A 72,089-nucleotide genomic window follows, 5' to 3' on the forward strand; every position below is an offset into this window, starting at 1 on the left:
AAATTGTATTTTATTTAGATGTGCTCTATAGAAAAGATTTATTTAACTTCAATATCTAGCTCGTCCTAAAATTTCATGAGCTAAGGAATAATGGTTTACAAGTTATGTTTCTCACAAGTTCAGTACCTCAATCTGTCCAATTTCTCAATAGATTTTAGAGATTGCAATATTTTCTTAAGTTAATATTAGAATCAGTTCTTGGTGGCCACAATAAAGTTGTAGATGACTTTCTTATCTTGCTTGTGTTAAAATTTGACAGCCATAAGTCTGATCGTTTAGAAGCTATGCTTTTCACAAGTTCAGTAACTGAATCTGTCCAATTTCGGTACATATTACAGAGATCGCATTGTTTGCTTAAGTTCAGTTTAGAATGAGTCCTTTTCAATTGTAGGAAAGTTGTAGATAATTTCCTTATCTTACTTGTGTTAAATTTTCATGACAATAAACATGATAGTTTCAGAGTTATGAATTTTATAAGATGATTGTTGTATTCTGTCCACTCTCTGAACAGATTTCAAATACTGTGTTGTTTGCATTGATTAAACTTGGAACCAATTCTTGGTGATTATAAAAGTTATGTAGTGATTTTTCTAGTATTTCCAAAAAGTCTTAGATCACTCTTTTTGGTGGTCTGAAGGTTAAGTTAGAGGCGTGAAGTCTGAATTTGTCCAAATCTGGACAACAAAGCCTTCCTAGTGTCTTTTAACCTTGATACATATTAAATCAACCTGAGATGTTCATAAATAATTTATAGACAATTTTATTAGATTTTCAGAAAGTCTAGAATCACTTGGTTTGGATGCCTGAGTCTCTAGTTATGAATTTTTGAAGTCGCAAGTCTGAATCTGTCCAAATATGGACAGAGATGTCGTTTATCACTATTTAACCTTATTAAGTATCTAATCACCTTGAGATGACAATATCAAAGTTGTAGAGAGTTTATTAAGCTTTCCAAAAAGTATCTGTTCACTATTTTTGGATAAATATCTTGTAAATTATAACTGAAACAATCAACTGTTGTGCTGCTGTCCTAAACAGGTTAGATGTGAGTGATTGTTCCACTCCAGTGTGTTTGTCTTGAGTCGACTACTTGTTTGTTTTGATCCTGATTGAACGAAGTAATGATAATATAACTAATATAATTGAGCCTAAATATATAAGTAACTAGTACACGTCTCGCTAAGTTAGTGAACTAAATTGGTTAAGGTCTAATACATGTTTGCCTAGTGAATAATTGTAAAGCCCAATTAATTGACTAATTTTTTCAACTAAGTCTGTCTATATATATGTCATAGCGAACTTATGTACTTAACTAAGTTAATGTTAAGAAACTAATGGATGATTAAAGTGAACGTGGTAAAAGCTTGTGCTCGTGATGTCATGTTTGTGTTGGTTAAGTATAGTAAGTGTCGTCATCTCCCAGTCGTAGTGGTTACGTGTGCCCAATGACGTAAAATAACTAGTGCTTGCGTATAGTTGTTGCAGTGTCTTACTAATTAGTGTTTAGTTCGCTACCGTGTATTGGAATATCTTGTGCTACTTTCATCATATTCATACATATGCATCATGCATCTCATTTAGGACCGAGAGATGATGATCGTGCAAGTGATGTGGTGCCAACCCCAAGATGCAGTTGATGAACAACCTAAGGAAGGATGGACATGACCAGTGGATGCTCTCCAAGCGAGTACCCTCTAGCAGACACTATCTAGTGTTGGATTCCAGACAAGCCCCGGTTTTATGCATAATCGTTATATATGCTATTTTACTGCAGTTAATGTTTGTAGGCTTGTACCATGCACTTAAGTGTAGGAGTTGCCTGAAACCCTAGTTGCATAAACTCAGGATTCCTTTTTGAGATGGATACCAGTATGCTAGGTCGAGTAGTTGCTTTGCTAATTAGAGATCTCGGTAGAAGTCGAGTGATTTTTCTAGCACTCGCGCGAGGTCAGGAATTGGTTGTACCCATTTTGATAACGGAATGATGATGGTCTGTGGACACGGATCCATGGGGATGTGTTGTCTACGAGACGAAATTGGAATAAGGATTAACGTGCGGATACCTGTGTCAAGCGTTTGAACGTACTAAACACATGTCGGGAAATATGGTAACTGGTAAGCCTAGTACCTGAGTGAAGTCGGGCGCGGACTTTATCCCTCACTTGTCCTGAGAGGTGATCTCCCATTCTAGATATGGTGGGTGCACGTGCATCCACTGCACGGCAGCGGCCGGGGTCAGTGGGGCATTGCATGCCAAGGCGGTGAGCCTTGGCCGCGAACGGGGGATCGATGGGGACGGTTGACATATGTGGGGACGGAGTGCCTCTACATGTCGTGTGTTTAGGTTTACCTTGCAAGGTTAAAACTCGATTCGAATCGTCTGCTTCTCGCAGCTAATGAGACTGCTTGATCCATAGCTAGGAACTCATCTAGTCTAAAATTACTATTCTAGAACTTAAAAATCTAAAACTTGATTTTAGACTCAGCTAGTGCTTTTGGCAAACCAAACCCCTCAACCAAAAAGCTTCATGGTCTAGAGGTAGAGGGGTAGACTCCTCACACCGGGTAAGTCTAGCTGAGTATTAGTATACTCAGCCTTGCTTGTGGCATAATTTTTGCAGGTACTCCTTGGATGATTTGGTTGCCGGTGTGACTTGGCCTTCATCCCTTCCACCGGGATAGATGGTCGAGAGGGTTACTGCTTCCGCAGGAGAGGACCAGGAGGAGTAGCGTGGCCAGGCTTCGCCATGTTACTCGATTTTCTCCATTAGTTATTTCCGCTGCACTAAAAACTATAATTACTGCTTTTGAAACTCCGATAATGTAATCACTACTGATACTTCTTAAATTTGTGGTATTATGCTTTATTGTATTTCTCTATGCCTCACCTTTGAGTGAGCTAGTGGTATTCGATCCTTGGTAAGTGGTTTATTGGACCAGATCCGAGGGACTGACATGTTATTCCGATTTAAGTGTGTTGCTGCCACGAAGGCGTGACTCGGGCACGTAAGCTGGAATAATTCGGGCGGTTCTGCCACAGTGTTGTTCCAGGTGAAGCTGGAGAAGATCGCCTCAACACCCTTGTAAGTGTGGTGGCTGGTCTTAACACTGACCTGGACAGTGCTACTCTGGATCTTTCAAGGGTACACGTAGAACTGGAAGAAGCTCATGCTAGGATTGTAGCCCTTGAAGCTCAGCTCAAAGGAACAAATCCACCCGAAGCCTAAGTCCCTGCCATGGCTGTGTCCCCGCCCCATAAGAGGATTCGCTATGGAGAACCAGGATCTATCATTAGGTTACTCTAGAGTTATAAGTCATATTGTAATAAGTTCGATTTCGCGATTAGATGATGAAACTTCTTATGAAATTATGATTATAATAATAACCATGTGATGGTGATGTTTGCATAATGGTTGATTTTGATTTTTGCTTGAGTGCAATGCTTGGAATGATGGGCATAAGAACATTTTAAATTAAAAAATAACCTTAACTTTAGCTATAAGCTATCCCCCCTAGAAGTTTTATCTACTCTTCACTTGTCTAAAGGATGAACTTTCTAACCAACCAGATGGTGAACGAATGCTCAGGTCCCAGAAACACCTGTAATCAGCATGCTGGACAGCAGTTACCACCACTACCACCCAACCCAAACAAGGAGCAGTTCATTGCCGCACAAATGCAACTTCTTCAAGGCCTCACTGCTTTAGTGCAGCAGATACAACAGAACCAATAGAACCAACAGAACCAACAGCAAAATGCACTCCAAGCTAGAGACAACAATAGGGATTTTATGAGTTATCATCCCCCTGCATTTTCTCATTCAATTGATCCTTTGGATGCCGATGATTGGCTTAAAGTCATTGGAAAGAAGCTGGATATTACTCAGTGCAACGACCGAGAAAAGGTCTTGTACGCCTCTAGAAGATTCAAAGGCGCCATGTCCGACTGGTGGGATGCCTTCACCGCAGCACACGCAAACGCAGACACCATAACTTGGCAAGAATTTCAGGAGAACTTCCATGCTCACCATATTCCCTCAGGAATAATGAAACTCAAGAAGAAAGAATTCTTATCCCTTACCCAAGGAGGTATGACTGTCAGTGAGTACCGGGATCATTTCACCCAACTTTCTCGCTACGCACCGGAGGAAGTCGATACAGATGAGAAGCGCCAAGAGCGATTCTTGGAAGGTCTGATTGGACCATTGAACTATCAGTTACAGAGCCATAACTTCCCCAAATTATAGGCTCTACTCACCAAGGCAATTGGCCTAGAAAGCAAGAGAAGGGAATTGTCTGATCATAAGAGAAAATTCCAAGGACAGACTAGCAGAAATACTAGATAGAACAACTCGCAAGGTTCTTAGTTTCGCTCTAGAAATCAGAGTGGGAACAATAATTATCAAGTGCAACGCTCTGGACAGTAAGGACAGAGAAACAAGCAAAACCAGCAGAGGAACAACTCTCAGACCAGTCAAAGGTCTAGTGGGTACCAACAGAATCGTCAAGGAAGCGTCGTGAACACACCAACCAGAAACAACAACATGACTGCTCCAGTCCAACCTAGTGGATGCTTTATGTGAGGTGAACTTGGTCACTATGCCAACAATTGCCCTAAGCGCAACCCACAGACACCCTAGAGGAACAACAATCAAAGAGCTGATCAGAATACACCAGCTCGTGGAAAAGCACAGAACAAGACTCTGTAGAACCAAAGTAAGGGAAGAGTTAATCATGTGACAACAGAAACAGTTCCTGAGGATGTCGACGTGGTGTATGGTATGTTTCTTATTAACTCTATATCTGCATCAGTTTTATTTGATTCTGGAGCATCTCATTCCTTCATAACAAAGTCATTTGTGGAAAAGCATAATATATTAAACTATCCTTTGAAGAGGAACCTATTAATTCGATCACTAGGAGGTGAACTGTCACACCCGGTTTTGGAAGGCAAACCAGATGCAAACTATGTACGTGCCAAGATCAGAAACTCACGTACACAACGATTACATAATTGGACATCATCACACATTGCTCAAAGTAAATAGTGGAAAGGTACTTTTATTACATCAAGATGTCCAAGACATCCACAGAGTCTATAACATAGTCATTAACATTATCAAAGTGCAGAATACGAAACATAGCAGATAAGGCCTTCACAGGCAGCTGACTAGGGGTTTGCCACTAACATAACTAAAACTCGTTGTAGTCCTGGAACTCCTCAAAGTCCTCCATGTTGCCTGCATCTTCTCCTGAGCACTGAATACAGTGGGGACAACCTGGGGTGGGGTGGTTTTTAAAGCAAGGGTGAATACACATCAACGTACTCAGCAAATGTCCCGTTTGGCTAAAGTGGACATGCTATATGTGGAGTTGAGGTTAAGCAGTTGTTTTTAGTTGGTCAAGTATTTATTACTAGTAGTAGACTCCTGAGAGAAGGTGAATAGAATGTGTGACCATTTGGATTCGATGAAGGGTCCTTGTACTCCAACATGTTGTACCCTTCTTTGTGCCTCTTTTTCTGCTTTTTGTTAGCTGGCTCAGAACTTGAACCGCCCGTGATTGGGAGCACAGCTTCGTAGCCGAAGGTGCCGTGGCTTGAGCTCCTCGCGAAGCCATTGTCACTATTGTGGTCGGAAGTGAGTTCACCGGAGGTGGGCGCCAGCTGTGAATTAAGAACAAGACAACACAATTGTTAATTATTAGGGACCTTCGTCTTCTAAAGCATTATCTTCGTGAGGATATAATGATCATCAGACGAATGTCATGAAGGACATACCTTCATCATTTTAATGTGTAAACATGAATGCAAAGGGACAAAGATGGTAACTGCATCTCGTTAATTCATTCATATTTGCATTCTTTAAAACATGTATGAATATTAACATAATTCATATTACGTTGATACCTTCGGCTTGCTCGAAGGTGAAGACGTGAGAGAGTGATTACAATTCAGCGTAAACAGTACGGTGTTACCGTTCATCTATTTATAGGCACGGGACACAGCCCGGGTGAAATTACATTCATGACCCTCAACATTTATCTACAGACAACCTAGATTACTAAGGTCTATCTGGTCTTTTCTTCTTCTGCTTGACTTGAACCGAAGCTGATGGTAGCTTTGGCATTTGGCAATGTTGCTTCTACGAAAGGTCTTCGTCTTGAGAATCTTCGGCAGTGGAAGGGAAGACTTCTGTATCATTTTGTCGAAGGTGTTTTTGTCTTGAGGACCTTTGGCGGAGAAGAAGACCCCCAACATTTATATTGGACTAGATCATGGTTGCTACTCTAGGGTGGGATAAGTATGCTTATAAGGATAAGATAGAATCGTTTATTATGAGATGGATCTACAAGACAAATCTGTTTTTATGGGGGATATTCAATCTTTCTAAATATATTTTTATACATATATATTTAGATGCAATTGTGGACATTACTCCACGACTAATTACATTCAATCAAAGAACCAAATGAAACAAGGTTCATAAGGACAAGCATTAAAGCACATAGATACCTATAAATAGTTTTTTCCCAAGAATTAGGATTCCTATTACTAAGGGTCACATTAGGTATAGGTTTCCAAGGTGTGAAATCCATTTGGTCTTTAGAAGAGATAAGATAAGAGTAATCAGAGTATAACAACAATAGATGAGAAAATATTTGAGGAAAGTTTAGAAAGAATCAGAGTAGTAAAGGTATGTAGGTAAGGAATGTCCAGTTCTATCTAGGTTATGCCCTACAGTCAACATTCCTCTGATAACACTTCGATCACACCCAGGTTGAGGGGCCAAAAATTTGGGCGTGAACTTCACCAAGTGTGCTAGGATCAAGTCTCACACATATGATGACTCATGGTACAGAAACGAATGTCACATCCTTAATATATATAATAGAGTTTTGTACAAAATAGAGAAATAATTACATCATACAAAGACAACGATCTAGCAACCAAAGTTGACTGAGAGACGACGACCTAGACCACTCATGAGCTCATCACAACATCCGTCACAAGTGGACAACGGGTTGATTAATATAGAGCACAAGGTGTCTTTTGCAAAAGTAGACGGCCGAAGGGGTATGAGATTTTGTAGACCATTGGATCGATAGTCTACGGTGTAGATTAGATCGAAGTCTCGGTCGTTGGATTGGAGATCGACGACAGAGATTTTATGATAGCATATCGAATTCCCCCCGCTAGATTGAATCGGACGGCCCACGGCCTCGGCCGGATCGGTACGCGACCAATCCCATCACAACCATCAAATCTAAAATCAACGCTCGATATTAAAGGATCCCACAATCTGATCTTAACCAACAGATCCGAGATCAACGACTATGATTTCGATCACGATGGGGTATTTGAGATTCAATCATGAGCGCTCATCACCGGATCGACGGTCAGGACCGTTTCTCTCCCGCACGATCCTGTTCACGCTGGAACGGGGCTGCGGCAACCTGCCCGTGGTGGCAGGCCCACCGGTGAGCGATGGCTGTTGCGAGGCTATGGATGAGATGAGTCTTTGATTGATGGCTTGAGGTGTTATGGTGACATGTATTTATATAGTCTGGGAGGTGGGTAGTTACATGATAGATCTAATATGGTATTTATCTATTACAACCATATCCTATATATTAGGAACTCTAACAAACTCGAAATCAAATCTGTTACATGACAGATCTAATCTGGTACTTATCTATTACAATCCTATCTTAGGTGGGAGGTTACATGATGGATCTAATCTAGTACTTATCTCTTAAAATCATATCCTATTTGTTAGGAACTCTAACTTATCACTTTTATTCCAATAATATTATTGTTTTGTACTAATCATATTAGACCTTCAATTTTAATAAATCTTAGAATATATTTTTTATTTAAATTTTTAAATTAAAATTTGGGTGTTATACGCGAGCTGAAAGGAGTATTTTCTTAAATATCTTATTGTGATATCCTAATTTGTATCGACTTTACCTAAAGGACGTCGTGTACAAATAAACCAACCAAACATACATCAATCCATTATATTAGCTTATATTTCTAATTTCTACTTTCTATTTTAAATTTAAAATTCAAGTCTAATTTAGAGCTAAGTTAAATTTTCTATTTCAAGCATAAATTGCAACAAATAAAAACTCAACATAATTTATGAAAAGCATTTTTATTAATTAATTTATCAATGAAAATCAGTAGGAATAATTCATGTAAGATGTTTTACAATAATAATTATTAAATAAAATAATTCAAACACATAGCCATATTTTAGAAGTACAATAAAATAAATCTATAATCTTCACATATTTATTTAAAAGAATATATTTTTTATGTAAACTCTATATTAAGAGATAGTTTAACTTAATTTTTTTGGAGAATAGATCTTTAACACGAAGGATAGTTCACATAATAATCTTTTAGGTAATCTATTTGTCGGCGTTTCGGACCGGGGGGGTCCCTGGACCGACAAGTAAATTTGTCGCTGCGTGCCCCTGCCTAGATGGGTTGATACGAGATGGAACACAAGGGAAAAACGAGGCCTGTATTATCTCGCACCAGGGGTATGCTCGTAGTAGGGGTTACAAGCGTCGCGAGAGAGAGAGAGTGAGCCTGTTCGTTAGCTCGTTCCCCCGCGCGACCCCCCCAGGAAGGCCCTGGACCTACCTTTTATAGATGCAAGGAGAGGGTCCAGATGTACAATGGAGGGTGTAACTATGCGCTAACGTGTCTGGCAGAGAAGTGCCTGAGCCCTGTGTACATGCCAACGTGGCTGTCGGAGAGGTGCTCGAGCCTTGTGTACGCGATAACGTGGCCGTCGGAGAAGTGCCTGATCCCTGTAGAAGCACATTTGTCGATGCCACTAGGATCCTGCTGACGTCTCCTTGCTTCCGTGGGGGGTTGAGAACCACCGACGTCATGGACGCACGCGGGGAACCATCATTACCTGTTACCGGGGCGAGCCAGATGGGACGCCGGTCTTGTTCCCTTGTAGCCTGAGCTAGCTAGGAGTAGGGTAATGATGTGTCCCCTGTGGCGCGGTCGGTCCGAGCCCAAGGTCGGGCGAGGCGGAGACTTCTCCTGAGGCCGAGGCCGGGGTCGGGCGAGGACGCGATTCCTCCCGAGGTCGAGGCTGAGGCCGAGCCCTGGGGTCGGGCGAGGCGGAGACCTCCTCCCGAGGCCGAGGCCTAGGGTCGGGCGAGGCAGAGCTTCCTGTTGCGCCCGAGGCTGAACTCGGTTGTTGTCAGTCTCACCCTGGTGGGTGGCACAGCAGTCGGAGCGGGGCGAGCGGTGCTGTTTTCCTGTCAGGCCGGTCAATGAAAGGGCAAAGTGACTGCGGTCACTTCGATCTTGCCGACTGAGACGCACGTGTCAGGATAAGGTGTCAGGCGATCTTCGCATTGAATGCGCCTGCGATACGATCGGTTGGTAAGACGATTTGGCCAAGGTTGCTTCTCGACGAAGCCTGCCCGAGCTAGGCTTTGGGCGAGACGAGGGTGCGCCCACTGCCTGAGGAGGCCCTTGGGCGAGGCGTGAATTCGTCCGGGACTACTGTTCCCGCCCGAGGCCGGGCTCGGGCGAGGCGAGATTGCGTCCCTTGGTAGACGAGGCCTTGACCTGCACCGTGCCCATCAGTCTTTGCGGTTCGTGCTGATGGTGGTTACCAGCCATGTTTAGGAGTGTTGGAGGTACCCCTAATTACAGTACCCGACAGTAGCCCCAAGCCTCGAAGGGAGTGTTGGTACTCGCTTGGAGGCTTTGCCGCATTTCTCGGTGAGGGGACCAGCCTTTCTTGGTTGTACTTTGTTCCGGTGGGTGCGCGCGAGCGCATCCGCCGGGTATAGCCCCCGAGGCCTCGGAGGAGTGGTTTGACTCCTCTGAGGTCTTAATGCTTTTCGCGATGCCTCGGCCGACCTTGTCGTTCCCTCATGCGGCCTGGCTGTAGCCCGGGTGCATGGTCAGGTACCGAGTTTCTGAGCTGGTTTGTTGACGCTGTCAACAGTTTGGCCATAGCCGGGTTGCGAGAGCAGCCCCCGAGCCTCTGCACGGAGCGAGAGGACGATCAAGGACTGTCTCGACTTTTATTATACGCCCCTTCGTTGCCTTTTCGCAAGGAGGAAGAGGGGGAAAGCGCCATGTTGCCCTCGGAGGGCGCCGAACAGGGTGTTTCCAATGAGTTGCTAACGGGCGATCCGAGTGGACGCTCGTGCCCCGTTCGATAAGGGTCGGCTAGTGGCCCAGAGGCACGCTCCAAAAGTACCTGCTGGTGATTTGCTGGACCCGAACCCATTCGATAGGGTCCGAAGGCTTGATGCCTCCCTCTGGTGGGATTCCGTTACAAAATCGCTCCTGCTAGTCTCGAAAATGTCCTAGGGTACCTCGGGAGCGTAGCCCGAGCCTCGGCCATGTAACAGACGTACCCAGAGTCATCCCTCACTCTGCGTGTTCTGGGGCGGCTGTCGAACCCTTCCGAGGGGCCAGCCTTCGAACCCCTGATCAGTAGTGGACGCGGAGCCCGAGCGCTCTGGGGCGACTGTCGAACCCTTCCGAGGGGCCAGCCTTCGAACCCCTGATCAGTAATGGGCTTGGAGCCCGAGTGCTCTAGGGCGGCTGTCGAACCCTTCCGAGGGGCCAGCCTTCGAACCCCTGATCAGTAGGAGGGCTCGGGGCCCGCTTCCTTCACTGAGAAGGATCCCTTTCGAAATATCCCCTTTCCCGGTCCCTGTAGCAAGAGAGAGAAAAGGGAAGAGGAAAAGGATATGAATTTAAATGGTGTGGCACACCTTTTTTGACGCAGTCATCATGGCGGAGGTGAAACGACGCCCGCTTCGCCTGCCAAAGGTGTCGCTTGCCCTGCCGAGGAGTTAATGCGACGGGACGGGCGGTTTGCGGGGCGGTCGCGTGCGAGAGTCGTTCGAGGAACGGAACACGGGCGCGTCGTCTTCATGCCGTGGGAGAAGGCTCTCCTGCCGCTTCAGGAGGGGACGCGAGCCTGCGGGCGATTCGACCGCTGCTTCCGCCCGTCTGCTGCAATTACTGCCGGTCCACTTTTGGCCATATTGACCGTCGCACCTCCTCCCGCGGCTGACTGACCCGTGATCGTTGCACTCAATTGGCACTGCTGGGTCACGCACGGGGCTGCCTCGAGTCGCGGTACTGGTTCCACAGTCGAGAAGGCGCGTCATTGGCGTAAGTGGCGGTGCGGTTTCTTGCACTTAGTAACCGACGCGCCAGTTACATGACGTGTGGGCCTGGGCCTCCATGCCGGATGCGATGAAGCCGAAGGTGTGACGGAACCTCCCAAGTAAATAGGCCCACCTACAGTTGTCCTTGTCTAACAGACATCAGACACCCTGTAGATGTTCCTAAGTCACTTGACAAGCTCGGTATCTTTCCTTACCTCACCAGGAACGTCTCACCCGTCTTGCAGATATTACAGAACATCGGAGATGCGGAAGCGAATTACATAAACTTACATTTATTTCAAAAGCAAGTTTGAGTTATTTTATTACAGACCAGAACTAAAAGTGAGTGCAGAGTAGTACAAACCAAGGGAGGCACAAACTCCTCCAGATAAGCTATAAGCAAAAGATCCTAAGTGGAGGACCGAGTCCTCCCGCACTTCAGTCTTGTTTTTCTTCTTTGGGAACCACCTTGGCACAGAAGCAGCAAAAGTCTGCTACTTCCTCACCTAAAAACAACGAAGGGATAAACCCTAAGTATGGAATTACTCAGCAAGTCTTACCCGACTAAAGAAAAGACTCTCAAGGGTATGCTGGTTATATGGGAGTCAAGGTAAGGTTTCTCAATAATCAAGGACTCTGTTTTGCAGAAATGCTTACTAAAGTGGACCCTTAAAAATCCAATTTTATTTGTCAAGTTAAGTAAAATTACCTGCACTAGAGTTCTTTCTACCCTAGTTCAATCACTGGTCCTGTACTAGCCAATTTCTCAACAAAAACCCCTTTATCTTTAGTGGAATGCTACGTGTAAGTCAGTGGCCAAGTCTCCATAACCGCGGAGGTACGGCGATCCGAATCGATTATACTCAGCTGAGGATCTCCAATCACACGACATATGTAGCACTTAACCCTTGCATATGTCAACCCGCCACCGGGGTTCTTAAGACCGGATCAGGTTCACGCAAACCGAGAGCACAGATACACTACCGTCCAGCCTCTTGCCACGGAGGGTACACGCTACTCTCGCCACCGCTCCACGCCCATTTCGTGTTATCTTATTCCGGCCTTAGTCTGCCCGAGGCAAGGCTTACCCATGACGAGGCATGTGACCAGTTAAAGGGTCCTCGGTCAGCAGGCCTACATCGACAAGGTCCTTAATCGACTCAGACGGAGACACTACACCGAGACTCTCTCTCGTGCAAGTCACCCGCCCAGTCTCAGCTTAATCTTTTTAACCCAAAACTTGGTACCTGGCAGAGGTACATCTTTTCCGATGTTGAATCCATCACGGCCATGATGGATCCACCATCAAGTTTTATTTTTGAAAACATCCCACCCACTTTTGCCACAACATCTTTTGTAAAAACAAAACCTTTTGTTTTTCTAAAGCAAGGCTAAGCATCAAAATCTTTTGTAAAACAGGTGATCAAGGAAGGTAATCAAATTCAAGGAAGGTAATGCAGGAATGGTTTTATCAAGCAACTCCTATCACCTAATGCAGCAATCAAGTGAGAAAGATTTTAAAATAGCAAGGAAGGTGGCAAATGCACCGGGGCTTGCCTTCGTTTACAGGTGATTCGGGTTCGGATCCACAGATATCGAAGTAGAAACTATTCCCGGCCTGAGATTCCGAAGGTGGTGGTGTCCTGTCTTTGGTGACTTCTACCTCTTCTTCACGTTCTAATCATAACCATACATAGGTATAAGAATGGATGCCATGGGATGCTCATGAGGATGCAAAGATAGCATAAACTTATTATTTATGTCTTGAATACAACTTTCCTTCATGGAGTTCCGGGAACTTAGGGTTTCCGGAGTCGGTAAAGGAGTTCATAGGGCAGGGGGGGTGTTTTGGGGTTTGGTGATCAAACAAGGTCCAAATCAATTCAAACTCTACCCAAGGCTTCTAAATATTATGAGGAACTCATATAAAAATTTTGAGCATTTTTGGACTTACCATATGTTTTCTAAAAATCCATAACCAATATTTTTAACCACTTTAAATACCCTAAAATTTCTTACTTCCACTAAAAATCACAAAACTATTTTTACTAAATTCTAGGGAAAATAAGGAGCCTAGAAAAATTAGTTTCACAATTTTATCATTTTTCTATAATTTTCTACATATTTCTAAAGTTCTTTTGAAAAAGAAAAGGGAAAAGGGTTGAACAGTGTTGGGCTGGTTTCAGCCCAGCGGCCCAGTCCAGAGAGGAAAGGCGCCCGCGCGCGCCCGCGCTGGCGACTTTGCACGAAGACCCTCACGGTTTTGGCTAATGGAAGTTGGGTTCGGTTACTATGCTTATGAGTCACTGACAACTTGCACCGAGGTCCAAGAAATTCTATTTCTTTACACCGGCCGGTCCCCGACGGCGTTCACGCACAGCCGAGCGCCGGCGAGCTAGCAGACCGGCCGAACGGGGCCATGACCGGCGCTCTCGAGCGGTGGACACCAAATCGGAGCTAGCCCGAGCATTTCCCCTAACCTAATTGCACGAACGACCAACTACTGAGCTCTGGCCACGGTGACCGAGAGCAATGCGGCTGGATCGTCGCGTTCCCGACGATTGGTGGCGGTCCAATTCTATTGGGTGGGTCGGTGAGCATCACAGGCGCATGAGAATGCTTAGACAAAGGAGCAGAGGGGAAGATCTGACCTGAGTTGGGCTGACCGCGGCGGAGTTGAGTTCTACGGTGGCGGAAACCGTGATTGGGGGAAACGAGCAATTCTCAGTCACTGGTGGATAATCCGGTGCAAGGTTTGGTGCAACTGATGCGTAACTATCCTACGGAGTGGCGGGGGCACTCAATTTATAGCGAGGGGAAGCGGTGGCTCTCAATTTGACCGCGATGTGTTGGCGGCCGGAGACGGGGAAGAAGCCTGGCGCGCGCAGTTACGTGGCCAACGGCGTGGCAACCTCCACGACGATGATGGGATGGCCCAAGGGAATCACGGCGGCACGGTAGAAAAGCTAGGCCACGCGGCGGAGGACCGTCGACCGGAGTTGGAGAAGAAACGCGAGCTGCGGATGCGCTGGCAAGCTTTCCGCGCGGCGGTTTCCGGTGAGGGCACGGGGTTGCCGCTTAACCTGAGTTCGCCACCTCGGTAACTTTTTGCCACGATGCCAAGGAGCTTTACCGCGACCACCGACGACCGGTCACGCCGCGGTGGCGTTCTTATCGCCGGCGGGGAGATCTTTTGGCGCTGGCGGTCTGATCGCTAACAGAGCACTGTACCATGGGATCGCCATTCAGTCCATCTGACAGCCCAAGTTGGAGCTTGATTTCCTTCGATTTTTATGTGGCACCGGAACTAGCCTTCTGCATCAAAGTTGTAGTGCCACCTACCAGCTACAAGTTTGTTATGGAAATCATTCACAAATTTGCACTGGATCTCAGTTGAATTGACTCTCAAACTTAGAGCAAAGTCACTGTTAACTTGAAATTCAGACTATTTCAGTCTGACAGTCCAACTTTAGGCATGATTATCTTCAGTTTTTCCTTAACAACAATGCCCACACCTTGAAGCAAAGTTGTTCTCCTATAGTTGAGCTTCAATTTTGATGTGGTGACCTAGGGCAAAAACCCTATAATTTGAAAGATGCAAAGCTCCAAAGTTGAGCCAATTCTCTGATTTTCAGACTTAGAATAGAACTCAAATGAGGTCCATTTTGCATTTAAGTCCAAAACTTAGGGTTTGGCTTTCAAGTCCACATATTTGTGAACCAAATGACTTAAAATACTTATTTGGCTTGGTTTTTGCACTTTGACCCAAAAGTGGGCTAATTTTGCACATAAACCCCTAGGGTTTGGTTTCAGGGTTTTCCAGGGTTCCAATTAGGGTTTCTGGTATCCCAGGGGTATAAATGTGATTCAACTTTATTCTTGGGGTCATTTTATGACTTTTACCCTAAAGCTTTTAGGTTTTCTCAACTTGGGTTAAGTTTTACCCCTTTAACCACTATTTAGGGTAAAGCTTCCTATCCAAGGTCCTATTTGCAAAACATTAAAACAATACAACTTGTTTGAAATTTTTGCCTAGTGAATGCATTCTAGGTGTATCAAACATATGCAATGCCAATGCTTATGATGCCATGCTCAAGTTTTAGTTACAGTAACACCAGGGGTGTTACATCCTTCCCCCCATAAAAGAATCTCGTCCCGAGATTAAAAATCCTAGGGTAGGTAATGGTAAAGGAAACACATCACATTTTTATTTCCTTAATTCTGATACAAGGCAGGGATAATGTGGGGGTTACTTCTTTATTACAACAGCTATACAGGCTTTACAATTTACATGAGGCTAGGAAGCCTGGGAAATTCTTATCCAAGAAGTCTTGAGTTTCCCATGTAGCCTCATCTTCAGAATGCTGGTTCCACTGTATCTTGTAGAATTTGAGAGTCTTTCTTCGGGTGATCCTATCCTTTTGATCCAGAACTCGAATAGGATGTTCCGAGTATGTTAAATCTGGTTCCAGGACAACATCAGTCACTTCAATGGTTCGATCAGGAACCCGAAGACACTTCTTCAATTGTGACACGTGGAACACATTATGCACAGCAGACAATGTTTCAGGGAGCTGAAGTCGGTATGCCACTGGTCCACATTGCTCAAGCACGGGGAATGGACCAATGTACCTGGGTGCAAGTTTCCCTTTAACCCCAAAACGCGATACGCCTTTCATTGGTGAGACCTTCAGGTAAACATAGTCTCCTTCCAGGAAATATAAGGGCCTTCGCCGTTTGTCTGCATAACTCTTCTGACGAGCTTGTGCTTTCTTCATATTATGAATAATTTTCTGAACCTTTTCCTCGGCCTCTTTCACCATATCAGGCCTAAAGAAGTACCTTTCTCCAGGTTCAGACCAATTTAGCGGAGTACGACATCGACGTCCATATAAAGCTTCAAAGGGTGCCATCTTGATACTTTCTTGATAGCTATTATTATATGAAAACTCCGCCAAAGGTAAACATTCATCCCATTTCGGTGAGAAGTCCAGGACACATGCCCGCAGCATATCTTCAAGTATTTGGTTCACTCTCTCAGTCTGTCCACTGGTTTGAGGATGATAGGCCGAACTGTGGAGTAACTTAGTACCCAAGGATTTGTGAAGTGCTTCCCAAAACTTGGCTACAAATTGAGGTCCACGATCCGACACTATGGTCTTTGGAACACCATGCAGACTAAGAATACGAGCAATGTACAACTGGGCGTAGACAGTAACCGGGGAATTTGTCTTGACTGGCAGAAAGTGAGCCATCTTTGTAAATCGATCGATTATAACCCAAATAGAGTCATACCCTTTTGTCGTCCTGGGCAGTCCCACAATAAAGTCCATACTGATATCTTCCCATTTCCATGTTGGGATTGGCAAAGATTGTAATGGACCAGCAGTTTTCATGTGTATGGCCTTGACACGTCTGCAAGTGTCACATCTAGCCACATAGCGTGCAATTTCGATCTTCATCTTTGTCCACCAGTAATGTTGCTTTAAATCTTGGTACATCTTAGTGCTTCCGGGATGAATAGAATAACGACTAAGATGTGCTTCATCAAGAATTTGCTGGCGGAGTTCTTCGTTCTTTGGCACTACTATGCGGTTTTTAAACCATATCACACCTTGATCGTCTTCTTTGAAACACTGGGCTACTCCAGCCCTTATCTTCTCTCGTATGTGCTTCATACCCAGATTATCTTTTTGAGCATCAATTATCCTTTGCAAAATGATTGACTCAAGCTTTAGCTGATTTAGAGTCCCTTGTTGGATGATCCCCAGGTTTAGCTTTTCCATTTCTTGACACAAAGTGTTCTCGGAGGTCTTCGCCATAAGACAGTGGCAGGAAATCTTACGACTCAATGCATCCGCCACCACATTGGCTTTGCCTGGGTGATAATGGATCTCCAGTTCATAGTCTTTAATAAGCTCAAGCCATCGTCTTTGCCGCATATTTAACTCTGACTGGGTGAAGATGTACTTCAAACTTTTATGATCTGTATATATGTGACAGATATTTCCCAGCAGATAGTGACGCCAAATCTTCAGGGCATGAACCACAACAGCTAGCTCCAGATCATGAGTTGGATAATGCTCCTCATGTCGGCGCAACTGCCTTGAAGCATACGCAATTACTCGGCCCTCTTGCATCAGTACACAGCCGAGCCCAAAGCCAGATGCATCACAATATACATCAAAAGGTTTAGTGATGTCCGGTTGAGCCAATACCGGAGCAGTGGTCAATAGTGTCTTCAGTTGCTCAAAGGCTTCATTACACTCAGAAGACCAATTGAACTTAATGTCATTCTTCAATAAACTTGTGATTGGCTTCACAAGCTTAGAAAAATCTGGTATGAATCTGCGATAATACCCAGCTAGTCCAAGAAAACTCCGGACTTGGTGAACAGTTGTTGGGGGTTTCCACTCCAGAATATCTTTGACCTTGCTAGGATCTACCGCAATTCCTTTAGCCGATAACACGTGCCCCAAAAATTGAATTTCTTCCAGCCAGAACGCGCACTTGCTGAACTTGGCATACAGCTGATGTTCCCTAAGGCGCGTCAATACAATCCGTAGATGCTGAGCATGGTCCTCTTCATTCTTAGAATATATCAAGATATCGTCGATGAAGACTACCACGAACTTGTCCAACTCGGGCATGAATACCGAGTTCATCAAATAAGTGAAGTGGGCAGGAGCATTTGTGAGCCCGAAAGACATTACCAGGTATTCAAACAATCCATACCGCGTACTAAACACGGTCTTCGGTATATCCTCGGGCCGAATACGGATTTGATGATAGCCCGACCTGAGATCAATTTTGGAAAATACCCTCGCCCAAGTCAGTTGATCAAATAAGATGTCGATCCTTGGAAGAGGGTACTTATTCTTGATGGTGACCTCATTCAGGGGTCGATAATCCACGCACATTCGCAGGGTTTGATCCTTCTTCTTAACAAAAATGGCGGGACAACCCCACGGGGACGAGCTTGGCCGGATGAATCCCTTATTCAGTAGATCTTGTAATTGAATTTTCAATTCCGCCAATTCATTAGGGGGCATACGGTACGATCTTCGGGAGATGGGAGCCGTACCGGGCTTTAGCTCAATTACGAATTCTACATCTCTTTCAGGGGGCAGTCCAGGCAAATCTTCCGGAAATACATCTGGAAACTCACATACTACCGGAATGTTCTTGATCTCCGGTACAATGGCTTCATATATTCTACCAGAAGCTTTGGCTGGATTGGTCGCGGGGAGAGTCAAAAGAATCTCTTCTTGATTATAGCTCAACCTGACGGTTCTGAGTTCAGTGTTGAGAATTGCCTTGTGTTGGGTTAACCAATTCATACCCAAAATTACATCTATATCTTGGCCCTTCAGAACAATCATGTTAGCAGGAAAGTTCCGTCCGGCCATTGTTACTGGCACTCCATAGGCCACTTCTTTAGTAAAAATGTGTCCCCCAGGTGAATGAATTTTAAATCCCTCCTTTGATTCATGGTATGGAATGTGATGTTTCTCCACAAATTTCTTGCTAATGAATGTATGTGAAGCACCAGAATCAAAAAGAATAATTGCTGGGTGACTGGCCACGGGAAACGTACCCATCATCACCGGCTCTCCTCCCGGTGTAGTAGCCACTTGAGTGTAATATACACGCCCCGTCTTCTTCGTACTTTTCCCCACAGCATTTCCTTTGGGCTGAGCTGATTTCCCAGATCCTTGCGGAGCATTTGATTGATTTTGCCTAGGATATGGGCAGTCTTTGATGAAGTGTCCCGACTTGCCGCAATTAAAACACCCAGTTGAAGAACTAGGCAAGGCAGGGAATCGAGTGCCTGGGGCACCCGGCTGATTGGGGGTATTGTTGGGGGCGAATAATGATAGGTTGTTTAAAAGGGAATGAGGGTGGACGAGAAAAAGTGCGATTTTGGCTTGAAGGTCGGATCACAAACCGTTGCTTCTTCGCCTGGCCCTGACTAGGCCTCTCACCACCGAATCCCTTATTCTTCCCAGAATTTGCGTATTTTGCTTCAACAGATAAGGCTGTGCTGACAGCCTTTCCATAAGTGAGATCTATACATGTGGCCATTTTCCTTTGTAGCCGATCATTCAGTCCCCGCATAAAACAGTTCTTCTTCTTTAAATCAGTATTCACCTGGTCGATGGCATACTGCGACAGGTGATTAAACTTGTTGAGATATTGGTTGACGGTATCTCCCCCTTGTTGTAACTTCATAAATTCCTCTTGTTTCATATGCAGCACTCCTTCGGGTATGTAGTGTTCACGGAAGGCTGCTTTAAACTCATCCCAGGTGACTTGATGGTTGACAGGTTGAATAGCCACAAAATTTCCCCACCAGGTACTGGCAGGACCACGTAGCTGTTGTGCTGCAAATAACGGCTTCTGCGTCTCTGAGCAACGGAGAAGACCAAACTTTTGTTCAATAACCCGAATCCACTCATCAGCTTCTAGTGGATCTTCAGCTTTGACGAATAGGGGTGGACGGGTTTCCGAGAAATCCAGATAGGTGGTCTCACGGGGGCCTTGCGGAAAACCTCTTCCTGCCTGCTGCTGGAATTGCTGCTGACCCGCCATTTCCCTAAGGAAGCGGGTATTGTCTACGGTGGCATTCACCAAGGCGGCAATCGCCTCGGCTAACGTGGGAGGAACCAGAGGTGGGTTTGGGGTAACATCCCTGCCCCCAGAAGTTCCGGCTGCGTCCTGTCCTCGAGTCCTGGTCGGCATCTGTGGCAAAGAACATTTGAAGTAAACATAATGTGCCAGAGAAAACCTTCCATTTTACATTACTATAAAAAGTAATGATACAGACTCGATATTACATAACAGGATACATTACCCATTATACAAAAGTTCAACCTATTATACAACAGTACACCCTACAATACACTACTCTACTTTTACTTCTATTACACCATTATTCCTGCTTTCCATTAGTCTTGGTGGCCTCATCGTCAGGTGTGGGAGTCCAGACATCAACCAACCTCAAAGAAGGAGGGGGCTCAAAAAGGTATAACTCCCCACCCAGCGCGCGTCCCGCAACGTGAGATGGTCCGGCTTCCGCCTCAGCAGGGTGTGTAGGCTCACTAGGGTGTAATTGTGAGTATAGTATATGGACTTCCTCATGCAACGTATTGCAGTAAACCTGCAGGTCATCGACAATCGAGCTAAGTTCTTTAATTCGGGCCTGAGCCCTTGCTTCCTTAGCACACATTAGCAAACGAGACTGTACGGCCCAGTCAAGTGCTAAGTCTCGATCAGCGAGCTGATCCTGCAGATGTCGGATGTCCCCTCTCAGTTCATTGATTCTATCTCCGTCGGCGACCCAAGCATCAGTCCTGTGTTGAAGCGCCGCTTGAAGTCGACTCACTCGGGCTTCAAGGTCTCCGATGGGGTCATTACTTCCACTGCTGCTGCTTTCATGTCGGGGAGCCAATTGATGCCGAGGCACCCCAATTGGTCCCGTAGACTTGCGTGCCGTTAGCCTGGTGCGTGGCGGCATCTTTCTAAGGGGGAAAATGTTATTAGTATGATTCTTAGCATGATGCATGTATAATTACAGAATCAACCTTAGTCGATTCAACCTTCTATACATTGCACTCTTCCTATCTGGTCTTTAAGATAGACTCTTCAGAATACTTAGGTAAGAAGAGAAAAGAGTTCTTAGGTAAGACTTTTGAAAATTCTTTTGAAGATGCCTCATAATATCTGCAAAGAAGGGCTACGCTCCGATACCAGCTATGACAGAACCTCCCAAGTAAATAGGCCCACCTACAGTTGTCCTTGTCTAACAGACATCAGACACCCAGTAGATGTTCCTAAGTCACTTGACAAGCTCGGTATCTTTCCTTACCTCACCAGGAACGTCTCACCCGTCTTGCAGATATTACAGAACATCGGAGATGCGGAAGCGAATTACATAAACTTACATTTATTTCAAAAGCAAGCTTGAGTTATTTTATTACAGACCAGAACTAAAAGTGAGTGCAGAGTAGTACAAACCAAGGGAGGCACAAACTCCTCCAGATAAGCTATAAGCAAAAGATCCTAAGTGGAGGACCGAGTCCTCCCGCACTTCAGTCTTGTTTTTCTTCTTTGGGAACCACCTTGGCACAGAAGCAGCAAAAGTCTGCTACTTCCTCACCTAAAAACAACGAAGGGATAAACCCCGAGTATGGAATTACTCAGCAAGTCTTACCCGACTAAAGAAAAGACTCTCAAGGGTATGCTGGTTATATGGGAGTCAAGGTAAGGCTTCTCAATAATCAAGGACTCTGTTTTGCAGAAATGCTTACTAAAGTGGATCCTTAAAAATCCAATTTTATTTGTCAAGTTAAGTAAAATTACCTGCACTAGAGTTCTTTCTACCCTAGTTCAATCACTGGTCCTGTACTAGCCAATTTCTCAACAAAAACCCCTTTATCTTTAGTGGAATGCTACGTGTAAGTTAGTGGCCAAGTCTCCATAACCGCGGAGGTACGGTGATCCGAATCGATTATACTCAGCTGAGGATCTCCAATCACACGACATATGTAGCACTTAACCCTTGCATATGTCAACCCGCCACCGGGGTTCTTAAGACCGGATCAGGTTCACGCAAACCGAGAGCACAGATACACCACCGTCTAGCCTCTTGCCACGGAGGGTACACGCTACTCTCGCCACCGCTCCACGCCCATTTCGTGTTATCTTATTCCGACCTTAGTCTGCCCGAGGCATGGCTTACCCATGACGAGGCATGTGACCAGTTAAAGGGTCCTCGGTCAGCAGGCCTACATCGACAAGGTCCTTAATCGACTCAGACGGAGACACTACACCGAGACTCTCTCTCGTGCAAGTCACCCGCCCGGTCTCAGCTTAATCTTTTTAACCCAAAACTTGGTACCTGGCAGAGGTACATCTTTTCCGATGTTGAATCCATCACGGCCATGATGGATCCACCATCAAGTTTTATTTTTGAAAACATCCCACCCACTTTTGCCACAACATCTTTTGTAAAAACAAAACCTTTTGTTTTTCTAAAGCAAGGCTAAGCATCAAAATCTTTTGTAAAACAGGTGATCAAGGAAGGTAATCAAATTCAAGGAAGGTAATGCAGGAATGGTTTTATCAAGCAACTCCTATCACCTAATGCAGCAATCAAGTGAGAAAGATTTTAAAATAGCAAGGAAGGTGGCAAATGCACCGGGGCTTGCCTTCGTTTACAGGTGATTCGGGTTCGGATCCACAGATATCGAAGTAGAAACTATTCCCGGCCTGAGATTCCGAAGGTGGTGGTGTCCTGTCTTTGGTGACTTCTACCTCTTCTTCACGTTCTAATCATAACCATACATAGGTATAAGAATGGATGCCATGGGATGCTCATGAGGATGCAAAGATAGCATAAACTTATTATTTATGTCTTGAATACAACTTTCCTTCACGGAGTTCTGGGAACTTAGGGTTTCCGGAGTCGGTAAAGGAGTTCATAGGGCAGGGGGGTGTTTTGGGGTTTGGTGATCAAACAAGGTCCAAATCAATTCAAACTCTACCCAAGGCTTCTAAATATTATGAGGAACTCATATAAAAATTTTGAGCATTTTTGGACTTACCATATGTTTTCTAAAAATCCATAACCAATATTTTTAACCACTTTAAATACCCTAAAATTTCTTACTTCCACTAAAAATCACAAAACTATTTTTACTAAATTCTAGGGAAAATAAGGAGCCTAGAAAAATTAGTTTCACAATTTTATCATTTTTCTATAATTTTCTACATATTTCTAAAGTTCTTTTGAAAAAGAAAAGGGAAAAGGGTTGAACAGTGTTGGGCTGGTTTCAGCCCAGCGGCCCAGTCCAGAGAGGAAAGGCGCCCGCGCGCGCCCGCGCTGGCGACTTTGCACGAAGACCCTCACGGTTTTGGCTAATGGAAGTTGGGTTCGGTTACTATGCTTATGAGTCACTGACAACTTGCACCGAGGTCCAAGAAATTCTATTTCTTTACACCGGCCGGTCCCCGACGGCGTTCACGCACAGCCGAGCGCCGGCGAGCTAGCAGACCGGCCGAACGGGGCCATGACCGGCGCTCTCGAGCGGTGGACACCAAATCGGAGCTAGCCCGAGCATTTCCCCTAACCTAATTGCACGAACGACCAACTACTGAGCTCTGGCCACGGTGACCGAGAGCATTGCGGCTGGATCGTCGCGTTCCCGACGATTGGTGGCGGTCCAATTCTATTGGGTGGGTCGGTGAGCATCACAGGCGCATGAGAATGCTTAGACAAAGGAGCAGAGGGGAAGATCTGACCTGAGTTGGGTTGACCGCGGCGGAGTTGAGTTCTACGGTGGCGGAAACCGTGATTGGGGGAAACGAGCAATTCTCAGTCACTGGTGGATAATCCGGTGCAAGGTTTGGTGCAACTGATGCGTAACTATCCTACGGAGTGGCGGGGGCACTCAATTTATAGCGAGGGGAAGCGGTGGCTCTCAATTTGACCGCGATGTGTTGGCGGCCGGAGACGGGGAAGAAGCCTGGCGCGCGCAGTTACGTGGCCAACGGCGTGGCAACCTCCCCGACGATGATGGGATGGCCCAAGGGAATCACGGCGGCACGGTAGAAAAGCTAGGCCACGCGGCGGAGGACTGTCGACCGGAGTTGGAGAAGAAACGCGAGCTGCGGATGCGCTGGCAAGCTTTCCGCGCGGCGGTTTCCGGTGAGGGCACGGGGTTGCCGCTTAACCTGAGTTCGCCACCTCGGTAACTTTTTGCCACGATGCCAAGGAGCTTTACCGCGACCACCGACGACCGGTCACGCCGCGGTGGCGTTCTTATCGCCGGCGGGGAGATCTTTTGGCGCTGGCGGTCTGATCGCTAACAGAGCACTGTACCATGGGATCGCCATTCAGTCCATCTGACAGCCCAAGTTGGAGCTTGATTTCCTTCGATTTTTATGTGGCACCAGAACTAGCCTTCTGCATCAAATTTGTAGTGCCACCTACCAGCTACAAGTTTGTTATGGAAATCATTTACAAATTTGCATTGGATCTCAGTTGAATTGACTCTCAAACTTAGAGCAAAGTCACTGTTAACTTGAAATTCAGACTATTTTAGTCTGACAGTCCAACTTTAGGCATGATTATCTTCAGTTTTTCCTTAACAACAATGCCCACACCTTTAAGCAAAGTTGTTCTCCTATAGTTGAGCTTCAATTTTGATGTGGTGACCTAGGGCAAAAACCCTATAATTTGAAAGATGCAAAGCTCCAAAGTTGAGCCAATTCTCTGATTTTCAGACTTAGAATAGAACTCAAATGAGGTCCATTTTGCATTTAAGTCCAAAACTTAGGGTTTGGCTTTCAAGTCCACATATTTGTGAACCAAATGACTTAAAATACTTATTTGGCTTGGTTTTTGCACTTTGACCCAAAAGTGGGCTAATTTTGCACATAAACCCCTAGGGTTTGGTTTCAGGGTTTTCCAGGGTTCCAATTAGGGTTTCTGGTATCCCAGGGGTATAAATGTGATTCAACTTTATTCTTGGGGTCATTTTATGACTTTTACCCTAAAGCTTTTAGGTTTTCTCAACTTGGGTTAAGTTTTACCCCTTTAACCACTATTTAGGGTAAAGCTTCCTATCCAAGGTCCTATTTGCAAAACATTAAAATAATACAACTTGTTTGAAATTTTTGCCTAGTGAATGCATTCTAGGTGTATCAAACATATGCAATGCCAATGCTTATGATGCCATACTCAAGTTTTAGTTACAGTAACACCAGGGGTGTTACAGAAGGGGTGCGCCACCGTGGTGCGGTTGCACGCCACCTGCATGGCGGTCCGCCCTTTTGACCGCTGGTTTCGGCGAGGATGGATGAGTGCTTATAACCGCGGGGCGGTTACATGCTCCGCGTGCGGCGGTTTGGCTTCTTCCGTTTCGGGTCAGCTTTCATGACGTGTGGGACCCAACCCCCGTGTCGTAGGGGGAGGACCCTGGAGCACATTGGTGAAGACTTTGCCCTTTACGCTTGAGGATGCGAGTGGGGAGAGCCACCTTTAAAAAGGGATCGATCCCCCGGGCGGTAGCCATGCCTTCGCACTCCCCTCATGCATCGCGCCCTTCCGCCTTCCGAGCCCCCGGATGGGGAGCACCTGCGTTGCCTTCGTCTTGCTGTTGTTGGAGGAGCGCGACCTCACGGGGGTCGGCGCCCTTTAGCCACCGCTCGGCTTCAAGAATTTTCATCATGCAGCCCGGCTGCAGTCCCTCACCAATGGTCACCTAGGATGATGACCACTAGCTTGGTGGTTGGGAGAAGCAAGCCGGGCTGCGGCCTCTGCCCCGCCCTCAGCTTCAAGGATCTTCATCATCCGGGCTGGAGAGGAGGGCGAGGCGAGTTGGGGCCTACCTCCGCGTGGGCCGGCGACCCGCTTCTTCCTCTGGCATTCGGGGGAGAGGGGCATCCTCCAGCTGTGCGGAGGAGGCGTCCTCCAGCCATGCGGGGGGAAGGCGAACTGCTGCTGCTTGGACAGGGTGCAGCTGTCCGTCCTCCACCCCGGGCGGCGGTCGTGCCGTGCGCGGGTGGCTATTGTCACCGGCCTCGCGGAGGGGGCGAACTTCGACAACGCGGGCCCGGTCGGCCGCGAGCGTCGTCAGCTGCAGCGTGCCTGGCACGCTGGCTCAGCTGGCTCTGGCGCCACCTTCGACGCTGCCTCCTGCCGCTTGGTCTGAGCGTGGCTGTCCGTCCACCGCACGGGCGACTGTCGCGCCGCGCATAGGTCGGGCATGTCTGCGGCCCTTCCTGCATCGCCGACTGCACTGGGGGATCGTCCAAGACGTCGCACGCCGCTAGGGCGGCATTCGTGTTCTTGGATTGTCTTGTCCTCACTCCAGCATGATGCCTCCATGCGGAGGCCGGTGCCGGCCCGTCCGCGAGGACTTGAGTGGGGATCTGCCGGTGCAGGCTGGGGCGGCCGCCATTCGTCGGCGTGGCGCTGGCGCGCAGGTGGCCGCTGTTGTCGGTGCTGAGGTGGTGGTAACCAGAGGAGGTTTCTCCGCCGACGAGATCGTCGGCGCCACCTGCGGTCGGACCTCCGGCTTTTTGGCTTTGATGGCTTGTCCTCACCCCTCGTGTGGGGACGTGGGCGAGGGCCTTTTCACAGCAGCATTTGCCCTGAGGTCATCGCTGCTGCTGTTTAGCCGCTCGAAGCGGAGGTCGTTGTCGCAGCTGGTGCATTGGTCACCGGCGAGCCACCTGGAGTCTGTTGTCCCGCAGGCCCTCCGGTGTGGAGGTTGTTCATACCCGCCGGAGTGGAACCGGAGTTCCGTTTGTAATGGCACCCTGAGTATGGGTGTTTGTTCATTGTGGCTGTCGAGGCCTGAATGTGACACCCCAGGTGTCAATTTCGCGTTATGTCGGGAGATTTATCCTAACCTCGGATGCTCAGTGAAAATTTCTATTTCTCGCTCGCGTATGTCTCTGATTATCCAGATTATTTATCCACATTTCACCAAGTTTGGAATTATTCAATCTCAAGAACAACCAAATTTGGAGCTGTTAAAACTTTTATTCTTGGCGCGAATGTAATCTCGATATTCAATCTCGATTTATAAATCTCATCTGAAGCTCATTAAATCAAACTCTCGACGGTTGTTATTTGATTTGAGCCCGAGTCTAATTCCTCGAACCCCGATCGATGTCCGATTATTTTGATCCGAGTTCGTACTCTCACACGGAATACTCAGTACGTCGTCCTCTAATTATTTCTTACTCGACTCGGCCAAATATCTCTATGTCCAAACCAAATTCAAAACCCTGCATCGACAACGATTTTAAAATATCACGATTCGCCTTCTCCGACTAAAATTCCAAAGCCGATCAAATCTCAGGACGATTTATTTACTGCACTAAAATTACCACATCCATTTAACAAACACATTCACCACAATCATCAGACCCGGTACATATACATGTATCGATGCGCCCTTCACACACTAATTTGCATTTTAGCTTAGACATCATATGAACACTACTACTTTTTACCCGCGACCGTAACCATACATATGTAGACTACAACAAGAAATTCACCGTGATTACGGGCTTAACCACGTCATCTAACAATTCGGTTAACAAGAGCAACGACATCGCCGCTAAATAACATACACGTCAACTTGCCTTTTATTGCCGCAATCCGAGACACAACATATATATACAACAATCTCTTAACGAAATCGACTCCTACTTAACATGAGTTCGCTAATCATAGTATAAGACCTAGCGAACCATTTTAGACATCGTAACTCAAAAACATGGTTTGGAGCAGATTAATCAGCGTTTCTTACCCATGGCTCAACTTAATTTAGTTAACACACCAGTCACCTAAAACAACACATTGTTGGGGTCTAACCTAGAGGCATCTACATATGGTGTAAAACTTCATAAGACTTACATTGGCTACTAAAGAACCTAAAGCACTTATGTGCATATGTTATCGAATTGTTCTTCAATTTTAACAAGGACGGACTCATGAACGCTACTCGCCTCCAATAATTATTGGGCTGCGATAACGCTCATATTAGACCTCCAATCGATCAACAAGACATTTATTTATCTAAAGGGAATGAAATGCAATAATTGACCAAGCAAGGCATCGATCCGCCATACAATAGAAAGCATGGCGACACCGACAGATGCTATCAACTAATCGTTTTAAAAATATTAAACTTACTTCTCGCTTGCCATTACACCACTCCTAAATCACACGACCATCATGAGCATCCTTCACACGATTATATAATAGCAATTTAAACGTCATGTTACACCATACATACATCTTTCCTCGTTGCGAGTATAACCATAATGCGGCATATACCCGCACACCTCAAACAATTGTCTTACGCCACCACTACTATATCACACCACGGCACACACACACCTACGTGCACTAATTAAATCCTCGCATCCCATGTATTTCCAATTTACTCATCACATTAAACAACACAACATGTTTGCTTACCAAAACGTGAAGGCAATCTTGCTACGACATATAACCAAAACATTTTATACCCACACACACTCCAACACCAATGTACACCATATCGACAAAAATATAATTATACAAACTACAAATCGCACACATCAAACAACACATCGCATAAATTCCTATCGAAATATAAAAACATCCGAGTTCTTTTCTACTTCTTTTTCTTTCGCCACGAACTTCAATCCATACCAATACATTTTCTTACACATATACACACATGCACAACATCGACCAAAGCTTAAATAGATTAATCCACAAAATACCAAGTGAACAACCTGGACAAATCGAGGCTAGTCACATGGGCTGTCCACAAGGCTTGGCGTTTCGTCGAACGGGCCAAGCGCGAAGTGTGGCGTCGACCACTAGCTGCGATAACACAAAACATTGTTGACGACAATTCCTTGAACATCATAAACGCCGGAAAAACAGCAAGGACAATGGGGTTCTCACCGAGGGTCGACGGCATCACGGACGGGGCTGCGCACAACATATTATTTCTCACGGGTATTCCGTCGAACAGCCAAGGGGCATTGAAGAGAACAGCAAGGGCGCTCAGCTATGGGATGGAAGCAGGGGTGCCATGGAGGTTGCTGCCGCTGCTTGGTGTTTTGGAGGGTGGACTGTTGTTCTTCCCTGCGCGTGAGGGGTTTCCTGCGCACGAGCAGAGAGGGAGGGAGGTGCCATGGCTGCCACCGAGGGCGTCGGCCAAGGGAACTGCTCCCTGCGCGCAGGGGAGAAAAGGCTCCCTGCTCTTAACGCCATGGAGAAGAGGGGGCGTTGGGCAGAGGAAGAAGAAGGGCTTGGGCGCCATGGAAAGGGGAGCAGAGGTGCTGCACGTGAGGAGAAGGGCTTCCTGTTGCCGTGCCTGAAGGGGGCGCCAATGGGAGAGAAGGGGGCGCCATGGAAAGGAGCTCGGCTGCTCGAGCTTCGCCGGCGCCATGGGAGTCGCAGGTGAACAGGGCGCCGACTGGGGAAGAAGCCAGAGAGAGCTCGCGGCGAGCAGCAGCAAGGGGAATGGAGGTCTGAGTGGGGGAGATTGTTGGCGAGCTCGCGGCAGGGAGGTGAGCTCGGCCACGCCATGGAGGAGAGGAGCTCGGCTCCAAGGGAAGAAGACACGCGCGAGGGAGAAGAAGCTACTGGTGGCGGCTGAAAAAGGATAGGGGTGGGAGTGCAAAACAGCCCAAGTGCAAGGCAAAGGGGGTCCATATTTATAGAGGAGCCTTAGGGTTAGGGTTTCCTTAGTGGTCCTTAGTGGGCTGGGCTGGGCTGGAATGGGCTTGGCCCAAAACATGTAATCGGGCTGCGATAAATATTTTCCGGAAAAAGGCTCGTGCGGATTTCATCGGTACGCAAAACAGAGTGAACAAGAGTTCGGACGAACGAACGACTGAGCGATTAATTCGACCGAGAGTTTGATTTGACTTCGCTCGAAATAATTCCCTACGCGTGATTCGAAAATGACTTGAGAAAAATTTGTAAGTCTACTTGTTGGTCCTCATTTGATTAATTTAACTCTAACAAATGGTAAAGTGTTGGAATAATTCAAGTCTCTAAAACATGGCTATTCTTGGATTGTATAGGAGCTGAAATTTACAAATTGCTGTTTTGGACTGCACACAGTGATTTCCCCGTGCTATATGTTTGATGAGCTAAATTGTGTTTTCTGTAGATATGTGCTATAGAAAAGTGGTAGATAACTTTAATATCTTACTGGTGTTAAAATTTGACTGGCATAAGTCTGACAGTTTAGGAGTTATGCTTTTTACAAATTCAGTAACTGAATCTGTCCAAATTCTGTACAGATTTCAGAAACTGCATTGTTTGCTCAATTTATTGTTGCAATCTGTTCATGGTCGTTATAAGAAAGTTGTAGATGCTTTGCTTATCTTGCTTGTGTTAAAAATTCATAATCATAGGCCTGATAGTTTAAGAGTTATGAATTTTACAAAATGGTTGTTGTGTTCTGTCCACTGACAGAACAGATTTCGAAAACTGTATTGTTTGCTTTAGTTAAACATAGAATAACTTCTTGGTGATTATAAAAGTTGTGTAGTACTTTTTCTGAGTTTTCCAAAAAGTCTTGGATCACTCTTTTTGGTGGTCTGAAGATTAAGTTACATGCGTTTGAAGTGTGAAGTCTGAATCTGTCCAGTTCTGGACAGCAAAGCCTTCTAGAATCTTTTATCCTTAGATAAATATTGAATCACCTTGAAATATTTATAAATGATATGTAGACAATTTCATTACCTTTCCAGAAAGTCTAGAATCACTTGTTTTGGATGCATGAGTCTCTGTTTACGAATTTTTGAAACAAAGGGTCTGAATCTGTCCAAATCTGGACAGCGCTGCTGTAATTGCACTTTTTGAACTTGCTAAGTGATGAATCATGTTAAGGTAAAAATACTAAAATTGTAGAACACTTTTTAAGCTTTCCAGAAAGTCCTAGTTTACTATTTTTGGATTAATATTTGAAGAGTTATGATTAAAACAAGTAACTACTGTGCTGCTGTCCTAAAAATCTGCATGTGCGCATTTGATTGTTTAGTTCACCCTATTTGCTAAAAATGTTTGGTTCACACTTAAGTAATGCAAACTTGCCATGATTAAGCTTAATAATGCACGTGTGTCATGTTTTGTATGTTTCTTGCTCTAGTTGATTGTGATATATGAGTTTCGTAGTTATTGATGCCTATGTCGTATTCCAGCTTACGTTGTCTTGGTTGGACTTGTGTGGTCGGTGATGCTTTTGCGCGATCAATAGGAGAACTAATGAAAAGCCGTATCCAAATAAATAAAATGCGCGTACTTGTGATGTCATAGTTGCGTCGCGTAAATAAATAAAATGTTGTTGTCTTTTCATTGATGTTCATGTTGAAAGCATGATGAAGTGTAGATAGCTAATACTAGCGTGTGGTCGTTTACGGTGTCTTAAAACTTAACGTTAGTTCGCTATCATGTACTTGCGGTATCTTGTGCTATTTCATTATATTCATACATATGCATCTTGCATCTCATTTAGGACCGAGAGATGATGATCGTGCACGTGATGTGGTGCCACCCACAAGATGCAGTCGGTGGACGACCCAAGGAAGGATGGACATAACCAGTGGATGCTCGCCAAGCGAGTACCTCCCCCAGCAAACACTATCTAAGTGTTAAATTAAAGGCAAGCCCCAGTTTTATGTATAACCAATTATATATGCTATTTTACTACACTTAATGTTTGTAGGCTTGTACTGTGCACTTAAGTGTAGGAGTTGACTGAAACCTTAGTTGCATGAACTCAGGATTCCTTTTGAGATGAATACTAGTATGCTAGGTCGAGTAGCTGCTTTACTAATTAGGGATCTCGGTAGAAGTCGAGTGATTTTTCTAGCACTCGCGCGAGGTCAGGAATTGATTGTATCCATTTTATATCAGAATGATGATGGTCTGTTGACGACGGTCCATGGGGATGCGTCGTCTCCGAGTCGGAAATTGGAATAAGGATTAAGGTGTGGTACCATGTGTCAAGCGTTTGAACGTACTAAACATATGCCGAGAAATATGGTAAATCGGTAAGCCTAGTACCTGAGTGAACCTGCCCGCAGACTTTACCCCTCACGCGACCTGAGACGTGGTCTCCCATTCCGGTTATGGTGGGTACAAGTGCGGTCACTGCATGACGACAGTCGGGGTCAGTGAGGTATTGTACGCCAAGGCGGTGAGCCCTGATCTGTTGCCAGGGAATCGATGGGGACGGTTGATGTGTGTGGGGACAGAGTGCCTCGCCATGTCGTGTGTTTAGGTTTACCTTGCAAGGTTTAAAAACTCGATTCGAATCGTCTGCTTCTCGCAGCTAATGAGACTGCTTGATCCATGCTGCTACATTGAGTAATAAGTGGAAATGAGGTGACTGGCAAAAGATGTTGATTGATAAAATGTTTGATACCATGTATGAATAGCTAAGTACACATCTAGTCTAAAGGATTCTACTAAAACTTGAAAAGCTAAAACTTGATTTTAGACTCAGCTAGTGCTTTTGGCAAACCAAACCCCTCAGCCAAACAGTTGCATGTCTAGAGGTAGAGGAGTAGACTCCTCACACCTTGTAAGTCTAGCTGAGTATTAGTATACTCAGCCTTGCTTGTGGCATAATTTTTGCAGGTACCTCCTTGTTCTAGTTGATGGTGTGACTTGGCCTTCATCCCTGCCACCGGGATAGATGGTCGAGTGGGTTACTGCTTCCGCAGGACAGGACCAGGAGGAGTAGCGTGGCCAGAATTTACCATGTTACTCGGTTTCTCCGTTAGTTATTTCCGCTGCATTAAAATTTATGGTTATTATTTCCGAAACTCCGATAATGTAATCACTAATGATACTTATTTAAATTTGTGGTATTATGTTTTATTGTATTTCTCTGTGCCTCACCTTCGTGTGAGCTAGTGGTATTCGATCCTGGTAAGTGGCTTTATCGGACTAGATCCGAGGGACTGACGGGTTATTCCGGTTTAAGTGTGTCGCTGCCTCTAAGGGCGTGACTTGGACACTTAAGCTAGAATAATTCGGGCGGTTCCACCACAGCTGGTATCGGAGCGAATACCATTACAGAGAAGTCAATAAGTCATGATTTCCAACCTTTTCTAAAGTAAAACTTGCTTAGAAACCAAGTTAGATAGCTGTCAGGACGATAAGGATAGACCTAGGACGTGAAGCCTTAGGAAATAGATGGGTAGCTAGGTGGCTATTTATATAGGCCATAAAGGCTACTACTACTATTAATAAGGATGCTATAGCAAGCACCCAAAAAGTAGTTAGGTCTGAGAAGACGACTAGAATGAGCATGCATCATGATTGTCGCATCATAATTGTTTCTTCTGCACCAACATGCTTCTCTCACCTTTATTCCAATAATAAGAATTTTTGAATAATGTGTTGTATTGCTATGTTATGAAATATAAGAAATGCCTTATCTCTCGCCTAATTAGTAAGTCTTGCTAGGTTGTGTTATGTGTTTCTCTTGCCTTGCTATCTAGGTGGTATTCTAAATGTTCAACCCTTTTTACAAAAAAATGTTGTCTGTTCTGCTCATGAAAAGATTTTCCCCTCCAAACAACCTTGAGTTTAGCAAGTGAAACCCTTGTAAAAAAACATGCTTGTGTTGGTGTTTTCGAACCCTTATGTGTTTCCCGCTTGAAGTTGCACCTGCACGGCTTGTAGACACCCATAGCTTGACCCCTAAATCGACTAAAACTTCCTTGTGCACTTGTTGTGTCAAAAAAAATTTTATTATTGGTGTCTAGTTGCGCAAACCCTATCAAGGCCATGTTTCTTTCCATAAATCCTTGCCCCTAAAACTTCATAGCATTCCTGTTGATCATCCAGCTGATCTTGTTGCCTACCTCTCCTTTCGCATGGATCTAGTGATCTTTTTTCTTGTGAATCATGTTGCGTCTTATTCATCCAAATCTCTGGACCCCTTAATGATTCTGCCCCGTTATCTGGTTATCTGCTATAATCCGTTCTTAAGTATCGGATGATGATCTGCCTAAATCTCGCATTTCTAATCATTCTCATACTCTCTCTCTAAGGATCATGACGATGTTTTATCTAAACAGTGTATCCCTTTGGTTCAATGGACTTTATTGTTGTCCTTGGTTCTCTCATGTCTCTAAAAGCTTATCAATCTTGATCTCATGGTTGGTTCCTCCTCATATCAAATATCGTATCAATCTTTGACTTGATAATCCATGTTGTGATCATAAAATAATTCGCGGAGTTGAAGAGTTCTCATGTGATGCTCTTTTGTCAGCAATCTCTGCTTCAACTTCGGTCACATTCTTATTTTCTGAGCCATACTCTCATGGGCTCCATCTATTTATGCTATGTGAAATTCTCATTGGTTACGTTTGGTAATGGTGTTATGACTAACGACCGATGGTGCCGCGACGAGACCGAGAGCCTACTATGGTGCACACATGGTTGAGCTGCTCGGCACACGCTGGTATCGCGATCAATAGTCGTGATCCATTACGGGACTATACTAATGTGCTATCTTTTGTGAACGTTCTCTCATAGTGATCGCTGCATTTTGTCTCAACATGCCGCGATATTCTACCCAAATCTATTTCCAGTATCTTGTCAGATACCCTCTCATGAATTTGCATCTATCTTCAGTCTGGGAGTTACATGCTTCTCCACCCTTGAAGATCCTCATTCGAATCTCGGGACGAGATTCTTTTTAAGGGGGGAAGGCTGTGACACCCCAGGTGTCAATTTTGCGTTATGTCGGGAGATTTATCCTAATCTCGGATGCTCAGTGAAAATTTCTATTTCTCGCTCGCGTATGTCTCTGATTATCCAGATTATTTATCCACATTTCACCAAGTTTGGAATTATTCAATCTCAAGAACAGCCAAATTTGGAGTTGTTAAAACTTTTATTCTCGGCGCGAATGTAATCTCGATATTCAATCTCGATTTATAAATCTCATCTGAACCTCATTAAATCAAACTCTCGACGGCTGTTATTTGATTTGAGCCCGAGTCTAATTCCTCGAACCCCGATCGATGTCCGATTATTTTGATCCGAGTCCGTACTCTCACACGGAATACTCAGTACGTCGTTCTCTAATTATTTCTTACTCGACTCGGCCAAGTATCTCTATGTCCAAACCAAATTCAAAACCCCGCATCGACAGCGATTTTAAAATATCACGATTCACCTTCTCCGACTAAAATTCCAAAGCCGATCAAATCTCAGGACGATTTATTTCCGAATCACGCATAGGGAATTATTTCGAGCGAAGTCAAATCAAACTCTCGGCCGAATTAATCGCTCAATCGTTCATCCGTCCGAACTCTCGTTCACTCTGTTTTGCGTACCGACGAAATCCGCACGAGCCTTTTTCCGGAAAATATTTATCGCAGGCCGATTACATGTTTTGGGCCAAGCCCATTCCAGCCTAGCCCAGCCCACTAAGGAAACCCTAACCCTAAGGCTCCTCTATAAATATGGACCCCCTTTCCCTTGCACTTGGGCTGTTTTGCACTCGCACCCCTATCCTTTTTCAGCCGCCACCAGCAGCTTCTTCTCCCTCGCGCGTGTATTCTTCCCTTGGAGCCGAGCTCCTCTCCTCCATGGCGTGGCCGAGCTCACCTCCCTGCCGCGAGCTCGCCAACAATCTCCCCCACTCAGACCTCCATTCCCCTTGCTGCTGCTCGCCGCGAGCTCTCTCTGGCTTCTTCCCCAGTCGGTGCCCTGTTCCCCTGCGACTCCCATGGTGCCGGCGAAGCTCGAGCAGCCGAGCTCCTTTTCCATGGTGCCCCCTTCTCTTCCCTTGGCGCCCCCTTCAGGCACGGCAACAGGAAGCCCTTCTCCCCACGTGCAGCACCTCTGCTCCCCATTCCATGGCGCCCAAGCCCTTCTTCCTCTGCCCAACGCCCCCTCTTCTCCATGGCGTTAAGAGCAGGGAGCCTTTTCTCCCCTACGCGCAGGGAGCAGTTCCCTTGGCCGACGCCCTCTGTGGTAGCCATGGCACCTCCCTCCCTCTCTGCTCGTGCGCAGGAAACCCCTCACGCGTAGGGAAGAACAACAGCCCACCCTCCAAAACACCAAGCAGCGGCAGCAACCTCCATGGCGCCCCTGCTTCCATCCCATAGCTGAGCGCCCTTGCGGTTCTCTTCAATGCCCCTTGGCTGTTCGACGGAATACCCGTGAGAAATAATGTGTTGTGCGCAGCCCCGTCCGTGATGCCGTCGACCCTCGGTGAGAACCCTGTTGTCCTCGCTGTTTTTCCGGCGTTTATGATGTTCAAGGAACTGTTGTCAACAATGTTTTGTGTTGTCGCAGCTAGTGGTCGACGCCGCGCTTCACGCTTGGCCCGTTCGACGAAACGCCAAGCCTTGTGGATAGCCCATGTGACTAGCCTCGATTCGTCCAGGTTGTTCACTTGGTATTTTGTGGATTAATCTATTTAAGCTTTGGTCGATGTTGTGCATGTGTGTATATGTGTAAGAAAATGTATTGATATGGATTGAAGTTCGTGGCGAAAGAAAAAGAAGTAGAAAAGAACTCGGATGTTTTTATATTTCGATAGGAATTTATGCGATGTGTTGTTTGATGTGTGCGATTTGTAGTTTGTATAATTATATTTTTGTCGATATGGTGTACATTGGTGTTGGAGTGTGTGTAGGTATAAAATGTTTTGGTTATATGTCGTAGCAAGGTTGCCTTCACATTTTGGTAAGCAAACATGTTGTGTTGTTTAATGTGATGAGTAAATTGGAAATACATGGGATGCGAGGATTTAATTAGTGCACGTAGGTGTGTGTGTGCCGTGGTGTGATATAGTAGTGGTGGCGTAAGATAATTGTTTGAGGTGTGCGGGTATATGCCGCATTATGGTTATACTCGCAACGAGGAAAGATGTATGTATGATGTAACATGACGTTTAAATTGCTATTATATAATCGTGTGAAGGATGCTCATGATGGTCGTGTGATTTAGGGGTGGTGTAATGGCAAGCGAGAAGTAAGTTTAATATTTTTAAAACGATTAGTTGATAGCATCTGTCGGTGTCGTCATGCTTTCTATTGTATGGCGGATCGATGCCTTGCTTGGTCAATTATTGCATTCCATTCCCTTTGGATAAATAAATGTCTTGTTGATCGATTGGAGGTCTAATATGAGCGTTATCGCAGCCCAATAATTATTGGAGGCGAGTAGCGTTCATGAGTCCGTCCTTGTTAAAATTGAAGAACAATTCGATAACATATGCACATAAGTGCTTTAGGTTCTTTAGTAGCTATGTAAGTCTTATGAAGTTTTACACCATATGTAGATGCCTCTAGGTTAGACCCCAACAATGTGCTGTTTTAGGTGACTGGTGTGTTAACTAAATTAAGTTGAGCCATGGGTAAGAAACGCTGATTAATCTCCTCCAAACCATGTTTTTGAGTTACGATGTCTAAAATGGTTCGCTAGGTCTTATACTGTGATTAGCAAACTCATGTTAAGTAGGAGTCGATTTCGTTAAGTGATTGTTGTATATATATGTTGTGTCTCGGATTGCGGCAATAAAAGGCAAGTTGACGTGTATGTTATTTAGCGGCGATGTCGTTGCTCTAGTTAACCGAATTGTTAGATGACGTGCACTACACCACAACCCAAAATATGCAACTTACTGTCAGTCGCTAAAAGCCCTTTTAGCGTCTTACTATCCATCGCTAAAAACATATGCCGACTACACATATCCGACGCTATAAGTGCCGTCGGGATAAATCTATAGCGACGAACAACTTTTGTCGACTGATCATCTAGCACTAATTAAACATATACCGACTGACTTAGATATAGCGACGCACGGTTCATTAGGATATACGCTAACTAATGATTAGACGCTAAAAATTCTTTTAACGACTGTCAGTAAGTTGCAGAACATATAAACTAATTAATATATGTATATATATCTAAATATGAATAGACAATAAATATATTATTCTGCATAAGCATCAAACACAATTGGCAGATTAACATAGTTTTCTTTGAATATATCAACATAACAACCGTTATATTATAGCAGCCAATACATGTTTAGCTACAACAAAAAAATAGAATTCATGATAGCAGCCATTATAAGTTTAGCTACAACAAAATAGGATTCATGATAGCAGCTGTTACATGTTTAGCTAACCAAAATCAGGACTCAATCTACAAAATGATTCATCTCTGAGTCTCAAACAAAAAATCCTACATATAGCATGGCATGCCATGACATGTTTAGCTACAAATCCGGACTCATTGTCTACAAAATGCTATGTCAGTCTCTTGTTTGTCCAACTGCAGCTTGCCTCTAGTGCCATCCACCTGCAATCCAAAGATTACATTTGAATAAGTTGCCATCCACAATGAATTTCTAAAGCAGAGCGGATCAGCCATATGTCCATTTTTAACAACAAAATGCTGGTCTTCGAGGCCACAAAAATGCAGAGCAACATTACCAAAAAAATGTGTGGGTCTTTTTTATCGTGCTTAATCTATGATCTTATTGTATCACAGAAGTGGGTGAGTATGAACAGCTAGCACATCATGCACTCTAAAATAAATATATAATCAGCGAAGGAAAATATATATAAGGATATATATAAATAGTTAATAGCTGTACAAATTTAAAACATCCAATGAGAGTGGGAAAATAAATCTAAGAATGTGAAGCTTGCTATCGTTGAACTTTTCTTCTTGATTAGACGATTAAGATAATGGTGCACTTCAGTCTTCAGATCCAGTCATTTTAAGAGGCAAGTTGCATAAAATATATAGTGCCCCTGCCAACGTATTGCGAGTGGCCAACAGGAAGCCCCACACGGCCACATCAATTGGCTGGAGCATTTTGAGGCCAATCCAAAGCCCACTGCTGTTGTCCGCTCACTATGGCAAAAGAGTGGCACCGTAAAGCAAGGATCCAATGGCTGCAGATTTTTTTGTTGACGTGGATAGTCTAGCTGTGCAGCTATGCGCCCAGCTTTAATATAGTAGAATGTGGCTTGTAGAGAAAGAGAGAAAGAAAGAACAAATAGAAGCACTACACATTGTGGCTAGAGCTGAAAACATACATGCACTATATATACAAGTGAGTCACAGTGCACATGTGGTTTGTTCTGTAGGTCTTCATGCCTAATTGCCTATGTGCTATGATTTTGACTAAAAATCCAATACTTGGAATGAAGTCTCATGTAATAGGTAAAGAAAGTTTGAGCATACCTCTAATACCTTGGGGTGATCCTGATGCCTTGCTAATCTTCATCTATCATGAATACAATTTTAGATTGTTTAGTCACTCACATATGCAAAAAGAAGAAGCAAAGTACTAGAGTAGTTCATTACCCTCTTATAAAGCCAAGCAACTGACATTTGATGAGCATCAGCCATCGTCTCTACATAACCATAAGGGCAAGGCAAAATTGCATCCCTTTTCAATACAATGTTCACAATAACTTCACAATATTCTTTTCCAAGAGGCACACCTCCCAGCAAAGTGTTAGGATTAGTTGAAATAATTGTTCCCTCAGCCACAGGTTGCTCAGGTCCAATAATGGCATATAATATTACATCCTTTCCAACCTAAGGCAAAAAATAAATTTATTAGAATTGAATCAATCTATGGAACCATATTAAATCATAATTAAAAACATGAAGGATGAGACTAATACAAGTTCATCATGTTGAATGCGAGAGGGAGCCTCATTCCTTGGTGGGACTGGGTGGGCTAAACTCGTAGTGATGCACCGTCGAGGCTGCTTTGGTGGGACTGCACCTATAGGACTATTTTGATGGCGTTGAATTGTTGGGGCTGCCCTAACATGATTGTTTTGATGTCATTGCACTGTCGGGGCTGCACCAACAGGACTGCTTTGATGGTGTTGCACTGTCGGGGCTGCACCAACAGGATCGTTTTGATGGTGTTGCTCACCATCATCACAGTGATGATTGATGTGATTTTCTGCACAATCTTCATCTTCTACAAATTGAGCGTCATGATGCGCTTCCACATCATGCTCTTCATACCTTCGGCTCTACAAACATACAAGAGAGAGAATTCATAAAGAATAAATCTGCATAGGGTACAAATATATTTCACTAGCATTGAACTGAACACCATTAGAATGTAACTAAGTTGTTGAAATACTTTACCCCATTCTGTCGTGAATTTGAACCATTATGTGAAATGAGTTCCACATCTTGCAATTCCCTTGCCATCCTTTCCTCTTGCATTTGCTGCTCCAATTCAGTTATGCGTTGTTGAAGAGCTACTTTCTCACATTCAGCCTTTTTACGGGCCAAACCTTCCTTTCCTCTTCTTTTCTGCGTTGTTGCGTGAATCTATTACATGTAATTTAAAATATGAGAAACTTGCTACAATACATGCTATAACAAGATACATATTTGCACAACAAGATATATATATCATACATGGTACAATACCTTCATTATCACATAAGAAATCTCCCATTGATTCACAACCAAGGTCTTCATTAATTTGTTCATTTCCATTTTCAACACAATTCTTTTGTGGCCTTGCACGCAGATTGTGACCTTCAGTTGCTACATCACTAGTGTTATGAATCCTCTGCAATCAATAAACATGATGTAAAAAACTGTTTTGAAATGAACAAATCCTATTTGAAGAGAATATATATACATAACCTTAGTTCTTTTTGTAGTTCTACCATGTTGATTCATATTGCTCAAAGTAGGGATATTAAGAGCTTCCAATCGCCTTTTTTTTCTGCGATGGTTGCGAGTCGTTGTTCCTCATACTCGTTAAGGGAGGCATCCTTATCCCTTCTTCTTTCGCTTGCCATATTTCCTAAAACAAAGAAGAAAGAGTACAACAAAACAGTGTCAATGAACTACTAGCAAAATAATGCAGCTACCCATGTGCATAGATAATACTTACTTTGTAGATTTTTTTTAGATTTTTTTGGATCAACAAAGTAACCATCTATATCTCTTCTAGTAGTGGGGACAACACCATTAACAATATCAACAGTTACATTTGCATTCAGATCAAATAATGGCACAAATACACCATTATCAAAATCGGTATGCTCATTATCCAAATTATCCAATTCAAACACATCTCTTGGTTTAGAGTGAACAACAGCAGCCCACTCAGTATCAATTGGATCTGGAACATAGTACACTTGAACTGCTTGTGATGCTAAAATGAAAGGCTCGTCAGATAATTTGTCATCTGTATTGAATAAATGCTTAAAGTTCACAGTTGTGATGCCTAACCGATCAATTTTGACCCATTTGTCTTGCACACGGTTGTCAACCCAATCACATTTGAAGAGGACCACATTTCCTTTATGGTGATAGTTTAGTTCAATAATTTCCTTGATAATACCAAAATAAGTTTTCTTTCCTATTATAATGTTATCATTGCTGCCCTTGTCAAAGATTGTTGACTCCGCAACCACAACAACCCCACTATTTTGAATAGGTCTACCCTCATCATATGATGCTGTGTGAAATTTGAACCCGTTCATGTTATAGCTACTATACTTATTTGCAACTGTCATTGGTGATTTAGCTAAAATTTTAATCTCATCTTGTGCTTCCCCATGCATTTCCTCTACTTGTGGGATTGAAATGCCACTATTAATGTGTGTGCAAAATAATCTCAAAAGACATTTGGTAAGAATTATCCTTACACTTACATGCAACCTAAACCACTCATGAAAGGATTCATGCTGTAAGCGGTTGATATCTCTTTTATTTCGATGACCAATTGAGGACAAATAGTGAGCATGCTTGCTGCAAAGGTCGTCTTATCACTTTAGCATACAAAGAAAAGCGATCATGTGATGACAAGAGATATAGATAACTTACTCCAAGTAAGGGGTTATATTGTCGTAGTTGAACAAAACATATCTATGAGCTTGTAGCCATGTTTTATGGTCTAAATTAACTAAACACTTCCCAGCCAATCCTTGGCCAATGGTATGGAAGAAAGGAGTTGTAGTACAATCTTCGTCATACTCATATCTAACTTGATGGTTCAATTGAGTCTCACCATGTAAATAGCGAGCACAAAATGTAAGACACTCAGTAAACATAGACCATTCCATAATTGATCCCTCATAGTGACTCTTTGTATGAACAGAACCCTTCAATCTCATTAGATACCTATTCACATAAGTAATAGGCATGTTGAAAATGTTACAAAAATATTGTGTAACTAATTTTTCACTAAACTGCAATATGAATAAAGTGTACCATGATATCAAAAAATTACCTCTCTATGGGCCACATGCTACGAAAATGGACGGGACCAGCTATCCTTGCTTGGGTAGGAAGATGTACCATCAAGTGTATCATGATATCAAAAAATGAAGGCACGAAAACGGTCTCAAGAAAGCTCAGGGTTTCAGCTATATTAGCCTCAAGCTTTTCCATATCGCTTATTCGAATGACAGGTGATGAAAGTTTCTTGAAAAAATTACTTATACGAATCACTCCAGCACTAACTATTTCCGGTAATATTTTCCTCAATGCAAGCGGCAACAAGTGTTGTAGAATAATATGGCTCTCATGACTCTTAAGCCCAATTATCTTTCTCTCATTAACATGTACATTATGACGTATATCAGATGCATAACCCTCAGGAAACTTCACACCTTTAAGTACTTGACAAAATAATTTCCTCTCATCAGGACTCATTGAGTAAGGTGCAGGTGGTAAATAAAATTGGTCTTCAACTTTAATAGGGTGAAGATCACTTCTAATACCTAAAGCTTGAAGGTCCAACCGAGAATTCAAGTTATCCTTTGATTTCCCATCGGTGCCCATGAATGTATTAACTAAGCTTTCGCTCACATTCTTTCCTATGTGCATGAAGTCAAAATTATGTCGCAACATTAAATCTTTCCAATATGGTAGCATGAACCAAATAGATCTCCTTTTGAAAATGACTAATGGTTCCCCTTTCTTGCGTCTCTTGCTTGTTGGTTTCTTCCCAGATGGGTCCTTGCCAAAAATTGGATTAAGATGTTTAGTACACTCCAATATTTCCTCTCCCGATAGTGGAGTAGGTGCTGCCCTAAACTCAGTACAACCAAATTTGTTAACATCAAATCTAAATGGGTGGTTTTCATCCAAAAATCTGCGATGGTCCATATAGCAAGTCTTGCTACCATTTCCAAGTCTAAGTGAACTCGTGTAGTAATGGCAATCAGGACATGCTGCTTCACCTGATGTAACAGATCCAGATGCATATCCTAAGCCAGGGAAATCTGTAATAGTCCATATTACTGCAGCTCGCAGCTGAAAAAACTCACCCTTTGAAGCATCATAGGTTCTAACTCCATTAACAAACATATCTAATAAATCATCTACAAGTGGCTGGTAATAGACATCCATGTCACTACCAGGACTATTTCGGCCAGGAATCAGCAAAGAAAGGATGAAATTTGATTGCTTCATGCACATTGAAGGGGGGAAATTATATGGAATACAAATGCCAGGCCAAACACTATAGCTAACATTCATGCTCCTAAATGGATTAAAGCCATCAGTTGCAAATGCTAGACGAATATTTCGGCTATCTGCTGCAAACTCTAGATGTTTTCTATCAAAGTCTCGCCATAAAGGTGAATCTGCAGGATGCCTTAGCAAACCATCTTTTATCCGGTGTTCATCATGCCATCTTGCTAGATCTGCTACATTAGGGGTCATGAATGGCCTTTGGAGCATTCTTGTTATTGGAATATAGCGGAGAACCTTTCTAGGAACCTTGTATATATGTTTCCCATCTAGACTCTTCCTTGTTGATTTCCAACGTGAAACCTTACATTTTGGACATGAATTCAATTTTGCATTATCCTTCGAATAAAGAATACAATCATTTTCACATGAATGAATACTGTTGTATCCAATTCCTATAGATTTCACCAATTTCTTAGCTTCATAAAAGCTCTTAGGTAATGTTGAACCCTCGGGGAGTGCATCATTAAGTAGATCTAGCAGCAGGTTCATAGATCTATCAGTCCATCCTCCAAGGAGTTTGATGTGAAGCAATCTAACTAGGAAACACAGCTGTGTATATTTCTTGCAATTAGGATACAACTCTTTTCTGTTTTCTCCTACCAATTTTTCAATGGCCGCTAGCTCATCACAACACCCAATAATGGAACTATTGTCCTCAAAATCACCTTTATCATCTAAACCAGCAGTTAAATCTCTAAGCAAACCAGATATGTCATCATCTTTGTTAGGCTCCTCTATAACCTCAGCATCGTCATAGTTCCCATGATTCACGGAAGAGCTAGCTTCTCCATGTAAGTTCCATATCATGTACCCTTTAAGAAACCCATCACATATCAAGTGCTCACGTACTTCACTTGCCTCTTTCCAAAATGAGTTGACACACTTTCTACAGGGGCATAAGATCTTACTTCCTACTGCTGAATTTCTAAATGCAAAAGCTAAGAAACCATTCACTCCTTGCAAATATGCCTTGCTGTGCCTACAATATTTTTATGTTAAATGACATTTTAACCATGTGTGTCATTCAATTTGGTGAAACATGCTTTGTACCTAGCATCATTATCGATCCATGTTTTATCCATCAACCTTTGTATAGGGGACCAGATAGCTTCCAAAATGAAAAAATATCATAAGAAATACTATAGTCATATAATTTTATATATCTATATTTATGTCCATGCATATGATATTCAAATCCACGTGTTATGAAAAACGATGAATAGAAAGACAATCATACCGTCACACAAGAGTCTGTGCGGGTTCTTTCACCTTTAGCCTTCTATTCAAATAAGAGGTTGTGGTAGCACTAGATCAAATGTAGATTCAAATGCTGCAGTGTATGAATGGATTAAATTAGATAAGTGCACATAAATGAGATAGTAAGCTACAAAGACATCATGGTGGTTCCAATTACTATTAGTCAATTTTTTCAGAAACAGAAGCTGGTTCAGCCTTATTGATAACAAAAAAATGAAATTGGTTCAGCCTTATTGTTTACATAGAATCTTGTGAATCCTTGATCTCCGAAGGCAAGTGCTATTTCATATTACTAGTAGCTTGCTCGTGCCTTGCGCGAGTCTTCGATCGATAGGTTTACAAAAAATAGCATTGCTTTAAATATATATGAACAATAAAATATGTTAACACACAATTAGAAGTGATAGAAATATCTAAACATACAATTATTTGCCTTGTGGTTTACCATATTTGTCATAATTAGGGTCAGCAACCTATGCAATTCATATAGCCAATTTCATAAACTATCTTAACATGGGTGATTTTTTCATATAGCCAAATTGAACACAAGAAACCTGACATGACATCGACCTTGTTGTGTACAATCACACATGCACGTTTGCTTGCTTAAGCTTGTAAGCCATGCATGCCAATATCTACACGGTATGACTCAGTGAACTTGACCTCGCGTGTGTTTTTTTCCATGTGTTTTTTTTCAAATTGAACAGCCACCCATCCTGCTACTAATTTGTTAGTCTGAAACCCATGACATAGGAGTTGAACTGGGCACTACATTACTTGAAACTGTGCATTTATGAATTCTCATTTGCACTATAGTTGCCATACGCAGCTCCAAGTCACAATTTTTTATTTATTCTTACTACAATTTACACTAATCAAGTTTACAATTCACAAACATAGATAGGAAATTATCTATTCACCTACAAACCAAACTAGACTTCGTTAAGGAAAGAACACGGACTGACCTGCGCACTACTTCGCTGCCTCTGCCTTGTCTTTGGAGAATCAGGTGATGTCTCTTCTCTTCAAAAATTCCTTTTTATTCCTCCCATCGAACTTCCTGTACTTAGTGTGCTTCTAGCAGTGCGATGATTTGGAATTGAGGAGGAGGCCGGCTTGACCACAACAACTTGGGGAGAGATGATTCACGATGGATTTGGGACAGAGGATGCACACATGAGAGCTGAGAGGCAAGGGATGAACGCACGCACGACGCTAGCTAAACAGTCAAGGCGGCGGCTTGAATTGGGAAGGAGGATCGTCGCAGCTTGTGTTCGTGCTGACGCTGAACGGGGCGGTGGCAGGGCGACGATTTGGAATTGGGAAGAAGAAAATAACTATCTAGGGTTTGGTTCAGTAAAAGAATAGGCGGCAGCTTGGAATTGGCCTGCTTCAGGTGGGCCGCGCTTGTGAAATTTTCGCGCCAATGGACCAAGTGAAGCGCGTGGAGGCAATTAGTCCTGAGCCTTTTTATGCCGACTGATCCAATGATGCAAAAAAACTTATACCGACTTATTGTTCAACACTATGTGTGTGTATATATACCGACTGATGTTTAATTAGGAAATAGAAAATTAGCGACTGACAGCCTGTGACTAACATATACCGACTAACAGTTTGATGCTTATACTGTATTTATAGCGACGATTGTCAGACACCAATTTAGTGTTGTGGTATAGTGGTGGTTAAGCTCGTAATCACGGTGAATTGCTTGTTGTAGTCTACATATGTATGGTTACGGTCGCGGGTAAAAAGTAGTAGTGTTCATATGATGTCTAAGCTAAAATGCAAATTAGTGTGTGAAGGGCGCATCGATACATGTATATGTACCGGGTCTGATGATTGTGGTGAATGTGTTTGTTAAATGAATGTGGTAATTTTAGTGCACTAAATGACTTGAGAAAAATTTGTAAGTCTACTTGTTGGTCCTCATTTGATTAATTTAACTCTAACAAATGGTAAAGTGTTGGAATAATTCAAGTCTCTAAAACATGGCTATTCTTGGATTGTATAGGAGCTAAAATTTACAAATTGCTGTTTTGGACTGCACACAGTGATTTCCCCGTGCTATATGTTTGATGAGCTAAATTATGTTTTCTGTAGATATGTGCTATAGAAAAGTGGTAGATAACTTTAATATCTTGCTGGTGTTAAAATTTGACAGGCATAAGTCTGACAGTTTAGGAGTTATGCTTTTTACAAATTCAGTAACTAAATCTGTCCAAATTCTATACAGATTTCAGAAACTGCATTGTTTGCTCAATTTAATGTTGCAATCTGTTCATGGTCATTATAAGAAAGTTGTAGATTCTCTGCTTATCTTGCTTGTGTTAAAAATTCATAACCATAGGCCTGATAGTTTAAGAGTTATGAATTTTACAAAATGGTTGCTGTGTTCTGTCCACTGACAGAACAGATTTCGAAAACTGTATTGTTTGCTTTAGTTAAACATAGAATCACTTCTTGGTGATTACAAAAGTTGTGTAGTACTTTTGCTGAGTTTTCCAAAAAGTCTTGGATCACTCTTTTTGGTGGTCTGAAGATTAAGTTATATGCGTTTGAAGTGTGAAGTCTGAATCTCTCCAGTTCTGGACAGCAAAGCCTTCTAGAGTCTTTTATCCTTAGTTAAATATTGAATCACCTTGAAATATTTATAAATGATATGTAGACAATTTCATTACCTTTCCAGAAAGTCTAGAATCACTTGTTTTGGATGCATGAGTCTGTTTACGAATTTTTGAAACAAAGGGTCTGAATCTGTCCAAATCTGGACAGCGCTGCTGTAATTGCACTTTTTGACCTTGCTAAGTGATGAATCATGTTAAGGTAAAAATACTAAAATTATAGAACACTTTTTAAGCTTTCCAGAAAGTCCTAGTTTGCTATTTTTGGATTAATATTTGAAGAGTTATGATTAAAACAATAACTACTGTGCTGCTGTCCTAAAAATCTGCATGTGCGCATTTGATTGTTTAGTTCACCCTATTTGCTAAAAATGTTTGGTTCACACTTAAGTAATGTAGACTTGCCATAACTAAGCTTAATAATGCACGTGTGTCATGTTTTGTTTGTTTCTTGCTCTAGTTGATTGTGATATAGGAGTTTCGTAGTTATTGATGCCTATGTCGTATTCCAGCTTACGTTGTCTTGGTTGGACTTGTGTGGTCGGTGATGCTTTTGCGCGATCAATAGGAGAACTAATGAAAAGCCGTATCCAAATAAATAAAATGCGCGTACTTGTGATGTCATAGTTGCGTCGCGTAAATAAATAAAATGTTGTTGTCTTTTCATTGATGTTCATGTTGAAAGCATGATGAAGTGCAGATAGCTAATACTAGCGTGTGGTCGTTTACGGTGTCTTAAAACTTAACGTTAGTTCGCTATCATGTACTTGCGGTATCTTGTGCTATTTTATTATATTCATATATATGCATCTTGCATCTCATTTAGGACCGAGAGATGATGATCGTGCACGTGATGTGGTGTCACCCACAAGATGCAGTCGGTGGACGACCCAAGGAAGGATGGACATAACCAGTGGATGCTCGCCAAGCGAGTACCTCCCCCAGCAAACACTATCTAAGTGTTAAATAAAAGGCAAGCCCCGGTTTTATGCATAACCAATTATATATGCTATTTTACTACACTTAATGTTTGTAGGCTTGTACTGTGCACTTAAGTGTAGGAGTTGACTGAAACCTTAGTTGCATGAACTCAGGATTCTTTTTGAGATGAATAATAGTATGCTAGGTCGAGTAGCTGCTTTACTAATTAGGGATCTCGGTAGAAGTCGAGTGATTTTTCTAGCACTCGCGCGAGGTCAGGAATTGATTGTATCCATTTTATATCAGAATGATGATGGTCTGTTGACGACGGTCCATGGGGATGCGTCGTCTCTGAGTCGGAAATTGGAATAAGGATTAAGGTGTGGTACCATGTGTCAAGCGTTTGAACGTACTAAACATATGCCGAGAAATATGGTAAATCGGTAAGCCTAGTACCTGAGTGAACCTGCCCGCAGACTTTACCCCTCACGCGACCTGAGACGTGGTCTCCCATTCCGGTTATGGTGGGTACAAGTGCGGTCACTGCACGACGGCAGTCGGGGTCAGTGAGGCATTGTACGCCAAGGCGGTGAGCCCTGATCTGTTGCCAGGGAATCGATGGGGACGGTTGATGTGTGTGGGGACGGAGTGCCTCGCCACGTCGTGTGTTTAGGTTTACCTTGCAAGGTTTAAAAACTCGATTCGAATCGTCTGCTTCTCGCAGCTAATGAGACTACTTGATCCATGCTGCTACATTGAGTAATAAGTGGAAATGAGGTGACTGGCAAAAGATGTTGATTGATAAAATGTTTGATACCATGTATGAATAGCTAAGTACACATCTAGTCTAAAGGATTCTACTAAAACTTGAAAAGCTAAAACTTGATTTTAGACTCAGCTAGTGCTTTTGGCAAACCAAACCCCTCAGCCAAACAGCTGCATGTCTAGAGGTAGAGGAGTAGACTCCTCACACCGGGTAAGTCTAGCTGAGTATTAGTATACTCAGTCTTGCTTGTGGCATAATTTTTGCAGGTACCTCCTTGTTCTAGTTGATGGTGTGACTTGGCCTTCATCCCTGCCACCAGGATAGATGGTCGAGTGGGTTACTGCTTCCGCAGGAGAGGACCAGGAGGAGTAGCGTGGCCAGGCTTCGCCATGTTACTCGGTTTCTCCGTTAGTTATTTCCGCTGCATTAAAATTTATGGTTATTATTTATGAAACTCCGATAATGTAATCACTAATGATACTTATTTAAATTTGTGGTATTATGTTTTATTGTATTTCTCTGTGCCTCCCCTTCGTGTGAGCTAGTGGTATTCGATCCTGGTAAGTGGCTTTATCGGACTAGATCCGAGGGACTGATGGATTATTCCGGTTTAAGTGTGTCGCTGCCTCTAAGGGCGTGACTTAGACACTTAAGCTAGAATAATTCGGGCGGTTCCGCCACACTGAACATCTGGGTATTGGAGTGTAATGTCGTGTTTCTTCCTCATTTCGAGCACTAGGACTCGCCTGTCGGCTTAGCTGAACCACTTAACCGAGCGTGAGCTGCCTTGTGCGGAAGGTGACGAGTGAGGTATCCGTATCTCGGAGGCATAGGAGTCCCTCGTCTCGGTCGGCCTTGCCGCCCAAGGCCTCTCTTGCTCAGTTCTAGAACCTTCGGCCGCTCTGCGATGAGCTGAAGCCGGAGGTAGCAGTGTCAGCGTGGACAGAGGCGGAGTCGGCTCGGAAAGAGGCTTCATTGGCCTAGGAGCAGGTGGCTTCCCAGGCCGAGGAGGTGCAGCAGCGGCGGCTAGAGCTTGGCCAGGTCGTCCGCGAGCGGGACCAATCCTAGAGTCACGCTGCCGAGACCGGGAGCCGGGCTGAGGTCCTCGGGGGACAGCTGGCTGAGGCTACGGAGCGGCCAGCCGAGGTGTCCGCTCGGGCCGGGACCCTGGCGGAGACCCTGGCTGTGAGGGCCCAAGCGCGGTGCTGGCGTCCTCCTTCGAGGTGGAGATCCTTCCGCCCGTGTCGCCGTCTGAGGCCGGGCCAGGTTCCGCCGAGGGTGGAAACATCGCCGAGGGTGCTGCTGCTCCCCCTGCCGATGTCTGAACCTGCAGGAACAGTTTGTCTGTAGTATGCGTATGTTTTTTGCGGCCGCCGAGGCCTAAACAATTTTATCGTTGTGTTATAAAGCTGTGTTTCCTTTTCTCTCGTTTCGAGTATCAGGACTTGTTCGTTGGTAGCAGAATCGCTTATCCGAGCGAGAGTTACTTTTCGCGGAAGGTGATGAGTAAGGTATCCGTATCCCAGAGGCGTAGGAGTCCCTCGGCTCGGTCGGCCTTGCCGCTTACGTGCACTCTTACTCGTTTGCAGGATTCTGTTATCGATATAGTCGATAAGGCACGAAAATCATTCTGGCAGAAAAGTTTTCGAGCGTTAGGACTTGTTCGGTAGCAGAATTGCTTATCCGAGCATGGGTTACTTATCGCGGAAGGTGATGAGTGAGGTATCCGTATCCCGGAGGCGTAGGAGTCCCTCGGCTCGGTCGGCCTTGCCGCTTACGTGTACTCTCGTCGTTCTTAGGACCCCGCTATCGAAGCAGTCGAAAAGCGCGAAAGACGTTCTGGCAAAAGACTTTTCGGAGGAAAATTTTGACGCAGAGGGGGTTCCCCCCTTCTAGCCCCCGAGGGAGGGTCGGGCTTTGCCGAGGCAAGGCTGATCCTTCCTTGACGGTTAGACTTTATTTATGTAAAGAGAACGAGATATATGAACGACTTGAAACATTTCAAGGGTAGAAGCGACGTAGCTGTTGGATGTTCCAAGCGTTGCTGTAGACCTCGCCTTGATCGTTGGCCAGCTTGTATGTCCCGGGCTTCAAAATCTTGACGATGATGTATGGCCCTTCCTAGGGAGGAGTAAGCTTGTGGCGTCCTTGGGCGTCCTGCCGTAGCCGAAGTACCAAGTCTCCCACCTGGAAGCCTCAGGGCCGAACCCCTCGGGCGTGGTAGCGTCGCAGAGACTGCTGATACCGCGCCGAGTGTAGTAAGGCCACGTCCCGAGCTTCTCCGAGCTGGTCCAGTGAGTCTTCTCAGCTGGTCTGGTTGCTTCGGTCGTCATACGCCTTTGTCCTCGGGGAACCGTATTCTAAGTCTGTGGGTAAGATAGCCTCAGCCCCATAAACTAGAAAGAACGGCGTGAAACCCGTGGCTCGGCTCGGCGTCTTCCTCAGACTCCAGACCACCGAGGGTAGCTCTTTCATCCACCGCTTGCCAAACTTGTTGAGGTCGTTGTAGATCCTCGGTTTAAGTCCCTGCAAAATCATACCGTTGGCACGCTCCACCTGCCCATTCGTCGTGGGGTGAGCTACGGCGACCCAGTCCACACGGATGTGGTGGTCCTCGCAGAAGTCTAGGAACTTCTTCCTAGTGAACTGGGTGCCATTGTCGGTGATGATGGAGTTTGGGACCCCAAAGCGATGGATGATGTTTGTGAAGAACGCCACTGCCTGCTCGGACCTGATGCTGGTTAGGGGTCGGACCTCGATCCACTTGGAGAATTTGTCGATGGCGACCAGCAGGTGCGCGAAGCCCCCGGGTGCCTTCTGCAAGGGACTGACGAGGTCCAGACCCCACACGACAAACGACCAGGTGATGGGTATTGTCTGTAGGGCCTGAGCGAGCAGGTGCGTCTGTCTTGCGTAGAATTTACACCCTTGATAGGAGCGTACAATCCTAGTGGCGTCGGCCAGTAGAAACCCTGTCGGAAGGCGTTTCCGACGAGGGCCCGAGGTGCTGCATGGTGACCGCAAGCCCCCGAGTGTATCTCTTGCAATAGCTCTTGTCCTTTGGCGACAGATATGCATCGTTGGAGAATGCCTGAGGGGCTGCGGTGGTAGAGCTCCTTTTGATCACCCAGTAAGACAAACGACTTGGCGCGCCGTGCCAATCGCTGAGCTTCGGCCTTGTCAAGGGGTAGCTCTCCTCGGAGGAGATACTCCAGGTACGGGGCCTGCCAGTTTGGGTTAGGCGTGACCCCATTCCGCTCTCCCTCGACGCGCAGGGCCTCACCCTCGGCGGCCGAGGCCTCCTCGGGCTCGAGCGTGTCGTCGATCTTGACAGAGGGTTGATGTATGTCTCGGGAGAAGACGTCCGGGGGAACCATTGTTCGCCCCGAGGCTATTTTCGCCAGCTCATCCGCAGTCTCATTATACCGTCGAGCGATATGGTTGAGTTCCAGCCCGTAGAACTTGTCTTCCAGGCGCCGAACTTCGTCGCAGTAGGCCTCCGTCTTCCGGTCACGACAGTGGGAGTTCTTCATGACTTGGTCAATGACAAGCTACGAGTCGCCACGAGCATCGAGGCGCCGAACCCCTAGCTCGACAACGATGTGCAGCCCGTTAACCAAAGCCTCGTACTCGGCCACGTTGTTTGACGCTGGAAAATGGAGGCACAGCATGTAGCGAAGATGCTTCCCGAGGGGTGAAACGAACAGCAGGCCAGCGCCTACTCCGGTTTTGATGAGCGACCCATCGAAGTACATGGTCCAAAGTTCGGGCTGGATCGGAGCTGTTGGCAATTGGGTGTCGACCCATTCCGCCAGGAAATCCGCCAAGACTTGGGATTTTATGGCCTTCCGAGAGACGAATGAGAGTGTTTCGCCCATGAGCTCCACTGCCCACTTTGCTATCCTACCCGAGGCCTCTCGGCACTGGATGATCTCCCCTAGGGGGAAGGATGACACCATAGTCACCGGATGAGACTCGAAGTAGTGTCGCAACTTTTGCCGCGTCAGAATTACCGCGTACAGTAACTTCTGAATTTGCGGGTAGCGGATCTTGGTCTCGGATAGCACTTCGCTGACGAAGTAGACCGGCCTCTGGACGAGCAGTGCATGCCCTTCTTCTCGTCTCTCGATTACGATCGTGGCGCTGACCACCTGAGTGGTTGCGGCTACGTAGATCAAGAGGGCTTCTCCCACAGCGGGTTGGTCTCGATGCCCCGCTCAGAGACGATGAACCCCAGGAGCATGCCTCGGGGGACTCCGAAGACACACTTCTCGGGATTGAATTTCACGCCTTTCGCTCTCAGACACTTGAATGTCGTTTCAAGGTCAGAGAGGAGGTCGGAGGCTTTCCTCTTCTTGACAACGAAGTCATCGACGTAAGCCTCGACCGTTCGGCCGATGTGCTCTCCGAACACGTGGTTCATGCACCTTTGGTATGTCGCACCTGCATTCCTCAAACCAAATGGCATAGTAGTATAACAGTACATGCCAAAAGGTGTGATGTAAGAAGTCGCGAGCTGGTCGGACTCTTTCATCTTGATTTGGTGATAACCTGAATAGGCATCGAGGAACGACAGGGTTTCGCACCCAGCGGTGGAGTCCACAATTTGATCGATGCGAGGCAGAGGGTAGGGAACCTTCGGACATGCCTTATTCAACCCGGTGTACTCGACGCACATCCTCCATTTCCCACCTTTCTTTTTCACAAGCACAGGGTTAGCTAACCATTCGGGATGGAATACCTCTTTGATGAACCCTGCGGCCATCAGCTTGTGGATCTCCTCGTCTATGGCTCTGCGCTTCTCTTCGTCAAAACGGCGCAGGTGCTGCTTCACGGGTCGAGCTCCAGCTCGGATATCCAGCGAGTGCTCGGCGACATCCCTCGGTATGCCCGGCATGTCCGAGGGACTCCACGCAAAAATTTCGGCGTTTGCGCGGAGAAAGTCGACGAGCACTGCTTCCTATTTGGGGTCGAGCTCGGAGCCGATCCGGGCCTTCTTGTCGGCGTCGTTGCTGGGGTCGAGAGAGACGGACTTAACCGCCTCAGCTGGTTCGAAGTTGCCGGTGTGGCGCTTCGCATCAGGCACCTCCTTGGAGAGGCACTCTAGGTCGGCGATGAGGGCCTCGGACTCGGTGAGGGCCTCAGCGTACTCCACGCATTCCACATCGCATTCGTACGCGTGGCGGTACGTGGATCCGACGGTGATGACCCCGTTGGGGTCTGGCATCTTGAGCTTGAGGTACGTGTAGTTGGGGACGGCCATGAACTTGGCGTAGCATGGTCTCCCCAACACCGCGTGGTAGGTTCCTCGGAACCCGACCACCTCGAACGTGAGGGTTTCCTTTCGGAAGTTGGAGGGAGTCCCAAAGCAGACGGGCAAATCGAGTTGTCCAAGGGGCAGGACGCGCTTTCCGGGAACGATCCCATGAAAAAGCGCCGCACCGGCCCGGATCGTGGACAGATCGATCTCCAAGAGCCCGAGGGTCTCGGCGTAGATGATGTTGAGGCTGCTGCCTCCGTCCATGAGGGCCTTGGTGAGCCTGGCGTTACCGATGACGGGGTCGACAACGAGCGGGTACCTTCCTGGGCTCGGCACGCAGTCGGGGTGGTCGCCTTGGTCGAAGGTGATGGGCTTATTGGACCAGTCTAGGTAGACTGGCGCCGCCACCTTCACCGAGCAGACCACCCGACACTCCTGCTTGCGGTGCCGAGCCGAGGCGTTCTCCACTTGCCCACCGTAGATCATGAAGCAGCCGTGGACCTCGGGGAACTCCTCTGCCTTATCGCCCTCCTTCTTGTTGTTGTCTTGGCCTTTGCCATCTCCCGCCGGGGACCCGGCTTTATGGAAGTAGCGCCGAAGCATGACGCATTCTTCAAGGGTGTGCTTGATGGGACCCTGGTGATAGGGGCACAACTCCTTGAGCATCTTGTCAAACAAGTTGGCCCCTCCGGGAGGCTTCCGAGGGTTCCAGTGCTCGGCAGCAGCGACAAGATCTGCGTCGGCGGCGTCGCGCTTCGCTTGTGACTTCTTCTTGGCCTTCTTCTTCGTGCCACGCTGGGCGGATGCCTCGGGGACGTCTTCCTGCTGCCGTCCCTGAGGTTGCTTGTCCTTCCGGAAGATGGCCTCGACCGCCTCCTGACTAGAGGCGAACTTGGTGGCGGTGTCCATCAATTCGCTCGCCTTGGTGGGAGTCTTGCGCCCCAGTTTGCTCACTAGGTCGCGGCAAGTGGTGCCGGCGAGGAACACCCCAATGACATCCGAGTCAGTGATGTTGGGCAGCTCGGTGCGCTGCTTCGAGAACCGTCGGATGTATTCTCGCAGGGATTCCCCTGGTTGCTGGCGGTAGCTTCGGAGATCCCAGGAGTTCCCAGGGCGCACGTACGTGCCCTGGAAGTTTCCAGCGAAGACCTTGACCAGGTCGTCCCAGTTGGAGATCTGCGCAGGAGGCAGATGCTCTAGCCAGGCCCGGGCGGCGTCGGAGAGGAACAGGGGGAGGTTGCGGATGATGAGGTTGTCGTCGTCCGTTCCTCCCAGCTGGCATGCCAGCCGGTAGTCCACAAGCCACAACTCCAGCCTTGTTTCCCCCGAGTACTTGGTGATGGTAGTCGGGGCCCGGAACCAGGTTGGGAACGACGCTCGTCGTATGGCCCGACTTAAGACCCTCGGCCCTGGCGGTTCGGGCGAGGGGCTCCGGTTCTCCTCGCTGTCATAGCGTCCTCCGCGCCTGGGGTGGTAGCCTCGGCGCACCTTCCCGTCGAGGCGGGCTCGACGGTCGTAGCGGTGGTGCTCGTTGCTGAGGCGATCCGGGGCTGCAGGCGTCACGTCCCGCGTGCGCCCGGTGTGGATCGAGGCCTCCCGCATGAGTCAGGAAGTCGTTGCGTGATGCTCCGGGGGGCACCCTTGCCTTTGGGAGGCAGAGCTTTCGGCCCGTCGGACCGCGGCATCCTCCAGGAGATTCTTGAGCTCTCTCTGGATATGCCGCCCCTCGGTGGTGGATGGCTCTGGCATTGCCCGGAGTAGTATTGCTGCTGCAGCTAGATTCTGGCCGACCCCGCTGGAGGCCGGGGGCAGCTTTGCCCTGGCATCGTCAACGATACGTCGTTGGACGTCCCGGGTCCGATGACGCGCTTCTCCGGCGAGTGCTCGGCCTACCCACTCCTGCTCGATGTTTTGCCGAAGCTGCACAAGTTGCCCTGCTTCCTCGTCGAGCTTGGCCTGCATCTCGCGGATTTGCTCGAGCTGTGTGTCCTGACCCCCCGCAGGGACTGGGAACACAGCTAACTCCCGCGGGATGTCAACGTGAGAAGCAGGCCCAGGGGGATCGTCATCCTCCGGCATACCGAGGTGGTTGCCTTTGTCACGACCCCCCAGATCGACGTGGAAACATTCGCGTCTTGGGCCGCAACCCTCGTTGTCAGGGCTGTGGCCATCATCAGAGCAACCGAAGAGGCAGTAATCACATGCGGTCATGAAGTCTCGCATGGTCCTGGGATCACGGAGCCCGGAGAAATCCCAACCGGAGTTGGGACTGTCCTCTTCCTTAGAACCCGGGGGCCTGTAGGTTGAGACGGCCGTCAGTCGGTCCCAAGATGACCACATATGGTACCCCGGAAGGTTAGGATATGCCTTTACGAAAGCGCTCACCGAAGCAGGGTCACTTGGTGGATCGAAGCTGAATCTAAAAGGCACAGGGTGGAAAACGGATGGTACCTCTTGATCGATGGATGGTGGTGAAGTCGCGTCGGGGGCGGATTGCACCGTCATCTCAGGTACGAGGCTAACGCCCAGCAAGTCCTTCACGAGAGTGCTGGCGTCATCTGCCCACTTGGGGTTGGCATGTCGCGGGGAAACGACATCCGTCGTTGTCTCAGGTTCGAGGACAACGCCCGACATGTCCCCCGCTGGGGTGCCGGCGTCGTCGACTCGCTTCGGACCGACACCCGATGAGGTGCCGCCTCCTGCCTGGCCACAGTTGCCCTGTCTCCTCCTCCTGCGGCGAGGAGGGTGGCGGGACAAACCCGGATGCTGCTCTTCCGCCACGGGGGGGGGGGGGGGGGGGAGACGTCGTCAAGTTCACCGCCGCCGTGCGAGCTGACGATCATCGTTGTTGTTGTCACGCTGCGGGGGGAGGAGTACCATGTCGTAGCTACCGTCGAGGGACATGAACTCGAGACTCCCGAAGCGGAGCACCGTCCCGGGCTGAAGAGGTTGTTGAAGACTACCCATCTGGAACTCAACGGCAAGGTGTTCGTTAACACGCAGCAGACCCCTACCTGGCACGCCAACTGTCGGCGTTTCGGACCCGGGGGGTCCCTGGACCGACGAGTAAATTTGTCGCTGCATGCCCCTACCCAGATGGGTTGATGTGAGATGGAACACAAGGGGAAAACGCTGCCTGTATTATCTCGCACCAAGGGTATGCTCGTAGTAGGGGTTACAAGCATCGCGAGAGAGAGAGAGTGAGCCTGTTTGTTAGCTCGTTCCCCCGCGCGACCCCCCCAGGAAGGCCTTGGACCTCCCTTTTATAGATGCAAGGAGAGGGTCCAGATGTACAATGGGGGGTGTAGCTATGCGCTAACGTGTCTGGCAGAGAAGTGCCTGAGCCCTGTGTACATGCCAACGTGGCTGTCAAAGAGGTGCTCGAGCCTTGTGTACGCGATAACGTGGCCGTCGGAGAAGTGCCTGATCCCTGTAGAAGCACAGCTGTCGATGCCGCTGGGATCCTGCTGACGTCTCCTTGCTTCCGTGGGGGGCTGAGAACCACCGACGTCATGGACGCACGCGGGAACCATCATTACCTGTTACCGGGGCGAGCCAGATGGGACGCCGGTCTTGTTCCCTTGTAGCCTGAGCTAGCTAGGGGTAGGGTAATGATGTGTCCCCTGTGGCACGGTCAGTCCGAGCCCAAGGTCGGGCGAGGCGGAGACTTCTCCTGAGGCCAAGGTCAGAGTCGGGCGAGGACGCGATTCCTCCCGAGGCCGAGGCTGAGGCCGAGCCCTGGGGTCGAGCGAGGCGGAGACCTCCTCCCGAGGCTGAGGCCTAGGGTCGGGCGAGGCAGAGCTTCCTGTTGCGCCCAAGGCTGAACTCGGTTGTTGTCAGTCTCACCCTGGTGGGTGGCACAGCAGTCGGAGCGGGGCGAGCGGTGTTGTTTTCCTGTCAGGTCGGTCAGTGAAAGGGCGAAGTGACTGGGTCACTTCGACCTTGCCGACTGAGACACACGTGTCAGGATAAGGTGTCAGGCGATCTTCGCATTGAATGCGTCTGCGATACGGTCGGTTGGTAAGGCGATTTGGCCAAGGTTGCTTCTCGACGAAGCCTACCCGAGCTAGGCTTTGGGCGAGCCGAGGGTGCGCCCACTGCCTGAAGAGGCCCTCGGGCGAGGCGTGAATTCGTCCGGGACTACTGTTCCCGCCCGAGGCCGGGTTCAGGCGAGGCGAGATTGTGTCCCTTGGTAGACGAGGCCTTGACCTGAACCGAGCCCATCAGTCTTTGCGGTTCGTGCTGATGGTGGTTACCAGCCGTGTTTAGGAGTGTTGGGGGTACCCCTAATTACGGTACCCGACACTATTATTTGAAAACATATTTATTTAAATCACGAAATGAGTTTCCTAATTTATTCAGAATGTGATTTTGGAGTGCTACAAATTCTTCCCCCTTAAAAATAATCTCGTCCTCGAGATTAGTAAGAACGGGATGTAAAAACCCTTATTTATAGTTTAGCTTTTAGTTTCTAATTAATTTATGAATAATGAGTTTCATGTTAATTAGAAAGTGATTAAGAAAGCATGGGTATCTTCTATGTCTAGCCACTTTTTAGGCAATATGAGATTTGGTTAGAGCAAGGATAGATGATGGTAAGAAGTACTGGGTAAGGAAAGACTTTATCCTGGTTGGTGGATCATGACTACTTTCACGATCCAGTTGACTCTTTTATCCTTTGTTGATGAGGTTAATCTCTTTCCTTCTTGAGTCTTGGTGTCGGTGTCCGAGATTGGGACATAGTTAAGATAGATTTGTAGGTAAACCAAACAGCTTATTAGGTAGAGCAGGTGGCTTAGTAAGTGGCTTAAGCTAAATGAGAGTAGGTAGAATCAGGTTTAGTTGTTTTGCTTCTAGGTTGGGCAGGATAAGTCATACAACCCACTATGTAGGTTAGGTTGTTGTTCATGTCCAAGTTGGTCTAAGGCATCAATATAGGTTAAAACATGTTTATAGGAGTAGAGTCTAATTTATTTCACCAATATTAACTTGTTATGTGTCTGACCTTAGATTAGGTTGTATTTAGATTAGATGGGATCTAGATTAGTTTGGCATGAATAGATTTGACTAGATAAGATCTAATTAATTTATTTTGGACTAGATCATGGTTGCTACTATAGGGTGGGATAAGTATGCTTATTAGGACAAGATGAATCTATAAGGATAAGATAGAATCTTTTATTATGAGATGGATCTACAAGACAGATCTATTTTTTATGGGGGATATTCTATCTTTCTAAATATATTTTTATACATATATATTTAGATGCAATTGTGGACATTACTCCACAACTAATTGCACTAAATCAAAGAACCAAATTGTTGGGGACTTGTTCTCAAATGCTATGAATTAAGAACAAGGCAACATAAAATGTTAAATGTTAATGTCCTTCGTCCAATGAAGCATTATTCCCTTAGGGATTAATGAACTTTGGACGAAGGTTGATGGCAATACAATTACGAAGGTTAAATCTTCGTAATTGAATCATAACAGATTGTATAAAGTAACATAAAATATGGAGTGTCAAAGGTGAATGAATCATAAACGAATCATATTGTATCCATTCAATGTATTTAAGCATTGAATACAATTATACCTCTGTCTTGGCAAAGATTGGTTCCCGAATGATGCGGTTGCAAATACAAGAATGCGTGAACAGTAAAGGAATATTGTTCACTATTTATAGGCACAGGACACAGCCTGTGAGGAATTACAATCACACCCCTCATAAAAGTTTACGAAAATGACTCAAATTCTTATGGGCTAAAAGGTCATTCCATCTTTAAGTCGGTTTCCATTTCCGAAGCTTCATGCACTGCACCTTTCGGCATCACGTACAAACAGCTTCAGCCGAAGCTGTTTCTTGCTGCAGGACCTTGGGCGACGAAGCATGGTCCCAACAGTAGCCCCTTCGCGGTGCTAGATCGTTTTTCGTAACGAGCTTGATCCGTGAAAAGAAAGTATCTTAGGCTTCGGGAAGCCGAAGGTCCAAAAAACACCTTCCCTGAGCTCGTTGCCGAGAAACGATTCAGTTTCCGAGCGGGTAGCAGTCCCGGTCCCACCTTGCAGAGTTACTATTTGGTCTCTGTGGTCCACCGCACAGCGGGTGCAAGCAGCTGTTCGCCTGGTGTAAAAATCCTGGCGATTCACCTTCTTACCTGCATCACTATATAAACAGACGGGTAGGTGTGAAGTTACCACAGCATTCATTGCTATTTGCACTGTTTTGCTGCCAAAATTTATAACCATAGCCGAAGCTTGACTCTCAGAATCAGACGAAGCTCCAGTTTGAAGCCTACTTCGTCAGAAGAAAAAGCTTCGGAAGAAAAAGTATTTAGTTCCCAAAAAATTCAGAGTTAAATGGCCAGAGTGCGTTCTACCGCTAGGGTTGAGCGCGAGGGAGGCGAAGCTGAAGGATCGGAGACTGTTCCCATCTCTGAAGCAATGCAACGATCCGGACTGGTGACCTCGGAAGAAATCCGTACCGCCGAGACAGAGCAGACTGTTGCTGAGACAGAACAAGTTGCTGCCGAAGCAGAAGAAGGAAATATTGAGGAAACTGATTCCGAAGATGATTATCAAATTGCCATGCCATGCAAACCCAGTCACTTGGACTTCGGAAAGTCAACTGTCTCGAAGGCTGATTTCTCCAAGATGGTGAAGTCGGGTTATTTTAGTGAAAGTGAGAAGAAGCTACTTCGCTTCGGAGGGGAAGAAACTACCCCAAAGCCAGAGAAAGATGAAATAGTCATTTTCAAGAGCTTTCTAAAGGCTGGACTGAGATTCCCCCTCCATGGGATTATTGCAGATGTATTGAAGAAGTTTGGAATCTACTTTCATCAGCTGACTCCTAATGCTATCGTTAGGCTTAGTGTTTATATCTGGGCCCTCCGAAGCCAGGCGGTGGAGCCGTTTGCCGACAGCTTTTGTCGAGTTCATGAACTGCATTATCAGACGAAGGCTAGAAAAGATGGATTACATGACAACTTTGGTTGCTATAATTTTGCCTATCGGAAAACCACAAAGTTTCCTGTAATCAGCTACCGAAGCAAATGGCCAGCGGGCTGGAAGTCGGAATGGTTTTATGTGAAAGTTGACGAAGACAAAGAGAAGCTGGTACAAAGCCCTCTTGAATTGATCTTCGGAGAAACAAGACCGCGATGCCAAATGTCATTAGATGGTCCTACTTGGGCTGCACTGGCTGAGTTTAAAATTATTTCAGAGCATATCAGCACAAGAGACCTGGTTCAAGAGTTCTTGGCCTTCAGGGTTTTTCCTACTTTGAAAGAATGGGAATGCCGAAGCTAAAGGGGGAGAAGAAAGAAGGGGAACTTGTGCGGTTACCTTACTATTACAAGTTTAAGAAATACTTTAAAACACCTTGCCAAGAGTGGCTGGATACAATTGAAATAATGTGCAATGAAATACTTGGTAATTACTCCAAAAAAGAAGATCAGTTGATGACTGCGGCCTTCGGCACCCGTCCGAAGCGAAGACTGAATCGAGTGCTGGACGCCTTGGGTTTTGAATACCCTGATTACGAACAACTGTATAAAGTTGCCGAAGGCCGGAAAAGGAAAAGGGTAGCCGAAGCTTTAAATGAAGATAAGAAAGAACCACCAAAAAAGAAGAATATTCCGAAGAAGAGGAAAGTATCATCTCCGAAGCGAAAAGTATCTGACGAAGAAGAGACTCCCGCATCACGCTCTGCCACTGACGTGGAAGAGATTTTGAAGGTAATGACTGAATCCCTGCCTATGAAGCTAAGTCCATTGGGGCCTCAACTGACGAAGTTTTTTCAGAAGGAAAAGGAGCCCGAAAAAACGAAGAAAACAACTAAAACAAAGAGACAAAGAATCATCGCAGTGACAGAAGTCATTGACAAGACACCACCGAGAGCTTCAGCTCAGAAGATACCAGCGGCTGAGGAAGTAACAAATATTGAAGTCGCACCTTCGGAGATCGCGGCTACCGAAGCTACCTCAACCGAAGATTTGAACTTGGAAACCACAATTGAACACATCGACAAAATGCTGCTAAACATGGCCGCAGAAGAAGCTACTACTGCCGCCGAAGAGACCATGGCCGCAGTGTCTGGGAAAGAAAAGGAAATCGCTGACGAAACTTCAGAGGACGAAGCCTTCATGTTTCAAAATTTAGTTGGACAAGAATTGTCAAAAACCGAAATAGAAGAGCTTAAAGAATATGCCAAATCTTGCGGATATAAACCAGGAGCACTCCTCTTCGGGGGTATTGACGATGAAAAACTAGACTGTATCCGGGATCAAACTGGAGCTAAGATTATCGGTACTCTATCAAAGAATATCGGTTTTCCGAAGCTGGAAACGGACATTAGCCGCTACCGACGACAACATATCGTTGGTAGTTTATTTTATTCCAATTTCAAGGTGAACTACTTTTCCCTTGACTTTTATTGTTTTTAATAATGAAGACATTTGTAACGAAGGTTGTTTATGTGCAGAGTATGCTGTTGAGTAAAGCTTTGAAAATGCAGCAGGATCTGGAAGACAAAAAACACGAGGTTATAATTGAAAATTTAGAGAGCAAAATAAAAGAGCAATCAGCTACTATTGAAAAGAAAAACTTCGAGCTTCAGACAACTGAAGGCTTATTGGCAGAAGCCGAAGCTAAATTAGCAGAATTGAATACGAAGCTTCTCTGCCAATCTGAACAGTTTGAACAAGAAAAGCAAGAACTTAATGCAAAACTTGAAGCCGAAGTCCAACAAAATTCAGATTTGAAAAAATTATTGGCAAGCCTTCAAGACAAATGTTTGGAGTTTAGCAATAAATGTATTCAACGATTGAGAAAAATCTTCCACTCAGTCGGGGCTAGCAGTGGGAAATTCACCCCGTCAACTGAAGATTTACCAAGGACCTTCGAACATATTGAGGGTGAAATTGATGAGCTTGACGAAGTTATAGCCGGGCATGGTGACTTCTGTGCCTCGGTAGCTTCTCGGGGCACTGCTGCAGCTTTTCTGAAAGCTGGCTGCGATCATGGAAAAATTGTTAATAGGCCCAATTTCACTCTATCACCATCAATTTTAGATGATATTCCTGACCTTGCCCGAAGCATTTCTAATAGATTTGTAAAGATGATATGGACAAAAGGCGGGCGAGAAAAGGCTGGAGACGAAGCTCGGAGTCATCTTGAACCAGTAAGAAATCATACCTTGTGTTTACCTTTTCCTTTAAATTTGATTTTGACCCCCAACAACTTAATTCATGTAGGATGACGAAGCCGAGACCGATGCTTAAAGAGTATGACGCCGAAGCTGAGGCCTCATGAAGATCAGTAGGAGTAGACTGTAGAAAAACTCAAGAGACTTTTGAAATAACTTTTGTAAATATGACTAAACTGTTCTTAATGAATTCTGTTCATACCTTGTAATATGCTCTTACCCTTCCATTAATGTATGAGGTGCTTTGATGTGGACGAAATTATCTTTTTGAGTCGAAGACGAAAAAAACACCTTCCCTTCTTTTCGTACACAGCGAAGCATAAAAAACAGCTTTTCCTTTTTTCCGAAGCTCTTCTTTTCGTACACGACGAAGTACAAAAGACAGTCTTTTCCTTTTCGCCGAAGCAACCACTTATGCTATGATGATGGTTATCCTACATATGCCTAGATGAATGTTTGTGAATGCAAATGTTATAATGTAATGTGGTGCGTAAATGAATGTCCAAACACATATCCGAAGCCATAATCACAAACGTTATTTCCTTAGAAACAATTACATATCAGCGCTGACTTTTCGTTGTAAGCCTCCCTTAGGAGCTTCTTCGCCTTTTACTTTCGGCGGTATCAGCGTTGACTTTTCGCTGTAAGCCTCCCTTAGGAGCTTCTTCGCCTTTTACTTTCGGCGGTATCAGCGTTGACTTTTCGCTGTAAGCTCTGCATTCCCTTTGGAACGACTTTGGAGCAGAAAACTTACACTGCGCCCCCTTTGGAGCGACTTTTTTAGTAGCTTCGTCGTGCTCCGCATCCCCTTAGGGACAGCTTTCGAGCTTCTTTCCTATTTCTCTTTTTTTTCTCTCTTTTCGGCACTCGATGGTGCGTTCTCAGTTTTTACATTTACATCTTTGGGGGATTTTACTCTTATAAAGCTGAAAAATAAAAAAGAAATTACATGCGATGGCCCCATTAAAAACCTTTCTCCCCCTTCGGAAAGGAAAAGGGTGCCATAAAAGAAAAATAAAAATATATAAAAAATTACATCAAGTTATACATAATATCGCCGAAGCTCATCCGCATTCCAAGATCTAGGAATGTCGTTGCCGTCCATATCCTTCAATCTGTATGAACCGGGTCTTGACGAAGATACTACCAAAAAAGGTCCCTCCCATTTCAACTGCAATTTGCCCACTGAATCTGGGTTAGCCACTCTCCGAAGCACCAAATGTCCTGGCTCAATATTCTTTAGCCGAACCTTTCTATCACGCCATTTGATTGTTTCGGCTTGATATTTATTGATGTTCTCCACAGCTTGAAGCCTGATCCCTTCTATAGCATCTTTTTCCACAGAATGATCAGCTTCAGAATCTGATTCTGCCGAAGCTACTACTCTTATTGATCCAGTTTTTGCTTCCTCCGGAGTTATTGCTTCGTCACCAAACAATAATTTGAATGGAGTAAAGCCTGTTGACCTTGATGTTGTTGTGTTGTGGCTCCACACCACTTTGATTAATTGATCTGGCCACTTTCCCCTGGGTTGATTGAAGATTAACTTCATTATTCCTGTCATTATGATGCCATTGGCTCTTTCAACAAGTCCATTTGACTCCGGATGTCTAACTGATGCAAAATGGATCTTCGTGCCAATTTGATCACAAAATTCTCTGAAAGCTTCGGAGTCGAACTGTGTTCCATTATCTACAGTGATGGCCTTTGGTACTCCGAAACGACAAACAATATTCTGCCAGAAAAACCTTTGAATTGTGGCCGAAGTTATTGTGGCTAAAGGCTTAGCCTCAATCCATTTAGAAAAATATTCCACAGCCACTACAACATATCTTAAGTTTCCTTGGGCCGGTGGTAACGGACCTAACAAGTCAAGGCCCCACCTTTGCAATGGCCAGATGGGTTGTATCAGCTGAGTTAAAGACGAAGGTTGTTTTTTATCTCTTGCACATTTCTGACAACCTTCGCATTTTTGAACCAATTCCGCTGCATCCGAGGCTGCCTTCGGCCAATAAAACCCTTGACGGAAAACTTTTCCAAGTAACGGCCTAGATCCAATGTGAGATCCACACATGCCTGCATGTATTTCTTTCATCAATTATATGCCTTCGGCTCTAGATAAACACTTGAGTAATGGAGCACAAACTCCATGCTTGTACAACTCCCCTTCTATCATGACATATGGACGAGCTCTTGCCTCTATCCTCCTGTTATAAGTTTCGTCATCTGAAAGGAAGTTACCCCGAAGGTAAGAGATGATCTCAGTTCTCCAGTCTTCACTATAAACAGGAGATATATTGAGGACTGCTCTTTCAAGAAGTTCCACTGAAGGTGCTTTTATTGTTTCGAAGAACACATCCGAAGGTAAGGGCAGCCCCTGTGCTGCTGACTTAGCTAGCAAATCAGCATGCTCATTTTGTCCTCGAGGAATATTTTTGACAGAAAATCCTTCGAATGAAGCTTCAATCCTTCGGACCGTGTCTAGATATTTTTCAAGCTTCGGGTCTTTAGCCTTACAACTCTTGTCGATATGACCCGAAACAACCTGGGAATCAGTTTTAAGAATGGCCCTTCTGATTCCCATTGCTTTTAACTTCCGAAGACCCAAAAGCAGGGCTTCGTACTCAGTAATATTGTTTGTGCAACTAAAATCAAGTCTTGCCACATAACAAGTTTTAACTTTGGATGGTGAAATCAACACAGCAGCTGCTCCTGCTCCGAAGGTTCCCCAAGATCCATCGCAAAACACTGTCCATACTTCGGCATCTTTATTTGTTTCTTCATCCTGAGCCCCTGGCGTCCAGTCGGCAATGAAATCTGCCAACGCTTGAGACTGGATCGAAGATCTATGCACATAATCAATGCAAAATTCATTGAGCTCTGCAGCCCATTTTCCAATCCGTCCAGTAGCTTCTCTATTTCTCATAATATCCTTCAACGGCTATGAAGAAGGAACAACAATATTGTATGCTTGAAAGTAATGCCGAAGCTTCCTGGATGCCATCAAAACAGCATATAACACCTTCTCCAATTTCGTATAGTTTTTCTTTGATAAACTAAGAACCTCAGATACAAAATATACTGGAGCCTGCTTCTTGACTTGGCCATCAAGCTTCTCCTGGACAAGTGCTGCACTTACCGCTGAGTGCGAAGCTGCCACATATAATAACAAAGGAGCCCCTAGTGTTGGTGGAGTTAATGTTGTTAGGTCTATCAAATATTGCTTCAGTTCCTCGAAGGCTTTTTGTTGGCTTGGTCCCCATTGAAAGACTTCGGCTGATTTCAGCACTTCGAAGAATGGTAAATTTCTCTCTGCTGATCTGGATATGAATCTATTGAGAGATGCCAGCCTCCCCGTCAATCTTTGGGCCCCCTTTTTTGTATTTGGTGGCTCCATTCGAAGTATAGCTTCAATTTTACTTGGATTAGCTTCGATTCCCTTTGTCGAAACCAAGCATCCAAGAAATTTCCCCTTCTTTACTCCGAAGACACATTTTTCTGGGTTCAGCTTCAGACCAGCTTGTCTAAAACTGGCGAAGGTCTCCTGCAAATCAGCAATGTGGTTTTCTTGTTTCGTGCTTTTTACAATGATATCATCAACATAAGTTAGCACATTTCTGCCTATCTGTGACTGGAGAACCTTCGCAGTCATTCTGCTGAAACTTCCTCCAGCGTTCTTGAGCCCTTCAGGCATCCGAAGGTAACAATATGTTCCACTAGGGGTTATGAAACTGGTCTTCGGCTCATCCTCCTTCTTCATCCAAATTTGATGATAGCCTAAATAACAATCTAGAAGACTCATAAGCTCTGACGAAGCTGCTGCATCAACTAAGGAGTCTATCCTTGGCAATGGGAATTCGTCCTTCGGACAGGCCTTGTTGAGATCCGTAAAATCGATACACATTCGCCATTTGCCATTGGCCTTTTTTACCATAACAGTGTTAGCTAGCCACTCTAGGTACTTTACTTCTCTGATAACTCCTGCACAGAGGAGTCTTTTGACTTCATTCCGAGCTCCTTCGGCCTTGTCATCAGACATTTTCCGAAGCCTCTGCTTTCTGGGTCTGAAGGATGGGTCAACATTGAGCGAGTGTTCAATAACATCCCTGTTGACTCCGCAAAGATCATTAGCTGACCATGCAAAAACATCTTTGTTGTTGAATAAAAACCTTATCAAGGTTTTCTCCTGTTCTTCGGATAATTGAGAGCCCAACAGCACCTTCTGCTCTGCTATGTCCTCACATAAGAGCATGGGCTTCGGCTGATCTGCCGAAGCTGCTTTCTCTCTTCTGAATTTGTACTGTTCACAAGCTTCAGTTCCATCTATATTATGGATTGATTTTGAGTCAGTCCAGTTTCCCTCAGCCCTTCTGGCAGCTTCCTGACTTCCATGAATAGCAATGGGTCCTTGATCCGAAGGTATCTTCATGCAAAGATAAGCAGGATGAAGAATTGCTTCGAAAGCATTGAGGGTGCCACGACCAATAATTGCATTGTAAGGGTATTCCATGTCAACAATGTCAAACACAACTTGCTCAGTTCTGGTGTTGTTGATGAATCCGAAGGTCACTGGCATGGTGATCTTGCCCAGTGCTACAATCTGTCTTCCTCCGAAGCCACAGAGAGGGTGTGTAGCATCATGAATCTTATCTTCTGGCTCTTGCATTTGTCTGAAGGCCTTAGCAAATATATAATCAGCTGCACTGCCTGTATCAACCAAAACATTGTGGACCAGAAACCCTTTGACAACGCAAGAAATAACCATAGCATCGTTATGAGGAAAATCCTTGAGCTGAAGATCCTCTTGGGAGAAGGTGATTGGAATGTGGGACCATCTTGACTTGATGAAGGGTTCTTGCACTCCAACATGTTGTACCCTTCTCTGTGCCTCTTTCTTCTGCTTTTTGTTAGCTGGTTCGGAGCACGAACCACCTGTTATCGGGAGCACAAGCTTCGGGGCCGAAGCAGCTCCAGCTTGAGCGTCAATCTAAGCCATCATCTCAAAAAGTGGAAGTGAGATGACCGGAGGTGGGCGCCAATGTTGGGGACTTGTTCTCAAATGCTATGAATTAAGAACAAGGCAACATAAAATGTTAAATGTTAATGTCCTTCGTCCAACGAAGCATTATTCCCTTAGGGATTAATGAACTTTGGACGAAGGTTGATGGCAATACAATTACGAAGGTTAAATCTTCGTAATTGAATCATAACAGATTGTATAAAGTAACATAAAATATGGAGTGTCAAAGGTGAATGAATCATAAACGAATCATATTGTATCCATTCAATGTATTTAAGCATTGAATACAATTATACCTCTGCCTTGGCAAAGATTGGTTCCCGAATGATGCGGTTGCAAATACAAGAATGCGTGAACAGTAAAGGAATACTGTTCACTATTTATAGGCACAGGACACAGCCTGTGAGGAATTACAATCACACCCCTCATAAAAGTTTACGAAAATGACTCAAATTCTTATGGGCTAAAAGGTCATTCCATCTTTAAGTCGGTTTCCATTTCCGAAGCTTCATGCACTGCACCTTTCGGCATCACGTACAAACAGCTTCAGCCGAAGCTGTTTCTTTCTACAGGACCTTCGGCGACGAAGCATGGTCCCAACACAAATCAAACAAGGTTCATAAGAACAAGCATTAAAGGACATAGATACCTATAAAAATAGTTTTTTTCCTAGAATTAGGATTCCTATTACTAAGGGTCACATTAGGTATAGGATTCCAAGGTGTGAAATTCATTTGGTCTTTAGAAGAGATAAGATAAGAGTAATCAGAGTATAGCAGCAATAGATGAGAAAAGATTTGAGGAAAGTTTAGAAAGAATCAGAGTAGTAAAGGTAAGTAGGTAAGGAATGTCCAGTTCTATCTAGGTTATGTCCTACAGTCAACATTCCTCTGATACTACTTCTGTCACACCTGGGTTGCAGGGGCCAAAACCCGGGCGCGAACTTCACCAAGTGTGCTAGGATCAAGTCTCAAACATATGATGACTCATGGTACAAAAACGAATGTCACATCCTTAATATATATAATGGAGTTCTGTACAAAATAGAGAAATAATTACATCATACGAAGACAACGATCTAGCAAACAAAGTTGACTGGGAGACGACGGCCTAGACCACTGATGAGCTCATCACATCATCCTTCACGCGCCTCATCCTGTGGTACATGTCCTTGACCTGGGGGGATGTGAGTACAACGAGGGTGAGCTCACATACGTTCATCGCTCAACAAGTTGTGGGGAATAATGTGCATGAACTCACCAAAGGTGGGAGCTCATGTGAAGTGTAAGGCTTACCAAAATAGATGGTTAAAGTTGAGCATTGCTTTTAAAGTTGGTCAAAGTTTTATTAGCAGTTACTAAGTGTAAGTAGGTACCAACCCAAATAAATAAGATATCAAATTAATAACAACACCCACGATGCAATGCATATGACAATTTAAGTTTAGTTCCACAATTTACTCATGTGAGGGTCCGAGCTGCTCATGACCGTGAGCACACATGATATACCAGTTTTACACTCTGCAGAGGTTGCACATCTTTACCCACAAGTCGTGTATCCCGTTTAGCCAGGGTTTGCAAGGCCCTTAGACACAAAGGATAGTTCACATAATAATCTTTAGGTAATCTATTATTTGAAAACATATTTAATTAATTCATGAAATGTGTTTCCTAATTTATTCAGAATTTGATTTTGGAGTGTTACAACAAGTCCCATTTTTTCATTACTCCCTTTGTACCAAAATAAAATTCGTTTTAGACAAATAGTGGATTCATCGAAGCCTTAGGATGTGTTTGTTTCCTTCCTAGATTATATAAGTTGGATTATAGTGTAAGGTTGAGAGGGTAAAAAACCACTTTATGACCATAAATAAGCTGAAATAAGCTATTGTTGGGTGGCTTATTTTAGCTTTTTGTGATTCTAAAGTGACATTTTACCCTTCTACCCTTCCACCATAATCCAGCTTATAGAATCTAGGAGGGAAACAAATCGGGCCTTAATGTATGTGTTTTATATGTGTCTAGATTTATCATCATCCATTTGAATATAGGTAAAAAAACCAAGAGCTAAAACAACTACTATTTTGGGTTGGAGAGAATACTATTTTTAGCTTTGTCACTTACTATCTATATAATTGTTACAGGCAAATTTCCACGACCTACAATTTCTATCCGAAAATAGGTATGCTTCTCTCGGTAAACACTATAGTAAAAACCTACATTTCCGACGACCATAGCCGTCGGACATAAGCCCTAAGCCGTCGGAAATAGCTTATTTCAGATGGCCCAAGGCTTATGTCCGATGGTACCTGTCCCTCGGTCGTAACGGGTCAGAAATAAGATTATTTCCGACGGCGGTCGTCGAACATAAGCTATGTCTGACGGCCGAAAGGGGCCGTCGGCGTTTAACCTCGGTAACGGTATTACCGGTCGTTAATGGGGCCCACTTCTCTTATTTCCGACGGCTTAGTGGAGGTCGTCGAACATAATACAGCCTTATGTACAACGGCCCCACTAAGTCGTCAGACATAATACAACCTTATGTCTGACGGCCCCACTAAGCCATCGGATATAATATGTCCTTATGTCCGACGGCTCCACTAAGGCATCAAACATAATGATATTCAGAAGTGGCAAAAATCCTATTTTTGTAAATTTCTGACATTTACAGAAAAACACGTATTTCATATATATACACATATTTCATATACAACCACATATTCACATTCACAATTACATTCACAAACATCAATTCTCATAAGTATTCATATTCTTAAACATCACCTCACATTCACAAACACATAGTTCCAAATAGTTGCAATAAGTCTTTTACATCAACATATAGTTCCAACTTAAACACTGACATAGTTCGACACATAGTCTTTGACATGAACATTGACATACTTCCAAATCAAACACATTTGATGAACTATCACACATATACATCACCTGGTTGGTTGGAGTTATAGCCACTTCTTCCGGCTGGACTCTAGTTGTTGAAAAGGTTGTTCACCCAAGAAGTCGATGCATCGTCTTGACCAGACACATCTCCAGGTGCGGCAACTGAAGCGGGACGTATCTGAAATCCCTATAACACACGCACATAAAATATTAACCAATAAGTTTTCATTTTAACACATAAGGCATCTATGACCATGTCACACGCATATGTGTACATACCATATGGAATTGTGGCGGTGGTGGAGGCGACATCATTGTCAGCGGCAGTGCAAAGTTCGGAGGCAGCATCCCATATGTTGGCATCGGGACGCCCACTTGTTGTGCCAGTTGCTACAAAATAGATACAAGCAATTGTTGAGAAAATAAGGTACACATCATGTGTTTTAAATTGTTACAAACAAAATGTTACTTCTACTTACCGAGAGTAGAGCTTGATTCTGGGCATGGAGGTTTGAATAATACTCTTCCTTCTTGTTGTGGTACTCAGCTTGCTGCTCTAGTACTCCATTTGTTTCCTCAAAATTGATTGATGATAATATGCATGCTGACGCAACACTGCAATCTCTATCTCTTGGGCGGATGATCGAGAACAGGACGACTACGAAGACGAGGATGTGGACTGTCGTCCACGGCGTCTCAGCTCCCTGGAATCAATTGTAGAATCAAAAATACCCAACCTACATGAGTGAAACATGCACTTAGTATAATAAACCATGGAGTTACTAGAGTAAACCCTAGACCCAGTTCAATCACAAGCATATGAGAATAATTTTGAAATCCAAATCAAATACTCTCACCGTCCATGGGCTTGTCCTCCTGCACTAGCATATGCTGCCTGAGGG

At 45.1% G+C, this 72,089-nt stretch overlaps 2 protein-coding genes and 1 long non-coding RNA gene across 3 annotated transcripts; all 3 read right to left on the minus strand.

The window, feature by feature from the left end:
- Positions 1–28,331: 28,331 nt before the first annotated feature.
- Positions 28,332–29,375, minus strand: LOC111589266 (uncharacterized). Its single transcript, XR_002748263.2, has 2 exons — positions 28,654–29,375; positions 28,332–28,569 (listed from the first exon to the last, which is right to left on the minus strand). It is a non-coding gene; the product is annotated as an uncharacterized lncRNA (long non-coding RNA).
- An 8,329-nt stretch (positions 29,376–37,704) lies between these two features.
- Positions 37,705–43,318, minus strand: LOC103626308 (uncharacterized). The gene is made up of 9 exons (XM_035959020.1): positions 41,984–43,318; positions 41,578–41,874; positions 40,387–41,502; positions 40,165–40,309; positions 39,874–40,062; positions 39,653–39,755; positions 39,067–39,303; positions 38,944–38,986; positions 37,705–38,049 (listed from the first exon to the last, which is right to left on the minus strand). The coding sequence occupies exons 1-3, from the start codon at positions 43,234–43,236 to the stop codon at positions 40,596–40,598; spliced, it is 2,457 nt and encodes an 818-aa protein (XP_035814913.1). The 5' UTR covers positions 43,237–43,318; the 3' UTR covers positions 37,705–38,049; positions 38,944–38,986; positions 39,067–39,303; positions 39,653–39,755; positions 39,874–40,062; positions 40,165–40,309; positions 40,387–40,595.
- Positions 43,289–44,561, minus strand: LOC109939679 (uncharacterized). The gene is made up of 4 exons (XM_020537984.1): positions 44,471–44,561; positions 44,284–44,341; positions 43,411–44,212; positions 43,289–43,315 (listed from the first exon to the last, which is right to left on the minus strand). Exons 2-4 carry the CDS (start codon positions 44,313–44,315, stop codon positions 43,289–43,291), a joined length of 861 nt encoding a protein of 286 aa, XP_020393573.1. The 5' UTR covers positions 44,316–44,341; positions 44,471–44,561.
- Between the last annotated feature and the right edge of the window lie 27,528 nt (positions 44,562–72,089).

This window comes from Zea mays, chromosome 5 (assembly GCF_902167145.1).
Source record: "Zea mays cultivar B73 chromosome 5, Zm-B73-REFERENCE-NAM-5.0, whole genome shotgun sequence".
Taxonomy (NCBI): domain Eukaryota; kingdom Viridiplantae; phylum Streptophyta; class Magnoliopsida; order Poales; family Poaceae; genus Zea; species Zea mays.

Bases quoted from the DNA above. Each gene is read 5' to 3' on its own strand.
- LOC103626308 (XM_035959020.1), bottom strand. From the start codon at position 43,236: ATGAATGTTAGCTATAGTGTTTGGCCTGGCATTTGTATTCCATATAAT. The intron at 41,875-41,983 runs GTAATTTTTTGA...TTATGTGAATAG, and splicing joins AGCATGTGGCCCATAGAGAG to GTATCTAATGAGATTGAAGG. The intron at 41,503-41,577 runs GTAAGTTATCTA...CGACCTTTGCAG, and splicing joins AATATAACCCCTTACTTGGA to CAAGCATGCTCACTATTTGT.
- LOC109939679 (XM_020537984.1), bottom strand. From the start codon at position 44,315: ATGGATAAAACATGGATCGATAATGATGCTAG. The intron at 44,213-44,283 runs GTACAAAGCATG...AAAATATTGTAG, and splicing joins TGGATCGATAATGATGCTAG to GCACAGCAAGGCATATTTGC. The intron at 43,316-43,410 runs GTAGCAGATCTA...AGACTTTGATAG, and splicing joins GGCCATTCATGACCCCTAAT to AAAACATCTAGAGTTTGCAG.